Raw genomic sequence first — 72089 nt, forward strand, 5'->3', positions numbered from 1 at the left:
ATTTAAACTTCTATGCATGAAATGTTAAGATTAAAACCTGAGAAATCCATTCCAGTCCATAAAATGAAGTGTAACATAAAGTATCTTGTAGCTACATGCACTAGCGGACTGGGGCTACATTCAGAAACAAAAGTATTTAATACCAATATACGCAGGTATACAAATTAGTTAAGTATGCGTATTGGGATAGACGAAATAGAACGAAGTATAGCTTTTAGCTGGAAAAAGTACTGGTCTCTGAAAGACATACTTAAGGGAGACTACACATTACACTCCTGTCCGATTATGTCACAGCCACTTTTTTCCGAAACTATAAGAGCTATACTGTTCAAACTTGGTAAGTAGATGTATTATATGAACCGCATTAAGATGTTAACACAAAAATAGAAAAAAAAACAATACATTTTGGGGGTTCCCCGTACTTAGAACTGAAACTCATAAAATCTTTTTTCATCAAACCCATACGTGTGGGGTATCTATGGATAGGTCTTTAAAAATGATATTGAGGTTTCTAATATAATTTTTTTCTAAACTTTATTATTCGAATAAGATACATATAGGTATACTAAAATATATCTAAACATAAAACTAATTAAAAACTAAACCTAAATAAATCAGAACTTAAATATAAATATAAACTAAATATGTATAAAAAAAACTACCAACCTATTGGCTACCGGGCCGTTCCCGATGCAAAGGTGCCCATCACGCGAGAGACACTTCCAAAGTGGTAAAATGTGTCCCCCCCCCGTAAATTCTAAAATAACAGAATGAAAAATCTAAAAAAAATATATGATATACATTGCCATGCAAACTTCCACCGAAAATTGGTTTGAACGAGATCTAGTAAGTAGTTTTTTTTAATACAACATAAAATTTTTAAAAAAATTTCATCAAACCCATACGTTTGGGGTATCTATGGATAGGTCTTCAAAAATGATATTTAAGTTTCAAATATCATTTTTTTTCTAAACTGAATAGTTTGCGCGAGAGACACTTCCAAAGTGAAAAAATGTGTGTCCCCCCTGTAACTTCTAAAATAACAGAATGAAAAATCTAAAAAAATATATGATATACATTCCCATGCAAAGTTCCACCGAGAATTGGTTTGAACGAGATCTAGTAAGTAATTTTTATAAATACGTCATAAATGGTACGGAACCCTTCATGGGCGAGTCCGACTCGCACTTGGCCGCTTTTTATTATTTATTATTGGGACAGATTCAACATTTTCGAATTATTAAAATTGCCGATGATGGTGGATATATCTTAAATTTTTGTGTATATTCTACGTTTCAGTAGGTAACTAGAACCTAGAAAACGAACGCAAGCTACCAATACATTTTCGATAACTCAAAGAAACATTAGAGAATAAAGCAGGGTCGTATGTTCGTAGCGATCGTTGCAGAAATTCGCATTTTCTTCGAGCGACATCTATTCCCGTGAAAAATGCGCGCGACGACGGCCAGTGTCCTCGGAAAGTCACGTACTGTGGACATTGATTATCCAACGGTTATTGAGCGTTGGAAGGGTACTTGTTATAGCGGCTTCTTAATTTATAATCCGTATCAATAGACAGATGGATTGATGTAGGTTCAAATTCTGGCTCGTACAGTCGACGTCAAATGGACTGTACGCGGTTAATATGTACGGAATATCATTAAATTTGAAACCTCCATCCATCCTGCAAGAAATTCAAAGGTGTACATGAAGTACCCAACCCGCATTGGGCCAGCATAGCCCAAGTAAAGGGATCAGATTGTCCTCATATTATTTAGGTCTTACTTTCGAGTCTTTAGTTACACAACGACATATAATTTCACCTACTCGTAATTAAGACATCTTTGTCGTAAATACTTCGAACTATGGAACTAGTAAGGTGTTGTTTTTTTGCTGTTAAATGTAATTTTCATAGACACATTTTGTAATTTTTACAAGCTTTCATTTAACTTATCCTGTTAGTATGTATTATATGTTAATTTGTTAGTCTGGGTCAGATATTCGATGCTAGTTTTGACCCTGATAAAGCTGAAATTTTGCATAAATATGTAAATCGTTTGTCAATGCAATATTATGATTACATAGAGCTAATCTGATGATGGAGACCATGGGAAGTCTGTGATGAAACAATGAAAACCAATTAGGTACTTATGTTTGGGATTGTTAGTATTGTTTTGATGAGTATTAGATGCCTGTGGAAGGAAAAGTACAGTCAGCGAACATAAAAGATTTCACCAAAAATTTTTTTTTGCCAAAAACTTATTTTCATACCAATAAATAGCACCTCAGTTTTCCTATAAATACATACTTCGAGACAAACAGAATAACTATAATGAAACACAAATATCAACAGTCTGAAGTGTTAATAACTTTGTGTGAAGCTTTAATAACTTGGTTTACTTAATTATGAAATAGTTAATTAATTACTGTAATAAATTGGGAATTATTTGTGTATTTCAGAGTCCTGCATAAGCTCCTTTGCCGCTAATTTTATAACAGCTTCCTGTGGGATCATCTTTGGACTTAATTCTACCATTATTAAGTAAATAGTCTTTATTTTCTTTATGTAATTCGTCTTTGTTTGATTTGTATGCGCTCAAACAAATAAGAAGGACCGGGATTAAGGTTGCATTTGCAACTTTAAACTGCAGTTGCACTCGTACAAGGACATTTGTACTCGTATGTACTTAGAATGTTTATATATTTTGGGTATAACTTGAGTAAATATTATATGCATCAATTTTTACATTTATGGCATATCGGTGTAAATTGTATTAGATGAGTACAGTCAGCATCAAAAGTAGCGGATCAGAACTGCCATGTGTAGGTGTGTGTCTACCATTTTTTAATAACTTAAAAAAGAGAGAAATATCTTTATACGAAAAGTTATTAGACTGTAGCAAATAATTTTGAATGAGAACAATAGAGATTTATCTTTATTTGGATAATTGTATGTATGTATGTATGTATGTATGTATATACTTTATTGTACATAGAAATAAAAACACGAAAAACACAGTTACAGAGTAAATTAAATACAACAAAGGCGAACTTATCCCTGTATGGGATCTCTTCCAGTTAACTTTTGAGGAAATGAGTAAAACAGAAGTAACGGTGAATGAAAATATTAGATAGTAGCAGATACTTTTGGCGCATTGGTTCATAAGATACTATTTATACTGACTGTACCTAGTAATTAAATAGAAAATTACATTTGAAGCGCTCAGTCAACAGCAACAGAACCTGCGCAATATTTAATTTGGAAAATGATTTTAGATTTCCAGAACGAATGAATTCCCTCTCAACCTACATACTTGCTAAACAAATCTCAACGATGATCTCAAACAATGCACGCGCAAATGTGATACGCACTTGACCCAATTCCTTACGAATCCCTCTCACAACTGTATATAACCGAGTTAAAATATAAGTAGGCAACTAGGCATAGATAGGGTGGTTTAGACAAAAAAGTTAGGGGCAAAGTTGTAGTTTAACCTCTCGATAAGGCCAAAGATTCCAAAATTAAACGACGTACGTAAGGAATGGTTTGAAAAGCGGAATCTTGAGTTTTGCGAGGTTTTCAAGGCAGAGGGTTAAACAAAATTATGACTTAACCCTCTGCCTTGAAAACCTCTCAACTCTGCCAGGCAGCATGAGAAAACAACTGAAATATTGCATCAAATTACTTTACCACTCTTGTGACGAAATGCAACTTTCTCATTAGTTTTTGAAGAATAAAGAGAGCCTTTACGAGCTGGTGTGGTGAATTTTTTTTTCATAACATGGAGATTTTATAGTTTAACTATGCGCGACACGCACAGGGAGTTAAAAAAAAAAGTGCACCATATACTTTTTTGAAAAACTTACATAGTTTGGGTGATTTAAACTCAGAATCATGAGGACTATTGATTCAAAAAATAAGAAAAAAGTGTTCACAGTTTTTTATACAAATTTTGGGTGTCAGTTATATGACAGTCTCTTCGAAATGTATGTGAAAATACGTCACAAAACTGTAATTTTTTCGTATAAGTACTTTATTTTCCATTTTATATAGAAAGTACGCGTGATTCTTAATAGAAATATGTAATACAAAAGTTGAAAAAGATGTTAAAGGAACATTTTTTTCTAAAAATACCTTGTACAATTAGCGGGAGAGCTGTGAATGACTCAAACCCGATAAGCAAGTAAGCGTACGTGCGAAATCGGCTTATCGTAAAAACTATACTTGATGTTAAATTTTTTTAACCTTAAATGTACTCACTACTGAGGTGAAAAGTTGTATGTGTCACACGAGAGCAAAGTTATTTTGCATCTGGTGTTATTGAGAAAATGAGAAAATCAACACTCGCAAGAAAAACTAACTTTCCTCTCTTGTTGCACAAATAAATATTTTAAGGTACCTCGCATACAAAGTATTTTTTTTTTTTTCATTTGACCCAATAGTAGTATTTTATGGACGGAAGAAAAAAATATGTGTCTCCCTTCCCCTCTATAAATAGTATTTATTAAATACCTTCAATGAAAACTATAGCGAATATAATCGGTCCAGGTTTTTGAGTTATTGCAAAAAACGTCTTCTTAGTAAAAATATGTAAGTCAAGGTATTAAATATTGATACGGACAAAGTGCTAAAAATATGTATATACGTATGCCTATATACATATATTAAGGTAGTAGTTAACTCTGTGTACAGACAGTCATTACAGAACTCATAACAGCTCTCCACAAGAACCCGGACATCGAGCTCTCCAACTTTGCGTCAACAAAGCAGTTTGATGTAGTTCGTCCGAGTTAGACACAGACAAGCAGAGGGCGATATTTATGACAACTCCCTGCGAATACAAACACAAAGTTCAAAACTAGCTTAACCCTTCGGGAGAACTCTCATCAGAGGGCCTAGCCATGATGACAATCGTTTGCGCGGTAGCGAACGAAACGGTAATGTCTCTCTATTACTCTTGCATATAAGTGCGACGGAGACACATTAGCGTTTCGTCCGCTATGGCCCAAATGGTTGGGTTGGCATCTTGGCTAGGCCGCCTGAGCGAAAATTCCAACAATTTTGTCTATGAAATTGAATGGTCCTGAGGTCCTGACTCAGTTTTAGAACTTTCAAGTGATATTATAATTTTATAGGTATTTGGGGGTGAATATTTAAGGATACTTTCGTTAGTAACTGTATTGCTTACCTATTCAAATAATCCGATATTCTAAACAAATTATATTTCAAAAATGTGTTTTTGTCTCAAAATATTATATTAAGTACAACTGTAATTTGTACGACAGGCTGATTTTTAATTTGGCCTTTTTTTTCAGATTACGATATAATTCGATCTATAGTGATAGCCCTATTTTGTACATAATACGCGCGATTTCATCGTAAGTACGTCTTAAAGAATCTTTCTTGTCCTGAATTGGGATTTCATATAATTTATTCCCCTCAGAATGAGGAGCTTTTATCCAATTATCCATTTATATAAAAATAAAATAATTCCACCTACTATATATTTTAGAGCTTTTCAATGCCAAATGACCAATGACTGAACCCTTAATTTTATCCTGAATAACAATACCGGTACTACTATTAACTTAGAAAAAGAAAGGAGTAACAAAAATAACATATCATAATAAATTACTTATCTTTATTGAATGTTAAACAAGCTCATCACTTTGACTCGATGGTTTCGTTTTTTATGATTATCTAGAATCTGTAGTTCCGGATCTATATCCCGATGAGGCTTATTTAACTGTACTGTATTTAACTTCTTTTTCTCTCCTTCAGTATAATCTGCATATCGATTCACTGTCAGCTTTGGTAAACCTATTATAGCATTATTATTATTTATTTACTCCCACACACTAGCACTGTTTAACTGTTTAGTTTAACTGTTTTCACAAACTCTCTATACCTCAATTCCTTTTCCGCTTCATCTTCATTGTGTCTCCCATATTTAAAAAAAAAAGCATCGTAGAGCTGAAGACCATCTTCCATATTGTAGAGGAATAAAGGATATCGCAAGTCCAATATACCGGCCGATGCGATGGATAACAAATCAAGCAAAAGTAAAGTGTAAGCAAGGTTTCCCATCGGTGGAGTTTATGCACGACTTCACTGACAAGCAATATTCCTTGTAATGAGTTCGTTAAGATAGCATTTCTTCGGTTCATGCGCGTAATTTCCAATTAGCGTTGTAATTTCATACGCTGGCGGTGTGATAGGGTCTTAATAAATTGCGTTTGGATTTTAATTAAGAGCGACCGTTGTGGGCCTCGTTGTCGTTCGTAATGGAATCTACGACGCACATTCGACCTGATATAATGGTAGTTTGTGATATGGTTACCCACCGGTGTAATATAAAATAATTATAGCAAAATCCTTGATGATGGCGCTGGTGGCCTAGCGGTAAGAGCGTGCGACTTTCAATCCGGAGGTCGCGGGTTCAAACCCCGGCTCGTACCAATGAGTTTTTCGGAACTTATGTACGAAATATCATTTGATATTTACCAGTCGCTTTTCGGTGAAGGAAAACATCGTGAGGAAACCGGACTAATCCCAACAAGGCCTAGTTTTACCCTCTGGGTTGGAAGATCAGATGGCAGTCGCTTTCGTAAAAATTAGTGCCTACGCCAAATCTTGGGATTAGTTGTCAAGCGGACCCCAGGCTCCCATGAGCCGTGGCAATGTGCCGGGACAACGCTAGGAAGAAGAGAAGATAGCAAAATCCTTGATATGCTAGTCTAATGAGATGAGACAGTGACAGCGCCAATTACAAACAAGCGAAAATTATATACACTAGTCACTGATGATCCAATTAAATATTAGGATTCTAACAAGCAAATTAGCTGTAGAATGTACTTATCTTTTGGCAGTTGTCCACTTTGAGATTTCTATTTAGATTCCATTTCGGATAAACATAGGTTTATCTACTTTTTGAACCTTACAGTTCTAAATCAATCTCATCTGTCATTGTCTTTCTTTCAGGAATGTAATTGGGTACCTTGTGCCGTGGACCGCGGGTCTCGATCGACCCTTTCCGTGTCCCCGCGGGTCGGACTCGAGCGGTCCGTCATCAACTACGGAAGGCAATTCGAACTTTAAAGGTCGGATATTGAGTTAATATTGAAATCACTCGCAGTGCTTGCGTTACTGTAAGAACAAACAAGATGGGCTAGTAACCGCAAACTTCATTTTTTGCCACCGTTGACTCACTTTACGAAAAATTGGTAATACAATTTAATATCGCTACTCGTTACCATGGGGAAACCAATATAACAATTGGATTATTAGACAGTCTCATATTGCTCAATTCTAATATTGCTTCGATCGAAATAATAGTACCTACTCTCTTTGCTGCTAAGCCACACGATTGTATGAATTAAACACGAATAGGAATCTAACCAATTAACAAGTGCCAAAAAGGAGAATAGAAAGTCACGCTAAAACCGCTGAACCGTTTTAAATAAAACTTGGTATGGAAATAGTTTGAAGCCCAAGGAAGGAAATACAACAGTTTTACTGTCATCATCATCACCCCACGCAGATGAAGTCGCGGGCAAAATCTACTCGTAGTAACCAATGAACTCGTTTAATTATAATCAGTATATCTTTTACTTTGCATATTATATCAATACCTACAAAGTATCAATTTCTAAACCACGCTTAATTAAGGATCCTTATTCATACCAAACACATAAATGGATCTAAGGATTCACAAGATAACGCTAGACCGAAATGTACGTAATTGTGTTTGAATAGTAAGCGTTGATTTTCGTCTCAGGTTTGCCTTACAGATGAGGATCTGGGCAAATAAATAGATACAAATGGAACGCTGTAGACGCTGATCTGATGCGTCCGTGTGACCGGAATACGGGCGCTGTGACAAACTTGCACACGTGGACGCGTTACTCCGAATGTAAATACTAGGCAACTAGACGAGAATGTACGAGTATCTACATAAATTGGGAACTTGAATATATAACTAATTAAGGGAGGGAACAGATGTAGCAACGTAATTATATATTAGCTCCCTTATTTCAAAAACTTTACCAGCCTCAGTTAGTTGTAATTATGTTTTATCCCTTTCTTTCAAATACGTCAGGTAAGTCACAATGACAGATAATCGAATAGCTAATTGAGGCGTACTGGGACCGTGCGAAGTGCATGGTGGGGGTAAGTAAAGCGATCCCAGCGCATAAGGTGGTAAAAATTAGAACTAACTGCGGATAGCGTCTTTAACATTTCGTACAAGTTATACGGCTCGAAATGAAACTTTAATTTACGATTACTCCTGAAGTATTCATTTAAATTGTATGGTGTAGCGGACCATTGTAATCTGTATGAAATGCTTAATATAACTTATTAATACAGTATCCGTGTAAATAGCTTTGTAAATGCCACATACTATGTGATTTTCTTCTAGAAGTTAAGAATGGGTATCGTAAGTTATCCTTAAATGATAGACGTTCAACATCACGGACTTTTTTGTAGACCTATGAAAGAGAGACAACTCCACCATACATTGTGTTGTTATAGCTCAAACAGATTAGGCAGCGTTTTCGATTAAAGCTCCTAGCCAGCGTGTTTTTTTCCGACAACATCGTTATATTTCAACCAATTTACACAAAACCTTAACAAGTTATATCCCGCACAAGATCGTATAAACTATTTTGTAACATTGGAAGTATTGGAACGCTTGTCTTTAGCGACGCAGCCGTAAATTGTTATGCCCAATAACCGCGCTGCGTGCCAAGCTTCATTGTTGCCGTGCCAGAACTTTCAAACTCGAACGCTTTTACTAAATCATATTTTAAATATGGATACTTGGGCAGTTTATTATATGGCTATTTTCAAGTCGTTATCTTTTAAAAGTATTTAACTTTTAAGGCGAGTACCAAAGTTAAAGTTAGCGGCATTTTGCTGATAAGAAACCTAACTTTTAGCTTCCTACATAAATATTTTCCACTCTTCCAACGTTTTAGACCATTAGAAAATGCTATGAGGGATGAAAATGTGGTACTTATTTTTTTTTAATGCAGAAGGTATATAAGTAAATTCAAAATAGATTTCCAGAGTAACTTGTCCTTCGCAATCACCTCAAAGCGCCTTAACTAACAAAATAGGAATTAAAAATAGTAAGAAATTGAAGTATAATTTATTATGTGGCAAAACGTTAAGTATCCGGACCTTGCTGAGTGTTGTAATGGCCGCGGATCCGGCCTTTTCCCTGTACCTGCGGTCCCTGAGGGAACTCAACACTGCCATCTAATGCCGACTTTACAACCCGCTAATGGACGATTGGTCAGTCCTCGCAGCGTTCACAGATTTACTAAAGACATGAATATCCTGTCATGAACATACAAAAATGAAGAATCTACGGGATTTTGTATATTCATCGTGTAAAGTAAAGTAGTCTCCAACTTCTTATTTAACGTACGCGTCGCGGTGATAATATACTCGTATTATCACCCAGGAAATTGGCAATTAATTTAAAGTTAGTAAGAGAGTTTAAACTAAAAATAGGACAATCAATAAAAAGTACTTATTTTTAACCAAATCTGAATAATTTTGCCGAAACCGAAACCAAAGGATGGGTTTTACTCTGGTCTCGGTTGAAACAGAAAACTTCGACATCATTTTTATGCTGCTGTAACCGAAACCGAAACATCGGCTGGACACTAACGAAAATACGGTTTCGGCGCGGCCGAAAAGTTGAGCACTTTTTTTGGCTGAAACTGAACCTTAGGACGGACACTTAGTGCCATATTTTGAGCATGGTGTGAAATAATGTATATATAAAAATGTATGTAATACAGTTAACATCACTATTCTAACAATAGCCTCAAGTAAACAATTTAAAAAAAAAACCGGTCAAGTGCGAGTTCGATTTACTCGCGCACCGAGGGTTCCGAACAAACTTTGAATTATCTTGTGTAACTACAAAGGCGAAAGACTTTTTATCAGAAATACCTTTGCGCCATGTAATGCATGTATGTTGGTTTTTCGAGGATAATTCTCTATCATGTGAACCGATTCCAAAAATTGTTCTTTTATTTGAAAAAGGGTGCCTTTAATGTTATCTCTTATTAAAAAAAATATACTTTTAATGTGTCCGGGTTAGCGTTGTTCATAACTATTCCAAATTTCAAATCGATAGCTTAAGTGGTTCTCGAGATATTTAGCAATATGACAGGCAGACAGACAGACGGACAGACAGACGGGCAGACGGAGGGAGTCGCACCATAAGGGTTGTACCTTTGTGGTACGGAACCCTAAAAACGTTACATTCACTGGTGATTGCTCTATTCTAGCGATCAGTAACCCCCTATCTGGTCAGAGAGATAGTTTGATTTGATAACTACCAAAGTAAATGAATGAAAGCAAAAGCAAGAGATCACCCCTCGTTAGTTTCCCGACAAAAACAGGTTCCGGTCGAACAAACTTCGGAACTAAGCAAAAACTTCTTTTGTGCTTCGTCAGTGGCAAATAATCCGGCCCTTACGGTAACGGGTACCTACCGGAGCCGAAACTTAAGAAATAGCTATTGTTCTTGTAGTGTAGGTATTTTAAATAAATTTGGACCGGACTCATTTCACAGGCGTAGTCAAAGAATATACAGACAGACGGGGTTAAAGAATACACTTGACTGTCTAATAACTACAATCAATTTAGAAAGTGAAAGTTATATTTTGTATGAAAACGCATTGCCGGCGTGTTTCATTTTATCACCTGCAACATGGTGCTTCGCAGCCTATTATTACACATGCGAACATAACAACAATATTTTTGAGCATGTTTGAGAAAAAAGCCGTTTGTTCCAAAAAAAAAATTCAATAATAGAAGAATTCATCGCCATTAGATTCGAACTCGTTACGTCCTGGGAAAAACAACAGCTTTGAATGCTCTGAATATTCCTAAAAATACCCGCGCCTCTCCTACCGAGTGTGAGCTTCTAACCACTAGGCTTCCTATAAAATTTTAGAATTTTTCACGCTATTTCCACCGCGAACCTAGTTTCACAAATACTCCCGGAATTGCGATGCCTTATCCGACCCGAGGCTAACAGCGGACGAGAGCGCCTGTAGCTTTTACAGGATACAACAATAATCACCCTTATCTTTCGTGAAAGCGTTTGTCCTTCGTCAATAAACATGAAGTAGGCCGTTCGTATCTAACCCGACTAACGAATAGGTGGGGTAATCTGTGTATGTATGTATGGGTCACCTTTATAGACGTGATATTTTTACAGTTCTTGAGATTCAAATAAGAAAACCGCCAGAATTTGATGTTTGCGGCAGCAATACAGTCGGCACCGGCAGTAACGTCGCGTTGCAACACGGCTGCTGTAATGCTGGTGCAGCCGGTAACGGTACCTTAATGCCCGTGGTAGTGTCGCTCCAGTCGAACACAACTGAAAGCAGAATTGCTGCCACTATTCGAACGATGCCTCGAGGATGGTCACAGCACGTCCTCGCAGCCTCTTCGGACTTGACAAGAGGATTCTGATATTTTGGAGGGCGCTTTGTGCTCGCTCACTATCCATTGAGGACTTAAAAGGCTTTGTATTGTAAGGAATTTCATGGAACACCTATTACTTGCTTCTTGTCGGTTCAGTTGTCGATATGAGCTGTAGCTAGCTTAATATTTCCTATTTACATTAAATTATTATTTATTTCAAGCACCAGTCCCATAATGTCTTAGTAGCTACGAAGTATATGTTATTCACAAAATTAATCATCAAAACAAAATTACAAGTAAATACAAAACGAAATAAAATTATTAGGCACCTACCAAATTTTTAGACTAATAAGACATTTGAAAAGGGACGCAATGCAGTTACGTTAAAAATTCCATTGCCTAAGATAGCAAGTAGGTATGCCAAATTTCAGCTCAATCGGGCGAATTTGCATTTGAACAGAATACGAAACAACATTGCAGGTAAAATACTGAAATAGATTAGATGCCATATACGAACCATTGGCCTCGAAATACATAGTTATTGTACGGATCACGGCGGTACCGGTCGAAAAAGCAGTAGGTACGTAGGTTCTTGCATTTCCTATACGAAGTGGTTATGAGGTCTGTCACGCAGCAGAAGACGCTGGTTTAATCCCATCTCGGGGCCACTGGAGACCTCGGTTACCTTTTCTACTTTAAAAATACAATTCAAAATATTGGACAAAATGATTTGATGAGAGAACTAAACAATGAAAATGTTACATTTCATGCGTTATTAAAGATAGAAAAAAGGACTCAATAGACACACTCTACAAACATATTTGTTGAAAAAGCTAACTCACACTTCTAGGTCCCCGAGTACTCCAGTGCTTTTGACCTAAATAACCTAAGTATCTGTTACAGCCGCGTCAGCAATAATCTTCGTCGCTGCACTCTGTAAAAAGTCCACGATACCAGTTCTTGGTTGGGAACGTCCTATATGATGACGGGGCGGTCAGCGTCAAATATATGTTCACAAATATGCACTTTATCTCATTGCAGCAAGGAGTAAAACGTATAGATATATTTTGCGTGGATTGTATATGCGTGACATATGGCTTTTTGTAGCTAGGGCTGCGCAGAGTCGTGTGACTCGTATATCGCGCGGCCATTTAAATCCGCGGCGGCGGGAGAAAATGGGAGTAGACGTAGTGTGCTCGCTTTTATACTTTCTTTTTTTAATACGTGTAATTGTGTACTGCAATTTAAAAGATAAATCAGCCAACATCCTTAAAAAATATCATATTAGTGACTGATGTCGTTTCGACAAGTAATAGCCTCCATTATAACCTAACCTAAATATAGGTAGTCGTAATAACTGATTTTGCTACTTATACGTTCCAATGATTTCTATGACCGCAGTTAGGTACAAATATTTATTTTTATCTCCAAACCTTGACTTTATTTGTGTGGACTAGTAAATATTTACTTGACTGGCGTGGATAAGCTTTTTAAAAATATTATCGGTGTCTAGAAATTTATATTCAACTAGAGATCATTCAGGTACGATTAAGGTCAGATTCAGGATACATTTTTGAATTGCGATGATTTTTGTTAGTAGACTTTATTTGTTCTCCAGTTTTAAACAAATTCATTTATAACTACTGACTAAAATAGCAGAGGCTGTGGAACGCTATTGAAAATTAATGATTTAAAAAAAAACATAGAAAACCTATTTCTTCTTGACATATCAATAAAATTCACTGACGTTTTTGAAGAAAAAAATTACATTCCTATAAACATCCTATTCCATATAAGAACGATAATATGACAAGGGTTTGACGGTGGCAAAATGTAACCGAATAAAGCTTTAATCTGGCTCCAAATTTGTTCCGGCATGTTAAAGATTTTACAACAGTAATCAAAACATTGTTTAATATCCAACTTTTCACTTAGCAAAGTTTACGTCATTTCATCAATTGTAAAAGTTTAAAAACTTAATCCACTTAAGGACCCTTTCAGGGTAGTGGAGAGTGCGCATGTCGCTAGGGTAGCGAGCACGGAGGGCACTCGGCTCGCGGCGCGCACTCGGCCGGCACGCTCGCGGCACCGCCTCGCGCTCACATGGCCCAAGATCGCACTCCGTCATTTGAAATTTGTAAACAGTGACTTCTATCGGACGAAAGTTGTTAAATTTAGAAAAAAAAAATCGTTTGAATTCTATTTTCAATTTCATTGTTTTTTTATGGTAAAAAGGATGAAGTTGATAAGACAAGTGAATTACAAACCTGTGATGTGACTAAGTAATTCCTCGAATTGTAATTATTTGAAGTGCACGTATGAATGAACGTATGCCATTATCAATCAAAGGGCTGTATAAAAATGTTAAAATGATGTTTTTGCTACTAATAACGTTATGTGGTGAGTAAAGTGTCCCAAATTCAGTGTTTACGTTTTAATTTATAATTTTTTTACGAGTATGTTCAATTGAAGATCATCTCTCCAACTCCTGATTACATCTCCTAATTACCTAAAGAACTGGGATACTTTTATTCAATACGTAATTACGTAGTTAATTTGAACATATAATAAAGGAAACTAAGACCATTTTCCTTAGACTATCCTAGGAACTTCTGTCTTCCCCGCTAGACGGCTGAGAGAGAGCCTATCCAAAACTTTTAATTGAAAGGAACAAAGGATATCACATTCCCATGTTACGCACCCTTTAGTACACTAATGCGAATTGTTTACAACTCTCATAAAATCTCTCATCGCGACTCTGATTCGAAGTACGAATTTCCCAACGGTATTTTAAACCAGTGTTTTTTAATTTACAGAATAATGTTCCGCTCATTTAAAAACCTTTGAGATTTGAATAAATTAAAGGACTAATAAATATGGCGCCGTCATAATTTCATAAACCAAGTCGATAGCCCGAGAATTTTTCGCTCCTAAAATACCTAAAAGTGCAGGACATTATTTTAATTTGCTTTCAGATGCGATTTGACACATACGTTTTTTACACGATTTACAAAGGCTGAGCTTTTATAAGTGTACTAGCTTCTGCCCGTGACTTCGTCCGCGTGGAATGATGATGGTGATCATCGATCGAAATTATCCCATGTCGTTTCTCGGGCCTCAAACTATCTACATACTGTATGTCATCAGTACCCCTAGTGTAAATTTGATCGACATCATAACGTGACGAACGCGTTTGCGTTAAGTCTCATTTTGTATAGGATTTTGAGCTTCCAAAACGTCCCGATTGGCGCGCTCTTTCTAAATCCAATACAAAATGAGACTAAACGCAAACGCGTACGTCACGTTTCGAAATCGAATTTATTTACACTAGGGGTACTGAATCGGTGCCGCGGTTTGAACGTTAAAAGTCATTATCAGTAGGTATTAGCTCCGCAACGAATGGTTCCGATGATTTTATTTGTCGCTAGATTCGGCTTAATTGCGGGAGTGTTATAGGTATTAGGTATGATAGAGACTACTCGGAAAGAGAAGAGTCATGGAATGTATTGTGCCACATACATTCCACGACTCTTTCCGCACAGACTCTATACATATGGTATTTTGTAGCTTCGTAAATTTAAATTTGATTCCTATCCACGATCGGGCCCACATAACGGATGCCACTGCCTATTGTTCCCGTTATTTATGATTAAAGTTTACTGCGCTGATTTACCATGGAAATTTTGTTTAAAATAATACTTATGTTAAAATGATTATTTCATAGAGCCGAGCCGTCGGTAAATGAAATTGCAATTTTAAATACGGGTATATTTTGAGTATTAACAAAAATTCGGTTGGCAAGGTATATGTTATGTGTACATTTTTAGTAAAAAGTGAATCAAAGTGTGAGTCACCTGGCATAATTAATAGCACGTTGGACCGGAAATCCAGAGTTGTGGGTTGGAAGTTCAAATCTCACGTTGGGTTGATCAAAAAAAAAAAAACTGATCACAGTTTTTGGGAGTATCGCTTGAAAATTGCTACCTTGCTGTGCTCAAGCTGAAAAGAAACCTTCGCTGACGCTCGGTCAATTAAATCTTTCAGTGCATTATCCCATACCAATAAATTACGTGACTAAACACACTGTTCAGTTCAAATATACCAAAGTTAATACCATTTCAACAATAACGCAACATTTAAGTGTGAATTGGCGGCCATTTTATTGTCCACGCTACTGGTTTTATTTAAATTAAAACATCGTTTAGCCCATGACAGATGATAAACGGCGGGTGAGTTCGCGTTTAGATATTGCTCATAAACATTTTTACGACCGTCTCGCTTGTCCAATAAATAGAGAGCGTAACGAAACGCGCGAAAATGGTGGAGTTACAAGAACTTACATTCTGAGGAGATACTTTTACTTTGTGTGGAACAAAGCCATTGACATGTTGCCAAGAAGCTTATCTTGCCAATTAGATAACTTTTGACAAAACACACGAATAAAAAAGATAAAGATTACTCAGAATGTTTTACTTTATTTAGTTGTCTTAGATCTTAAACAATGTACATACGTACACTAATAAACAAACGATATATCCAGTAGTTAAAGTTTTGTTACTTCATATGTTATCCAAATGACATAAAAAGTGTTTTAATTTAATTACTTACTGTAATTTTTTCTCAGTTATTAAAACGGGTTTACTTCTTGTTAAAATAGCTTACGATACGATACGATTCCCCGAAAGTACGAGTATGTGTGTAAGTTAATAATATTTAACTTTAGTAGATTTTAATATAAACGAGAAATTCAGTAGCAAGTTTCAAAACGACGCTAAGTTTAACATGTTTGTTTGGACCGTCATTAACAAGTTTTTAAAATCAAAGATTGTTTAATTATTTCTGTCAGTGTCCTTTGCCAGCATTCCTAGGATTACAAGCACAGCTTCAGTAGCAACATGATGTTATTTATCGAATTCAAACGACGGCGAAATACGTTTCTTTTAGAGATATATTAAAATTGAGCTGAATGATTTGTTTCAAAAATTAATAATACAATACTTGTAAACTACTAAAGCTAGGCAATTTGTTTAAATTGATTAATTACACTCTAAAAGCTTCTTTTTGTAAAGTATACATCTTGCATCTTGGTTTGAAGTTCTTTCCATCATGTGCCGTTGATATACATAATTTGTTCTTAAAGGTATACAGGGTGTTTATTTAGTCACCTGCAATTATTTAGGGGCTGAATATATAGGTCATACTAAGCAACTTTTACGATAGGACCAACTCCGAAGTCGCGAAAAAAATTTTTTTTAAGACAACTTTCTGACGTTAGTGTAGGTTTGGATAGGGCTGTGTGTCTATTAAGGTGTCGAGATTAGATAAAACTGTTTTGTTACATACAAGCTTTACGTGCGTAGAAGTCTGATGGAGGTTTGTTTTTATTAGATTTTGTTAACTTCAATGGAAGATTATTTAGAGTTAATATGCGTCCAGGCGGATGTCTACCTCATAATTACTTACCAAGTAATGATTAGGTTTATCTGTATCTAACTGTAACGTAATTATACTTGTGAGCTGTCGCAACACTGTATTACGATTAAGCAATACCTAGTAAACATCAAATCCACATGAATATATTTCTCTATTACCAGTAACAACTCTAAATTCTTTTAGCTTAAGTACATACTTAACAATGGGCACGACATAAAGCGAACCTCTTTTAAAGAATTAACCGAATTTGAGATAATTTGACGCGGCTTAAGTGTCTCCCTTTACTAATGGTGGGGTTTGAGTGGGATTATTGTAAAGGGATTATCTTAGACGTAATTTACAAAGGCGTGGTATTTTAATCCTGCTAAAGTCCCAGCAATTCGAAACAACATCCATTGTTGAGTTCGTGAACGTCTTTTAATTAATTTTCATTTAGATTTTGTCAATTCTCTGCGGATTTAAATGAAGTCTGCCGTTTCTTGAGGTCAGAACGTGAGACGGTTGGCTCGTGGCCAGCCGGAGTACTGTTTATTTACCGGTACAATCGGCGGACCATGTGCCGGTGACGAAGGTAAATGAAATAATGTAATAAATCGTGGACCTCCGTCGCACCGCGGATAAGCTTGTCTTCCTCTGGGGAGGGACAATATTTTATTCATTAGCTTGTGGATATTACCACTTTTTTAACAAACTGGGATTAAGAGGTTTATGGAAAATCAGTCACTGCACTATCTGTCTACCTTTTAAGGTGGGAATTGAACATTCCGTCCAAAACTTGTCAGATATACTTTTTACTGTAAATGGATCTGTGGTGCATTAGAGAAGTTTAATTTAACAACTTTAATTTTGCTGTTGACAAGTTCTTGCTCTTTTGCGTATATCAATTTCATTACCGCCTACCTATATAACAAAAAAAAAACATTTTCAAACTACGTATGCACCGATATATATTAATTACATTAGAAAATAATAATAATAATAAGAAAAAATAAATAAATAAAAACGAATAAAAAAATTCTATCCACAAAACTTATGCTTATTATGAGCACACTCGAGTATGCCGCATCCATCCTAGCGCATCGTCTTATCTGCCTCATACATCGCTGGTTCTGTTTGGTGTTCAGTTGGTAACGTAAAGATATGTTCCGAGCGTTCAGTAATAAGTATCTTGTAATGCATTTCTACCCACTATGAATTTAATAACATGTTTTTTGTGTACACTGTATGCTTAGACTTAGTTTTAACATGTGAATTTTCTCATGTAAGTGAATTATATAATTCTTTATGAGAATAAAGTTCTTTAAACCTATTATTGATATATTTCTTGATAGTGGCCGTTGCAGCCGATGAAATACGGCGTTTCGTTTGGCATGACTGGATTTTTAACTCGTGTACAAACGCAACTATTAAGTATGCGTCGTTCCCGAACTTATATAGGCACTTGTTAGACCCGCTGATGAAATTTTCACTGTCGATTTTTTCCATCCAGCCGTGTACAAAAAGTTAAGGCCGTACAATAAATATCTTAAGTTTGATCAAATTCTTTTTTTGGCAGAACATAAACAGCTGTTACAAAGTAAATTTTCAGTATTCTGTGAAAGCTAGCCTTACTGAGGCCATAAAAAGGGATGGAGCTTGCATAGTGTTTGCTCACAAATCGGTACTTACATTAATGCAAACGATTATTGCTAAAGATAGAGAGCGAAAGAACGTTTCTGGAAAGACCAAACATAAACACTATTTAATAGGAATACATTTTTATTAATTATATTCTTGTTTCATGTTACTACATACAACTTCATATTAAATAGCGATAATGGTTATTACGTATATATAAATATCATATACATACGAGATTTAGGATATCCTGTGATAAGCAGTTATGACACTATTAAACGCTCATAATGGTCGCCGTAATTACTCTAGTGATCAGCTAAATCCCTACACATGATAATCTGACTACGTAACGCGTATCGCACACACGGCTCCATCCCGCGGCCCTTCCACTTCCAGTATTATAGTTGACGAAATATAATTTGCACCGGTTAGTTATAAAACTACTTTATTTTTCTTTACGAATACGAAAGGACAAAAGAGCGAGCAGACTCGGAAAAACACATGCCATCCGAGTTATTATACTTTGTGTTTCTGGGATTAATATAAATAAGTAATTATACGTTATTATGTAATTGAAATCTTTTTCCGACATAGATCGTACTAACTTTGTAATGAATATCTCAGCTTTGCAATAAAATCCCATCTTGATACAATTGATGTCAAAGATATGTTGTAAACTTTTGTTCTTTACTTTACTTTGTAATAAGGCGAAAATGTAAGACATATCTTTGACATCGACTGTATCAATAGAACGAAATATAGGAAATGATACTTATTTACCGACGTAATATTTAGACACGTTGGTTTTTGGATCATTTTGACGAATGGTGGAATGACGAATAGATATAACATACTACAACTTCAACATTCATCGGTGCAAAAAATATTTCATCAACTATACCAAAGACGAAAACTAATCCGAACGAGTTTTTCACCGAGCCTCCCTGTATGTAGCATAGTTTATCTGGAACGGTTATCGACAAGCGTTGTTCCGCGGACCGCGACTGTCGATGCCAAGGGAAATTGTTAATTCTATCGAAACGAAACACATAGGAAGCCACGTCCTAGCCTCACTCGTTCGTCGCGATGGCTTGGCTCCCTTCCAGCCAGCGATTGCGCTTTACTATGGCGATTATTTCACTGGTGCACTATTCAAACTGTTTCGGAACTCGATTGAATGGACATGAAAGAATTCTCGTGTGCAACGACCGACTGTAATGATGGACGTTTAATCTTTGAAAGAGGGAAGCTCGCGGATCTAAAACGGTGTTCCTGTGGAAAATTATTTACTCCCTTCTTTTATGTTCAGGAGCGCTAAAGGGTCGGTGTTGATATGCAAACGGTGCGGGGCCGACATTGTCTATGTTGAACATAAATCGCGAAAAATGGATATTGTCTTTCGGGAACACGTTTACGAGTTCCCATCATTTTATACGATCCAATAATGTCAGTTTAATGCCTTTTAATGTTGAAATGTGTAATGGTACATTACGATACAAGTGCGAAAAGTTAATTCCTACTATACAACGATTTACAGTACATAATTATGGCCCTTTAAATTTTCGACATACGCACGCATTGTAATAGTTACCGCACTAGGGCGGTAAAGTAGCACCATCTGTACTGTACTGTACAGTAACTCTTAGTATGTACTTCTAATTCGTTCAAAAAGGGCGCACTTTACTAATGAAGGACTGACTGTGAATATGAACAACATGTCGCAAATAAAGCCAATATACTTACATTAAATATATATCTCAAACCGTCATATACAAACCCTAAAATCATTTCAATAGCGCGATGTAGAAATTGCCGCTCCCGGTACAACGCCATCTCGCGTGATATTTGGTAAACATGTTTTATATGAAAGTACGAAAGTACAAAAAGATAAAGATAGTTTATTTTTAGTAGGCATATGACAATGCGTTTATGAACGTGCTCAAAAAATGAACACTTATATTTTAATCTCCAAGGGCTCTAAAAAGTTGATATTTACCGTTCAAACGTAAGGATGTATTCGAACTTTCAAAGTATCAAATAAAAAAGTTTATTGGAAAATACTGATAAATTTTGTTTAAGCAACAGTCCCTTTTAAATATTCTATTTATTGACAATAACAATATGGATATATACAGATGATTACTATAACTAGCTTATATCTAAAATAGGCCCTTGAGGCATTGTACCAAGGATGCTGGCGGCATTTCCTCGTTGTATCGCAAACAGAAGTACTTATGTAGGTGCAACAGGATATTAATAGTAGTGTTTCAAACACTTCGTACACTATTTTCAATTCTGACTATGATGTACTGTATGAAATAGGTTTTTGCCTTTTTGATATATGCCATTTTCATTTATTGACATAATATTTGTGTCGACTTATTTTATATATTCCTACATTTCCTTCCACAATTAATTGGTTTTTATTTAATTTAACCTAATAAATATTTTATTACTTATTTTCCGAAAACAAGACTTACGAATCGTAAATGAAATTAATTGTTAAATGTGAATATTTACTTTGCTCCAGAATATTCTCCAAAATTCAAAATAAAAAAAATACCTATATATACATATTCTTTAATTATGATATTGTGGTACATTGATATGTACCTATGCCGATTTAAAGTAGACCATCAATACATAACAATCAATATACAACACTATATGTTATATATAACACTTTAATTAAACAGGTCGTGATATAGTTTTGTTGTATATATGTATAAAATGTTGGAGCACAATTACCCAGTTCTCCCTGCAAAGAAGGTATTGACTTATTGTTGCCAAAATCTCAACGGATCGGCATGGCGCGGAATGTAGCGATATTTCGCAAAAGGGGCTGCGTTCCACATACGCCGCATCCAGATAAAGAGATTGCCAGCATTTTCGGAATTATTGTGTTTTCGTCTTTATTGCATATACATGATATACGAAAGAGGTAAGGTCAATACGGATAAGCGTAGCTGCGGGGAAAATATGACTGGCCTTCACATGTGGGCTACTTAGACCATTGATTAGTGTTTATTGCGAGTTCATATATTTGCCACTAGACGCAAGAGTAGGTAATGTATGAACAACCACCTTACCCGGAGTGACCATTAAAATTAGTAATGTGATGCTACCACGATTGCAACATAATTTATCAAGAAAGTTGATAGTGACATCTCCCGTTTCACGCGGCTGCTGTCGCAATCCGTATCGGACATAAACTTGTTTCTTGTTTTCCTAGTGACAGCGAGTAAGTGGTTTTAAATATGACAATCCATTAGGTACTCCATCGCAATTACTTGGTCCTTCCAAAACGCCGCTATTATGTGACTCGATTGAGGTCACTGCCGCATACGAATTGACAATTTCATCTAATAGAACGACAAGTGCACGGAGACGGCCCGGATTTTGGTAAATTACTATAGTATAGCCGGACGTATATTTCGAGTAAATGGAGCTAATCCTGAACTAATAAAATTGTTCATTAGTAAAGTAAATATTTATTATTTGTTTAATATTGGGTAGTCGAGTCAAATATCAAATATTAGAATTGTTTTAGCAAACACTTATTGCAAACACGTAAGCATGAAATATATATGATAACAGCAAAAGTGGCTAAATAATGTCAAAACACATCTTTATTTCCACAAAGGTGCGTTAAGATATATTTGGCCACCTTGGCCGTCACTATCTATTTGATGCTGACTCTACATCGTCTATAATGGGTACATTGTGGATATCAACACAAAACAATTTATTTGTCTCGACAATTTCTAGAGAAAATGGCTGCTTCCAATTTAATATTGTGGACAGAATAGGCGACAATTCCTTTTGGCCATTGCTACCATTCGAAGGCAATGTATACGTCCGACAATTTTCCAGCACTGATAATGTGAAAAAATTGCCGATTGAATTTCAAAAGTAGGCAGTTATGAAATAAAGTTAAGGAAGTTATTTACATGAGTAATAAAGTACCTATAAACAAAACGGAAGTAGGAATAAAACGAGAAAAGTTTTTCTCATGGATCGCCCACGATATTAATGACTGGTGCAATCATAACTTCAAGAGCCTTTGTTTTTATTGTCATAAAAGATAAGGATAAGCCCTTGGGCTTTGTTTGAATAAACTTACTTTTATTTATAAGTCAAGTTGAAGCCGTAAATTAGGGCGGGGCGGTACATGGGAATACTTAATTAGAGAAATACATAAGGATGTCTTTCCTGGGAATATTACCAGACATAAACAAGGTAATTGTGATCAGGCTTAGTTATTGTAGAAATATTTATTATTAGCGCAGGGCCTCAAGGCCTCAGGACTCTCAGGAGGCGCGGTAGAAGCAATGCCTCACGCACGTGCCGGTTTCGCGTGCTGACTTCCTGGAGTACGAGTAGGCACAGGACGTATATCATTGTTAACGTTATGAGGCTGTACAATAAGTTCGTGATGAATTATCTAGTCACTTCACGTTTTCAGTTAGTAAGAAACGTAATGAATGAACTTAATATTTCTATATATGTCTATTACGAATTATATTCATATAAGTATATTTTGCGATTATTTATTCACAGTTCATATTACTGCAACAAAGAATGTAAGTAGTAATAAACACTTTTATTAACTAAGTAAAATACTTTTATGTTTCTTTTATCTTGTCCAACTGAACCTGCACCGTAGGCTAGGTTCACGCGGCGTTAATTATTCCCGTATACCCTTTGTATTACGCGAATGTATTTTGTTATAATTAATTAAAATTGTATCTGAAATTTACTGAGTCTCATGGTTACCCTATTTGCTATATAACTATCATGGCCTTATAGCATATTAATCAAATTTTTCAATTCAACCTCTGTGTATTTGCTGGCTGAGTACGTAAAAAAATTCATTGACGATGACCGGTCACGTCATTCCGTTGCAATTGAGTCACGTGACTAGTAGGGTGACCATATTTGTATGAAACCAAATTCAACATTAAAAAACTAACACTAAGAACAGCAAAAATTATTTGAAAAACAATTTCTAACTAAAAATGTATGCCGTAATGATGAAATTTTGTTAGAACAAAGTCCAATAGCCATTATGAGTCAGAAATAGACTCTTCCTGCTTTATTCATAGTTTATAGTTAATAGAGGTAATCGTTGTAATAAATCCTGTTTCCCGCTGCCCGTGAAGACAGTAAAATGCGATTCGAATTATGCCCTGGATGTTCTATGTCTAAAGGTTATAAAATAGGTGCTAAAAGTGTCGCCTCATTGTTTGTTGGGTGAATATTCAATCAAAACAATGTTTTGAATAACAACCCAACTCCAATTCTACCAATTCGTCTAAATATCTGTAGTACTTAAACAAATTACGAGGACCCTCCACCATAATTATTATTCAACCTTTATCCAAGCCGAATCGAGTAAATTTGTCCCAAAATTACTTTTATTAAAAGCATTTCTTTCCCTCCGCTGAACCAAAGTGCTAAAGTAGAGTAAATGGACTGGAATTTCCGTTTGGAGAATAAATTATCTAGGAATATTACAGTAAATTACTCTTTAAAAAGACGTTCGCCATCATTGAAATATCGATTAAATATTTGAAGTGTAAACATTTTGATTTGATCGTATTTGATCGCTGGGAGCGGATGCAGCTGTTACGGCGTCGCTGTGCACTTTACCGTTGCATCTCCCGGAGACAAGGGCTCTTATTCCAATACAATTTTCCGCTATTGCGGGCATTTTTCTCTGTCACTCTAATTACGTCTTAATATAGAGAAAAGAGAAAGATCCCCGCAATTTGCGAATTTCGGTTTTAATAGTGGTAGGCCCCCAGGTCGCTGGCTCAAAATTAGCTGCATTAACCGTATGTTTACGGGCGCGCCCCTGGCGTACACACATTTGCCCGTACGTTTACCATGTTTGCCCAGTACACAATTTGTCATAATTTAAAACCTATTTTGCTAACGTTGAATTTCTGCGGACACATTGCAATTTGTGTTACACGTTCAGTATTAGGTAAAGCTATATTTAAAAGATATCTAATGCACTAGTTTATTTCAAATACATTTGTTCTTTAACGATAACCCTTTACCGTTTACCCTTACACTTTTAACCTTTTACCCTTTATACCCTTACCCTTATTACACTTTTATTAATCTTACTTATATACACGCCCTTGGAAAACCTCGGCAAGGAGTTAATTCCATAATAAGAACGATTATTGTAGTAAAATCATCTAAAACTGTAGTGTATTCGACCATTTAGATATAAGGTTTATTGATAAATGTGTGAAATTAACTCGTAAAGGTTTCAATATTTTGTAACCCCATAATGTTGTTACCTTGTTGCCAGTGGCGACAGCGGGCCACGAGATAACGCAGCTGAAGGTGCCACTGCACGCGGACCCGCGGCGCGCGGCCGAGCTCAGCTGCCACTTCCGCATGGACGACCAGAAACTGCACTCCGTCAAGTGGTACCGCGACCTGCACGAGATCTTCCGATACAACCCTTCGCAAAAGGTTACACAGTTTATATATATACAAATATTGTGACATGCGTTAAAAAAAACAAGTACCTATTTTTGTAAAGTAAAAAGGCGATTGAAAATTCTATTTCTCAAGGATATTGACATTTTCTATTGAGATTAACATTGCTGCCTTCGACATTGCCGCAGGAAATATAAAATATATTTTATTTATATTAATAGACATTTCCAGCATGTATCTTTGGAAACTATCTTTTGTTTACTAAACATGGATGTTCATATACTCGTAGATATTCGCCAACAAGAAAACTTATTTCTTATGGGTACATAGGTACTACCATGTAGGTAGGTACGTTAGTTATAATCTGCCCTATGCAATGTAGGCACATAACACGTGTACGTATGTTCATTCACCATCAGATATATCGGAACGGCCAAGGTGTTCGCAAATATCTGAACCCGCACTGGAACGCCTTGACAATAGAGGCGTGTGCATATATTTGTGGGCACCTCGGCCGCTCCGATATATCTGATAGCGACTGTACTTATCCCAAAAACAATTCCTATTTTAACGTACTTAGTAGTTAGCCAAAACAAAATTTTGTAATAAAATACGTCTTTTATACGAGTAAGCACAGTTAAGATAAACTTTAGGCTTAATACTATCAAAGTATTTATTTTCAGTGTTTTAAGTGAAATCGAAGACAACATTCTGAGGCTTTGTCCGTCACGGACGGATTTTTTCTTGATCGTTATAAACAGGGCCCGTACTTTTCATGCCGTTGACGCAAAAATGACGTAATTTAACATACAGGGAGTTACTACAAATTTAGATAACTTACTTATTGATGGGTATCATAATGAATACTTGTTGCGTGAATAAAAGCTTGTTACGCTGTTATAAACCAAAAATATGTATTATTTCATAAATCAAGAATCTATTATCTATGTGTGTGACAATAAAATGAAAGTCAGTTAGACGTTTATATACTGATTGTCAAGTATATGTATCAGTTACCTAAAGAGGTTGACAAATGATTAATTATTACGAAAATACTAATTGGAATCATACTCTATGTAGCGTGACGTCATTTTTCTGTCAACGGCATGAAATGTACGGGCTCTGGTTATAAATTATAGCAGGCTTTAGTATATGAACCTAATAATACTAAAGGTAAGTTTGCTAATTATAATAAAGTGTCTAATATCTTAGATTAACATAATAAAAATTGTCGCTTCAAAATACCAATTTGCAGTTTATTATAGGGTCTTCCTCGTGAAGCACATCTCATTAATAATTGAGCACCCGTCGTCGTTCGTAAATAAATGCTCGAGGTTCATTTGACCCATTTTACCTTCACAAAATACCTAAATTTTAAATAAATATAAAAAGAAGCAAGTTAAACCCAGTAAAGGGTTTTGCACGAATGCTATAAAGATTTTGAAGTAAGTCTTTATCTTGCTAGTGCTATGTTCTTAATGGTTATGCTAATTTTCTCCAATAAGCGTGAAATGTAAATTCTAACTGATGGCTCCTCTACATGATGGCCCAGCGTAGGCCAGTCCTAGGGACGCATTTATGCGTTAGAGGGAGCAAGTGATATTGCTATCTCATTTCACCGCATAGCTGCGTCCCTTGGACTGGCCTACGCTGGGCCATCGTGTAGAGGAGCCCTGATATTTTAAGTAAACAATGAGTATTCGTTTGTCCATTTCCAAATGAAATTATGATTATATTTTGCACCGACAAATATAAAATACTTTATTTTTATCCGCTATCTACGATTGATACTTACTTTACACTTACGCGGAAATCGTCTTTCTCTTTGAGAAAAGTTGATCAACAAATACTTAGTTTACCGTCAAGCGGCAGATTTTTGACCACGTGGTTCTTTCTATAGACGCAAATCCGCTTGTTCAATGTGACCGGTGTCATGGTGCAAGGCGGGTCCTGCGAGCAGGAGTCGTGCGTGGTGCGCGTCATGCCGCTGCCGCAGGCCACGCGCGCGGCCTACACCTGCGAGGTCTCCACCGAAGGACCCATGTTCCAGATCGCCCGCCAGACCAAACACATGACTGTTGTTGGTGAGAATTTTCATCGTCTTAATGCATCCTTTTGTTCATCCAGACTGGTTTTATTTGTTTGTGAGTGGAAAAGCCAAGGCGGTCCCCGACATCCCCGTGGTCTCTGCATTTGTCACTCTAGTAGATATGCTATGGTTAAAAACTATTGTTCTATCCTAGTCCTATTGAAAACTCTTCGTTGGTTGCGGTTACCTGCCTGATGTCTTCAGGCATATCATATCGCCGCTCGGAGATTCGAAAATGCAAATCAATCTAAACAAATACAATTTGACTTTGGAGTAGAAACGTAGGCTTGTCGGGAATATCGTTTTGTATTGCTTTCTTTAACAAAAAAAAAAACATTTCGCGGAGATGGTTTACCTAAATGAAAGCGCGAAATAACAAAAATAAAGCCGATCTTCAATTACTCGTGCGGCGGCAGCAAGGTAATTATCAATTTCCAAGAGCGAATGGCGAGAATTTATTAAATACGCTTTTGTTTCCAATTAACAAATAATTATTTCGGTTTCTTAAACGCCGAAACGTTGCTAATGATATATCAAATTATTATAAAATAAAATTCATATAATGAAACTTATTTCATTATATTATAAACAAATTAAAGGGCGGACTTAACGTTTATTGTCACATACATGTCAAATAAAAATACGCTAGGTACTATCAAACTCGCCCAGAGATTCCTTTGACTCTGCCGTATCGAGACGGTTGCGCCGTCACTTCGAGCGCTTCTACGCCTAGATTTAATTACGCTACAATCCTTGTTTCTACTCTTTTTCTTTAAAAAAATAATGACTCAATTCTCTTCAGGGACTTATTTGCTCTCCTTCAATTTCATGGCTAACTTCGTAATAAGCTTACTACAACTTTGTGATTTATTCAAATTAATTTGCCTGCAGCTATGCCTGACAAGGACCCAGTTATAAGCGGAGCACCGAATCTGGTGCGGCCGGGCGAGCAGATGCTGCTGAACTGCACGACGGACTACTCGCTGCCGCCCGCAGACATTAATTGGTACATCGACGACGAAATACAAAAGGTTGGTGGCGATATCAAGCCTTTACACAATGAGGGCGAACGCGCCCAGGGGACGCGTTGACCCTGTTAACAGGCTATTCTATTAATGAAATTTGGAATAGCAATTTACGAGACTACATAGACTACGTTTCAGTGTTATATAACCGATTAGCAAAAAATGTACTCTCAAAATGATTTGGTCTCATATGAAATATAGAGGCATACACATGTATACCATTTGTTATTAAATTAATTAGTTAAAAAAAAAAATAAAAAAATTAGTTATTCTTTGCTGATAATAAATCATGCATTAGAATATATTTTACAGATAGTCCACTATTTCCACTAAAGTCATATGGATTTTAACCTCTAGTCGCCCAGGTGCAGATCTTAAAACTAGCCAAGACAAAATTCCAAGTGTGATTTTTGAAAATAAAAACTTAAATAAATCTCATAAAGAGCTACAAACGATTACTCCCATAATAAAGAAACTGCGAGCAATACCTAGGCTGTTAACTGTGATTGACTTATATTCACTTTTAGGACATTCACCTACATAATACGGTTGCGGGAACTTGAAATAATTGAGATTGCCATTCCATTAGGTTAATTAAATTTTACTGGAAATGGGGACCCGGCGAATTAAGTTTTAAACTTTATTTTAACATCCGCGAATTTCTTAATTCTAGCTGAACTACTTACCTAATTTTAGTTTGCACGTAGCAGCTACTCGTAATTAAGATTATAAATTCCAAGAAAAAAATTAAAAAGTCACTATTTAAAGGATTTTTGTAAACTTCTACAAGATTTCTATGGTGTAAAAGTCTGTTTGGAGAGGGTTTATAATGTGATCATAAGTTAACGGATCTACTGCGATCTTATTTTGTGCGTGTTGTGTGTCGGATCATTGATTCATTTGTGTTTAGAAATTGTAAAGTGGGTGTTTATAATGTAAAGACTACTCCCAACTTTTTAATTGACTTTCGTTGGGTATTCTTAATTAATTTACCCGTACGCGGTTTGTCATTTTGCTGGAATATTAGTTCATCGCGGCCAAGACCTAGATCAGTTGAAGTTTTAAATGGTTTCTAATGCTGTTATAGTTTAGTATGTGTATTGTGTACAAAACTTGAAAGTTTTAAATGGTTTCTAATGCTGTTATATAGATACTTACTTATTGTTTATACTAATCTCTTCCAAGAAGTGTAAATTAGGAGATGGTCAAATAAGTTTTGTTGCAGCCCGAAGCGTGGCAGCGCACGGAGCTGAGCGCGCCGCTGGCGGGCGGGCTGCGCGCGTCGTGGCGCGTGCTGCGCGCGCGCGTGCCCGCCGCCACCAGCGGCGCGCTGCGCGTGCGGTGCGAGGCGGTGCTGCAGGTCGACCCGCCCGTGCTGCGCGACGTCAGCGCCACCCTCACCGTCCACTCGAGGACGCAGCTCTCTAAATATGTTTCTAATAAAGGTTGGTTAAATTAGTATCTACGTATAATGTATTGCGCCAACATCCGCTTAATGCCTATCTATGGCGTTAAAGTCAAGAATGAAGTTTTGTAAGATATCTACTAGCTATTTATTGCGTAATGTGTCCGACCTAGAATTTAATATTGGTAAAGTCTCACATTTTAAGTTAAATAAATTCTAATCACTGTGTACAGCTTACCGCTTGGGTTTTACAAACTTGTGTGTGTCTATTCAACAAAATATACATCTATTTTTAAAACGATTTGTATTCACGTGGACTGGGTTAAATGCACCAAGTCTGTTAACTGCGACAATTTTTATTAACGTAGATACAGTTAGTATCAATAGTAGCGGAGGCGGATGAAACAACGCTCCAAACGTGCCATCCTGTAATACTGTGCAAGTAGGTATTTGCAACAGTTTAATTATTCTATAGGTAGGTATATAGAAACAAATCTCTTTTTGATAAGCTATCAGAGACTTGCAGATACTTTTGACGAATACTTAGTCTGATACGCAAATTTTGATCCTGACTGTAGTTATTATATAAAGTTAAATATATAAAACTGTACACTTTCATATTCACTTATTATATAAAAATAACCGGCCAAGAGCATGTCGGGCCACGCTCAGTGTAGGGTCCCGTAGTTACTCTTCCGTCACAATAAGCTAAACTGGAGCTTAAAGTATAGTAAATTGTTAACCAAGGGATGACACGGTACCTTTCACCCGAGTTAAACAAATAGGCAAATTTGCATAATCAGTACCTAATTAAAGTAAGTCTTTTTACTATGAAGGGAAAACTTTTTGCGATAACTCAAAAACAGCTAAACTGATCATGTCCGCTATAGTTTTCATTTAATGTCTTTCTTAAGCTCTACTTCCACGATTTTTTTCATATTTTTTGGACCTATAAAAGAAAATGGTTCAAAAGTTAGAGGGGGGGGACACATTTTTTTTTCTTTCGGAGCGATTATCTCCGAATATATTCACTTTATCAAAAAATGTTTCTTAAAAACCCCTATTAGTTTTGAAAGACCTTTCCAACGATACCCCACACTCTAGGGTTGAAGCGAAAAAAAAAATTCACCCCCACTTTACGTGTAGGGGAGGTACCCTAAAAAAAATTAAATTTTTAGATTTTATTGTACGACTTTGTCGGGTTTATTGATTTATATATCCATGCCAAATTTCAGCTTTCTAGCACTAACGACCACGGAGCAAAGCCTCGGACAGACAGACAGACAGACAGACAGACAGACAGACAGACAGACAGACAGACAGACAGACAGACAGACAGACAGACGGACATGGCGAAACTATAAGGGTTCCGTTTTATGCCTTTTGGCTACGGAACCCTAAAAAGGTAAGTTATGAAATGAACTGACATTGGTGACTTGGTTTTTTAACGTTTACTTGGAAATAGCGACCAACTATGAGTCATAACCGCCAGGCGGGGCGCTGTCAGCGCTGCGACCTCGCTCGGTAACTCTCAACTAGGGAATATGAAGCTAATATTTATTTAGGTTCGTACAACTTTACTGTTTGTATTTAGGGATTAACTTTCATACTAAAATTATTACTCGTTTTTGTATTAAGTAGAAACATCTGACCAAAAATGTATTAAATTAAAATGATACATTGAAAAACTACAGTTCGGTTCAAGAGAACTAAACATGTTATAATTATAACTTTATGGAAGGTACCTATTCAAATTAGGTGTTTGTCCATCATGCATATTAATTCTAAACATAAAGGATGACTCATGCTAGAACGGTCCGGGTCCGAGCTAAGGCGTCCGACACGTTTTCTATAGATAATATTCCAGAGCCACCGATCACCCGACATAGAAAATAAAATGTTGGACGTCTCGGCCCGGACCCGGACCGCTCTAGCGTGAGTCATCCTTAAGAGATAGTCAAAGAGGTGTTCAATTATTTACTGTATCCTAGTGTAAAATATTCAACTCGGGCAAAAGTAATATCGTATGTCCGGCTGTTCTTCCTCTATAGGTCGTGTTTCTCAACCGATTCTCGAGAAATTATATGATGAAGTTTGATAGTTAGGTATATTAAATAATAATAGGTTTAATAAATTCTATTGTCGATTCAGTTTTTTTGTTTTAATTGTGGCTATGACTTCGCATTTCGCGAAATCTACAGATCTATCTAGAGCGTGAAGTTAATTAAAATAAGTTTTTTGTCAAGATTTTAATTTTTCATGCATGATTTTTTTATCGCTGATTGCATGTACTTTTCATTCAACAGTCAACTAGGTAATCATTGAGACAATTATAACGAACGCTGTGTTAGAGTTTGGTTGCGTTTTTTTATCACAGAGTGTCTATGACCACATCCTGTTTCCGCCATCAGGTCAGCTCGATGGTACCAATTTACATATTTTGACGACCGGTTTGGCCTAGTGGGTAGTGACCCTGCCTACGAAGCTGATGGTCCCGGGTTCAAATCCTGGTAGGGGCATTTATTCGTGTGATGAGCATGGATATTTGTTCCTGAGTCATGGGCGTTTTCTATGTATTTAAGTATTCATAAATATTTATATATTATATATATCGTTGTCTAGGTACCCTCAACACAAGCCTTATTGAGCTTACTGTGGGACTTAGTCAATTTGTGTAATAATGTCCTATAATATTTTTAATATTATTTTTTTTAACATACGTGAACTTTTAGCTTAGTTGAATATAGGAACATACAAACAATACAAACATTGCAAGTTAAACTAAAGCTTATAAAATTGTAGATATTAATGTTGTTTTTTTGTTGCAGGTGGAAAAGTCTACGTGAACGCAAACGCGGTAGTTGCAGTTTGGGTATTCACTGTAATATCAAGGTTTATGAGCTTATGAGGATCGATTTAATCATGTGTCGTGATATTAGATACGTAAGTGTGGATAAGTTTTCCTCGGCCTACGTTTCAAAATCGAAATTCGGTTCAACGTCAATGAAATGTTACATGAAGATGATAAATTAGTAACATTTAAGGCCTGTGCACACCGGTTGCGTGTGCGTAGACGGCCACGAGCACGTGCTCGTGGCCGTCTACGCACGTTGTAATATAGATATCCTTATGATAGACCGCACACCGCTTGCGTGACGTCTGCGTGCACGGTTTCAACATTTTAGCGCATGTGCTCGTGCACTTTTACGCGCGCGCAGCCGGTGCCCTCTGGCTTTTAACTTAAGAAGACAAATGACGATCATATAGGCTCTCGTAAATGCTAATCAAAGGGGAAAATACTTTTGTACATTGTAAAGTATAACTCAGAGTTAACTGTAAGAAACTTAAAATGTATAAAGCACATTTAAATTATACCCAAATTGTGTAGAGTTTAATCATTGTTTGTTGTTTCTCAAAAATGTAATGTTTTGTAGCTCCTCTGAGCGTTAATTAGTTTTACTACATATTATAGACATAAGTAGGCATTAAACTAATGGCTGTGTTTTACTTAAGGTAACGTCAATTCTTTGCACATCTTTTAAACTAACTGTACAGTTACACAACATAGTTGATTTTGATTAAATTATATGACATATAAATGGGATACGTAAATAAAAGTATAAAAATTAATGAGTTCATTCTATTTTCTTATTCACGCTATTTTGCCCTACCCTGCATAGTGCCAATGGCTATATATTGAAAACAAAGCATGTAAACGAAATCCATATTGTATTTTTATGAAAAAAATATGATTTTTTGATGAAATACGGTTATGTTTGATTACTGATACTTGGGTATTAGGATCTAACTAAATGTAAACGAAGCCAACAAGTATTGACCTTATCGAACGGGCCAACGCCCCAACAAAATTACTTAGATTTTTGTCTGAAACTAAATCTGTATCTACGTCGAGGTAAAACTAATCTTAATGAAAAGCTCAACTTAAAAAGCTGCGGCAAATTTTCTCCCACTGAATACAGTCAATTAAAAGTGAAAGTATTTATTTCAAAGTTGGTAACTTAATAGTCCGTCCGTATTCAACCTGTAGCTGGCAGGGATATTTCACATTTATAGCGAGGTTTTAACAACATCGTTAAATTATTATTTTTATGCCGGCGAATAACTCGTCGGATAAATCAACAGACGGGATGCCTCCCTTGGGAACTCTGATACGTCCTCGTGTTTGCTGGGAAAATTGTGATAAAAAGCAATTTTTATGTAGATTTGGCACGAGAATAATTGGTCAAAAAGAGAAATCATTTGTCACAGCTCACGTAGTTGATCGTCCTGATCAGCGAATACAAAATGAAGGTTTGTCGATGGATGTAAGATTCGTAACTATCTTTCTATTTTTGATTGATTAAAGGCCTTATTCAGGTTCGAAAATAATTTGAACTAGATCTACCTAGATTGACAACTCTTAAAGACAATTGAAGAGTGCACAAAGGAAGCCATCAAATATTACATGAGTGCGAAAGAGAAAACGTGATCACTTCTTGGCTGCATAGTGAACTCCTGCTTCGTGGGCAGGGTGACTACCGGCCATATAGGCCAGGAGGCCGTTCCATTTTCATACTTTTTATTTATTTATTAATTCTATAAGCGATTGTCACTTGGCTAGCCCCGCAGTACAGCCCAAAAACCGAACGCAGTCGAGCTTGACCAATTGTTCAAGCAATATGCCAACAAAAAGTAGTTGATTGTAATAGAGAGGTAAAGTTTAATTTAGTTAGTTTGACAGTCAAAAGAGTGCCATATGTTTTGCGGTCACTTTTTTTTTTATACTACGTCGGTGGCAAACAAGCATACGGCCCGCCTGATTGTAAGCAGTCTCCGTAGCCTATGTACACCTGCAACTCCATAGGAGTTACATGCGCGTTGCCGACTCTAACACCCCTCCCCCCCCTCGTTGAGCTCTGGCAACCTTACTCACCTGCTGGAACACAACACCATGAGTAGGGTCTAGTGTTATTTGGCTGCGGTTTTCTGTAAGGTGGAGGTACTTCCCCAGTTGGGCTCTGCTCTAGATCTGGAATGACATCCGCTGTGCTGTGCCCTACCACACAAAACAAGATGACATTCACAATGCCCATACCTCTCTTGTGGACGTAGTTTAAGGACGTACCCGGGTCCGGGTCACTGAATTGCCAACGTCAACTTTTGAAAACCAAACTTACCGCATAATATCCGATACAGGGATAAGTTTCCTTTGTTGTATTTAATTTACTCTGTAACTGTTCTGTTTGTTCTGTGTCTCGTGTTTTTATTTATATGTAAAATACATAATGTACGGAGCTACACAGCACCATCTCGTTTAGCTGTCAAATTCAAAGAACGAAATTGACTTACACTTTCCACATCTTACACAATCTATGATTCCAATATTCAATCAATATTTTTCTGATCCATTAAAATTCGAAGAAAACGATAAAATAGGAACCTTTAAACCTGCTTGGCTGTTTTGAAGGAGCTGCGAGTCGGGGAGTGCGAGTTTACGATCGACTATAAAATACAAAATAGCTTCAAGTAATTTAGCATAAAATATTTATGGCGGTTTATAATATATTATGTATATTTTATGCTCGTTGGAGATATCTAATTTTTATATTAAAGGAAAACAAACGAAGACGACAGAAGACGACGACGAAGGAGACAGATACAGAGAGATTAAATGACTGATGACATAATCCTTCCCAATAAGTAGGTAGGTATGTATTTTATTCTCATACACATGCATGTGTACAATATTCTGATGCTAAATGCATTTTCGGCATCACATTTTTTTGTTTACGGTAGTCGGTGTGTTAGTTTTCAAACAATAATAAAAAAAAATACAGGAGCTAATTTAAACTTACATTGTGGAATCAAAATGATATCTGCGTGATGTCAGTCTCCTTGCGTCTCGCTCACGCCAATATATGTAAATACAAGTCGGACAAGTACGAGCGAAATTCAGGCGCGACTGACTCATTTAGATATCATTTTGAATCCAAAATGTACTTTTAAATTGGCCTTCAGCGGGCTAAGCACGGTCGCATTGGAATCGCTTGTCAACATGCCTGTCACGTTCTAATGATCATTTAAGTGCGAAAGTGACAAGCATAGTAACATGTGATAAAATGCAACCATGCTGCCACCGCAGAACTCGATACCCGGTGCGGCCTGGAATAGAAGCAAATATTTTAACCATCACTCCTGGACTATCTTCTGAAAAGTCACCATTTAATAACCACAATATTTTAAATTTTTCGATTGTAGGTATCACTCTCCTGTTTTCAAAATATAATAATATAAATGTATACCTTTCTGAATTTGGACAGCTACGCATTTTTTAAATCTAAAATTGCACAGTTTATCCAAATATAATCTCTATTTCATAAAAAAAGTTAAGTGAAACAGTTCTGACTCTGACCTCAAATTCAATTTTACTAAAATAAACAAGTAGTCGTGAATATTACCTACATATCAATCCCAACCCAAACATATTGAGTATGGGTTCAAAGGGATTAAATGACAATAACAATATACATAATGGATATATACAGATGATTACTATAACTAGCTTATATCTAAAATAGGCCCTTGAGGCATTGTACCAAGGATGCTGGCGGCATTTCCTCGTTGTATCGCAATACTGATACGTTGTGCGAGGAAGCCGCCAGCTCTTCGGTCACCAGTTACGTCAACCAGACGTTTCGCGATTTCTCCAAAAAACTTGTGCGCGCTGGGACCCCATGGACCTAGAGTTTCAACGCCAAAAGGTACAAAATGGTACTCTCTACCGAGGCTCTTATATTTATTATTTTAGGGATTAAATAATTGTGTATTAGGTAATTCTAACAATAATGAGGTGGACTAGTGAATAATCGATGGGAACCAATTTCCCCCGCCGCGCGTCTGAGTTCGTTCACATCGAGAGGATAAGTAAATTGGTGCGAGAAGGACAAACTGTCACTAAACTGGAATTGATAAGATATTTTTTTTAATCTGCTGCTGACTGACAATGGCGATACAGTATTGTCAATACATGAAGAAAAAATTCCGTTCGAAGAGGAAGAACTCACTCATCACTCCTCGTGTCTCACTGATCACCCTGCACTGGGAGCCCGACTTGTCACGGGTTTGTAATGGTTTTGACACGACCTTGACGATCATATTGGTGGTTGGCGCGCGTCTCAAGCAGGACGTTCACTTTATGTCGCATGCCCCAATCAGCGGGAGCGATCTTCAAGGTCGTATCAAAACACGAACGGCGAAGCATGTTCTGGATACCATTTTTGGGTGTAGCAACTATGACGGAATGCTGTGGAATGATATTGTATTTTGTAGTTTAAAATGTAGTTAAATTAGGTTACCCCGTATCAAAATAAGATTAAAACCGTAACAAGTTGTTAAATCGGCTCTGGGACAGTTTTCTCGTATGCAAACGCACACTGGATCCGATTCCAAAGTCGCTCCGATGTTTGAGCGAGACAATGCTATGCGCGTATATCAAGTCACGAGGGCAAGTAAAACAACAGCGCGAATTGGTAATAAAAGTAATGTGTATGCACAGAGTAATTATTTTTCCAAAATACGCCGTTTTATATTTACGGCACAACAACTAGAGGCTTTCGAGATGTCTCATAATAATGCAAACGACCAGCTCCCCTCGGGGAGGAAGTAATTTAGTCGTCGCCTCTCGGATCATATTATCCGTATTCCTAATACAAGTGATCCGCAGTTCCGCAGGGACGTGCCAAACTGGCTAAATTAAAACGGAGTACACCACAGCGACTCGTGCGTGTGTAAAAAGCCGCGTATACCGGGGCTGAGGCCAATTTAAACTTATTTTGTGACATCAAAATGATATCTAAGTGATGTCAGTCGCCCGTGCGTCTCGCTCGCGCCAATACATGTATGAGTGAAATGCACGTGCGACTGACATTAAGATATCATTTTGATGTCACTACGTAAGTATGAATCGGCCTCCCTGGCGACCGTCCAGCCTGGCGGGTTGACAACGAGCCCCATATTCACCAGATTTTATCAAATTATTGCGAAGGCGGTGAAATAAAAAAGTTGTTACACGATAAGCACGTGACATTCCGAATTCGGCGTTGTTTTAGCACCGTGTAATAGTGAATAAATTTACGCAATCTCTATCTTTAATATCAATAAAAGTGATAAAGTATCATACGTAAAAACCTGACATATTTTTTCCCGTCGTCTTTTTCCTAAAAAATACATACTATACAAAACAAAAATAAACAAGACTTTATCGAACCTGTGAGCAACTTTTTTAGACCCTTATCGAGATCTTATTTGATGACTTTAAGGTTTTTTATCGCACAGTTTATAATATTAAAATTATTAATTATTAGGCCATTTCAGCATTTAATTACCAACATGCTCGTGGCAGAACGAAAGCTCAACGTACAGCCTCCATTCTAATAACTCACCGAGTGCGTTCAGATTTGAAGGTTTAACGGACTAGTGTAAGTGCAATCTTAAATTACATACAGTTGTTATGAATCTTGAGGTCACCTTACATTGGTTCTACTGAGAAGTACACTCGCCCGAGCGCGGGACCAATAGACCAATAAGCTAGTAGGACCAATAGACAATAGGCTAGTATAATGTTCGCAACAACACCTAAACCGCAAATTTCGTATATAACAAAAGTTTTTCAAGCGTAACGGGTTCATTAATATCTACTTATGTTTGTGGAAATCCTTGTTAAAGAAAGTTGCTAATTTCGCTATAATAATGAACATTGTTTTTTTCTTAGTATTTAGATGACGAAATTACTTTAACCTTCTGTCTCTCTAAAGTAGACAAAGAGTCAAAAGTTAATTGGGGCTACTACGTGTAGGATGCCGGTCGTCAGTAGTGTAGGTGAAAACGCACAGAAATTAAAGTCTAATCAAACCTTGAAAACAAATCAAAACGTTGTAAAACATGTAAATGGAAGAACACGTTACTATAATGGCTAATTTCCATAATACTCACTTAGTTAAGCCACTTCAAGTGATTGGTATAGTCATCCAATAGCGAGTTTCTGTTTTAACAAAATGCCCTTTCCTATAAGCGTGAGCGCACAATATGCATTACACTGCAGCGGCTTTTGCATTTCCATCTTATTGTAGCTGGCCTCGTTTGGATGCAAATATTGTATAGTTCAAGCCAGAGCGAGCCGTCCCGCATTTTAGTTTCGTTCGCTTCCTGTAATTTGCTTTCGAGAAGTTTTTTCTCCTTTTCACTTGGTTTATTCCATTTAAACATAAACTGCATAAAAATCGCTGGAATTCCGTTCCATACCATAACTCCGTTGTTTATTTATTTACATAGAAGCGACTTCAGGATTGTTGTTGGAATCTAAACGAGCTTTGCTACCTTTGGTTAGCATATTTTTCAACTATTTGTATAATAAAATAATAACGTCGGCTGGTTGTGTGAATCTACGTTCTTGCCAGCTCTATGCATGCCTGAACAGTCTTCAGGAATATATTCCCTTACATTCGCGAGGTAAAATGCGAAGGAACATTGTTCAGCTAAAATGTTCATATCTTACGACATAACTTTCCTCAGCCAGACGGGAGGTATATATGCTTGATGTGAACGTGCGGTCCGTAGCCAGAAGCATTATAAAAATGATCAACATTTACATTTTGGTTAAAAATACTACGATTATTATGACTGTTTATATTATTATTAACTAACACAAAACTGGAAGTTTTAAATTTACCTCCCACGTTTCGAGGACAGCGTTGTCCCCGTGGTCTCGGAGAAGACTGGCTAAAGTTGACATAAACATCTTCTAGCCGCGCGAGTTATTCGAACTACCCGCACTTGGTCTTGTTTATTGACTTGAAAATTTTGCGCACTAGGAATGTTACTCTGTGGACACACAATACTAACGATATTAGATTTATCAACTGTCGATATTTGTTCTCAGTTACATATGACTACTAATGACTGGATTCCATGTGAATGAGATCCCAAGCCCTTGTTCCGACTGAAATTGCAATGTTTTTTGATTTCAATGGCTTCCCGCACTTTACTGCCGTAGAAAAGGCGATCCGTGGAAAGGATTTTAGGGTTATGGAGATCGGAGGTAAATTTAAAACTTAGTACACGATTAAGTCCCGTTTGTGTTAGTCAGTAATGTGTAAAAGTCGTGAAAGTTTAAATCAGTGTTTATATTATGATTGTCTGTAGATCTATATCAACAAATGTTATATGGCACATTTGTATAAATAACTATTGCTGTTTTTTTCGTAGGTCACATGAATTCGTGTAAGAGTATTATTTGACGAGGTAACAATATTTTAAAATTACTTATATTCATACATCTTACATGAAGTTTACTTGTTTCACTATTCTATTGTGTACTTTCGTACGGTTAGGTACCGTTACTTCGCAAAATTGTTTTAAAAATGTTAATTTCATCACGAGAGCCGATACTCATTTTAGCCGAGGACATTTAACGATTCCACGTTTTCTTTTTTTTTCCATTTGCAAATTTGTGCTGTTTAAACAGTGTTTGATCGCTCGAGTGCGCCATCAGCGTTAGTGTTTCATACGTAACCGATTTAATATTTTCCGAGCGTCTCGTTCCTCTTGCCCTCGTAAAGGTCCTCGCGGCACTTAAGCAACCTGTGAAGTGTTCGAATGGCGGCAGACAGAAGAGAATAGCCGAATTTAATACAGCGTAGGTCACAAAGGCCCTGACGGGACCTCGCGCGCCGCAGACTGATATTGTAAAACTTTTCTTCGACGCAATCTACATAAAAAATGAGCTGAGGGTTCGTGGTGACCCGCTGGTAAATGAAAGCCTTTTGAACTGTTAATTTTGTTTGCATGCGAAATGAAATCTGACATGAAAGTTATTTGCGTCATGATCTTAGAGCTTTTTGGCGGTCCATATTCTTTCTTATATATATAATAACTATCTTAAATTTTCATAAGTACCTACGTAAGTCAGGAGAAGACAAAATGCTTCCTCGCATATTAGTTTCTAAATAAGCGGTTAGGTACTCTTTTTCGCAGTCGACTGCCCTATCTATTAACTTATTCGCTATTTTAGTAAGTAACTTATTTTACATAAACTCAACTCCGAATTTAATTGAAACATTAATCAAATATGTAAGTACTTTATTAACTGCTGAAGTCCTATAAATACCGAATTATCCAGCCACATTATCAAAACATACTACAATCTCGAACCGTTGCCTCAACTCAACGAGATGCTTAAGTAATTTACAATTTGTTAACAAGATTTGATCGTTGGTCCCTTGTCAAAGTCTTTAGTGAGTTTATTCGCTTCTCTGAACATTGTTCGCTGTCTGCAGTTGTTAATTAGTAAGGACAACTTGCGGTGGCTGTAGTTAGCTCGGTGTACAAGTGCTTCCTGTTATGATTGTACAGTCACCTCACTGCGTTTGTTATCACTGTTATATAATTATCACGGTGCCCCCAATTTACAGCATGTCAACGTAAAGACAACACAGTTCTAACTAAATAGTTAGATAAAGATTTCTTACGAACGTTAGGCACGATATAGAATAAGTTAACTGGTAAAGAATCATTCGCTTGCCCTTATCCCATTCATTTGGGGTCGGCGCAGCATGTCTTTTTCTTCCATATCTTTCTGTCACCCGTCATCTCATCATTCACTCGCGTTCGTTTCATGTCATCTCTCACACAATCCATCCACCTTTTCCTAGGTTTTCCTCTCCCATTCCATCCCTCCACATTCATTCCTCTGGTGTTGCGGGTGTCTTTGGGCTACGGTAATCGCTTACCATCAGGCGATTTATCTACTCGTTAGCCTCCTATATCATAAAAAAAGATTTTTAACAATTTAATGTAAGTATTGGCTGTATGTTGAAAGTGAAAAAGTGTGTAGGTAGGTTCCACATTTGAGTTTTGACGGAAACGCACATAGCGATCATAATAAAAAACTGTAAGTAAACCTTATTTGTCTAATAAGAATAGGTATAATATTAATTTAGATGCTTAATTTGAACGCTTACGTACACATCGAAATAGGTACCTACAATTCTCAATTACCTCTACAAATATTTTCGCTCTCCACCGCTTAATCCGGAAGGAACAAAACGCAATTGGTGGTGTTTTTATGTCATTTACTGAACAAACACAATTATATTTCGATTGTGACCGCCACGGACCAATAAATACGACTTGCGGATGGCCTTGGGCCCCAAATACTGGGATTTATTCGCCTTCTTAATACTCGTATTGCTTATAACAAGAGATTATGTAAATATTACATTAGCACATTGCTGTACCTAGATAATGTATTCTATACCTACTTACATTAAAATAGTCTGTAATATACACGAAAATACAAAACACATTACACAATACAAAACTGATGCTATAATTATTGGTTAACAATCAGCAAATTCGACTAAAATAGCGTTTTAACTAAAATTCGGCATGTTTAATTTGACAGCGGGAAATTCTCAAACAAGTTTTTCTAAAAAACAAAATACGCTCAAACTAATGTGGTTGATGTTGAGCGCTTTTTTTACGAGTATACCAGTACAAAACAAAAATATATCAAGTAAAATACCAAGATGTTTAATGTATGTCTCCTTAAAAATATCCTACAGAAAAACACACCAATTATTAAATAGGTTTAGGGCATCTTTGATATATATTAACAGATGAGTTGTTTTCAAGATTAGTTCACAAGAACAATTTAGGAAACCTTATTAAAAGCAGAATAAGTATTTACTCGAACTATTATTGCGCTTTAATATATATGAACCCACATAACCACAAGTACCTACTTGGTGTGGGTACCTACCTATAGCCCCAATACATGCTTTGAGACCTTAAAAATTATATCAAAAACTACAGGAAAATACACACATACAGGGGCCAGCTCTCAAGTGGCTTAAAAGCTATCACACAAACAAGTATAATACAGTTAGTACAGCAAGCGAGCTAAGAGAGATGCTGCAGTGAGTACAAGGCACCGCACAAGGATCATATTTGGTTGGTCACCTGCCTGATAACAGCTGACGCTAATCTCACTGAAGCGGAAAACAGAATGCAGCGCGAATTTGATGCACTATGCAAGTGGTCACACGACCTAGGATTATCTATTAATTACCAGAAAAACCAAAGTAATGCTCATTCACTCCCTTTACATAAAGACTATCTCGGCACCTAATATAAATAAATAAATAAATATTATAGGACATTATTACACAAATTGACTAAGTCCCACAGTAAGCTCAATAAGGCTTGTGTTGAGGGTACTTAGACAACGATATATATAATATATAAATATTTATAAATACTTAAATACATAGAAAACACCCATGACTCAGGAACAAATATCCATGCTCATCACACGAATAAATGCCCTTACCAGGATTTGAACCCGGGACCATCGGCTTCATAGGCAGTGTCACTACCCACTAGGCCAGACCGGTCGTCTAATATACACATGAACACATGTGTACATAACTCAAATTCGCGTTGTGACTGCAAACCCTTAGATCTTGCGAAACACATCTGGGTTTAATAATTGATGATAATTTGGAGCCTACATACTGGTAAAAAATGTAAAAAATTAAGAGCAATACTCAGTAATTCAAGCATACTTAAAAATAAAATGCCATATAACATACAGGGCCATGGCCGGCTCTGAAGAACATATAAAACTTACCTTCAACGCATATATAATATACAATTAAGAATAATAAAAACCATTGTACCTCTTAAAACAAAATACAAGTGGACTTGGACCCGGGTACGTCCTTAAACTACGTCCAAAAGAGAGGTATGGGCATTGCGAATTTCATCTCGGTTTGTGTGGTAGGGCACAGCGCAGCGGATGTCATTCCAGATCTAGAGGAGAGCCCAACTGGGGAAGAACCTCCACCTTACAGAAAACCGCAGCCAAATAACACTAGACCCTACTCATAGTGTTGTGTTCCTGCCGGTGAGTAAGGTTGCCAGAGCTCAACGAGGGGGGGCGGGTTTAGGGTCGGCAACGCGCATGTAACTCCTCTGGAGTTGCAGGCGTACATAGGCTACGGAAACTGCTTACCATTAGGCGGGCCGTATGCTTGTTTGCCACCGACGTAGTATAAAAAAAGTATGCATAACTCTGATAAGCTTTTTTAGCAGTGTTGAATAATGAATGTATTTGATAAAGCCAAATTGGCAGTATTATTGGAATATAAACATAACAGGAAAACTAAATAGGTACTATAATAGACCGAATAACCTCCGGGCACTTGGCAACATAACAAATTTCACCCTTCCTAGGAGTATTAACATATATGGACAAAGAGTACGGTACCTATAGCTAATTACCAAATATCCTTAATAGTTTTCCTAGCTATGTCTTTGATAATACAGAGGCTAAGCCACATAAGATTAAATGTATAACCAGAAAGCCTTGTTAGATTTAAGTCATAACAACTCCATAATATAGTAAAGAAAAAATAAACATGTAATTAATGAATTTAAATATAGCCTGCTCGTTTTGGCCAATAATCTAAAATAAATATAGTATTGGAACATGTACTGATATAAAATTTCTAAAATAGAAATAAACAGTTCAAATTAAAAAGTATATATATTATTTTAATGAACTGTTTGAAATTCCATTCATAAATGTAGGTACATGATGTAGCTCCTATTTAATTAAAAAAACATTCTGTGACTACACATCCGTATATTTGATCAAATGCTGTTTGATCATTTGCCAAAATTGGTCTTAATTGTTTAAAGGTGCCAACGCCTCTCTTGGCTGTGCACCCGCCCGGTTACATAAACACCTCGAACGTGCTTCAAAGGGGCTTTGAGCCTATAACTAGGCATTTCGGATATTTAACGGTCCGCATCGCTAAGTGTTTACTTCAGCAATGAAATATTGTAATGAAGCTTTTACACGAAGTATTTGTAAGCATTTTACGCTGAGGTAGGTACAGTCAAGGCATTTGATTTATGTAGGTACCAATGACTTACTTTGTTAAACAATATGGGTCAGAAACTTTCGGGAAAACTGAGGTCTTTTCTGTCGCCTTTATGAAATTTAATGATTTGGGTGCATCGGGCTTTCATCAATGCCAAATAACTTTAACAACCTATTTAATGTCGTAATAACATTTAACTCTAGTCTGATGTACGTCTTTTTACTATGAAGGGGAAACTTTTTGCGATAACTCAAAAACAGCTTAACTGATCATGTCCTCTATAGTTTTCATTTAATGTCTTTCTTAAGCTCTACTTCCACGATTTTTGTCATATTTTTTGAACCTATGGTTCAAAAGTTAGAGGGGGGGGGGGGGACACATCTTTTTTCTTTCGGAGCGATTATCTTTGAATATATTCACTTTATCAAAAAATGTTTGTTGAAGACCCCTATTAGTTTTGAAAGGATACCCCACACACGAAAAAAAAGAAAAATTCACCCCCACTTTTAGTGCAGAGGAGGTACCCTAAAAAAATTTAGATCTTATTGTACGAGTTTGTCGGTTTTATTGATTTATATGTCCATGCCAAATTTCATTTTTCTAGCACTAACGACCACGGAGCAAACCCTCGGACAGACAGACAGATAGACGGACATGGCGAAACTATAAGGCTTCCTAGTTGACTACGGAACCCTAAAAAGCGAAAAGGCAATAAAAAAACCGGCACTAACACGAAACGAATCGACTAACAAAAAAAAAACAATAGCGCACTGAAAAGAAAAAATAATAACTTTGTCTTCAAAAACGCAAGTGAATACCTACCCTACAATTGCAATTATAATCTATTTCTAAACACTTTCTATATACCTAATACAATCGCTAGGATTATATCAATTTAATTACATCTAGAAAGTATGAACTATATACATACTTCTGAAATCAATCACACAAATCTGCGTATTTATATACCTATTTACAATCTGTTATTTTTGGAGTCGGTACCAGCCTCAAACAAACTTGAGCACCTTCCTTGACGCCCCTTGTATTGCCTTGTATTGGGCGCTTGGCGGAGGTTGCAGTTTTGGAATGTGTTGCGTTCATCTCTTCACTAAGGTTCTCAAGTTTGTTTGAGGCTGGCACCGACTCCAAAAATTGACAGTTACTAAATTCATAAAGGTGTAATTGCGCTCGTCATTAATGTCAAATTCCTTTGACAATATGACGTTTATAATGCCACTCTCGCACTTTGTCACTGCTACATCTGTACACAGCTCAGACGGACTCCAGAACAATGACAAAAAGTTGACAGCCAGCACTCCACAAATAGAACTAATTAATTGTATTCATCTGTTTCATAAAACATGCACGTATCTTTTAACCACATTTTAATATCCGGTCAACTCATCATATTTACATTTATTTCGCAATAAACTTGTAGGTAACTATTTCGTATAAAATAATTATTATAACCTAGCAAACTATAAGTATATATATACTATCTATACCTACTACTACCTTTACTTACAGTTTAGCATGTCATGATTGTTAAGTTTATACTCTTCTATTAAGTGCATTGTGATGCGAGACCAATTTAGATTTTAAAAAGAAGATCATCGCCCTAACGCTTACATATTGGTTCGATGTGTTTTAGAATCCGAATCGTGTGAAACTAATATGAGGATAAAAACATTGATTGTTTTTTATTTAATTCGTCTAATTAACTTTGTACAGACATATCTGATTAATGTCCGTTCATATGAGTTTTAGTGCCTATTCGTTGATGTATTGGTTGTTAAGTAAAATCGGAAGGCTGTCCCTAGAGACTTGAAGAGATTGTGCTCGCGATATACGAAGCCTTTCGAGCGTATTTAATTTATTGATTTTTATGTATATACCTAGTTTACTCAAGTAGATTTACTTCACGTGTTTCTAGATTTGTTAGAGGTGTTTTGATCAAACAGCTTCATAAACATCTTGGCGTTTGCTTCAGCAAATAGCTTGGAAAGAAAAACTATAGCCAAATGATGATTTATCCTATACAATCGTAATACCAGGTATAACTTTTCAACCCCTCAACAAAGAACTGGTTTTATGTAATAAAACACTGATTTTATTCAATTATATTTTCTAAGCTAGCGAATAAAAAATCACTTTATCAGAAATCAGTGATTCGATCGTTAATATTAATATGATTTGATGATTGCTGCAAAATTGTCTAAATTGTGAAATTTATATTAAATTAGATGTTTTATGCAATTATGCAGTCAGGAGCGTTACTGCAGAAGTATCGAAGCACAACAGTACTGCCGACTGCATTACTGCTGCAAATGTCAAAATCGATGTTACTGTCCCGATTTTTAGGGTTCCGTAGGCAAAAAACGGAACCCTTATAGATTCATCGTGTCCGTCTGTCTGTCCGATCATTGACATTTGTAGCAGCAATGCAGTCGAGAATAATGTAGCGCTGCAATACTGCTGTAATGTCTGCTGCTAGTTACACCTTTTTAATTTAGTTAAGAAGTTAAGCTTGTAAAAATGCATGTTTTTCATGAAAGTTTTTTTTTAAGTAGGTACACTGGTGTAATGTGAATCCGAACGGTACCTTTTTTTTAATACTATGTCGGTGGCAAACAAGCATACGGCCCGCCTGATAGTAAGCAGTCTCCGTAGCCTATGTACGCCTGCAACTCCAGAGGACTTACATGCGCGTTGCCGACTCTAAATTATTAGAGATAGAGAAAGTTGTATTTTAATAATCATGAATGTAACCTTATAAGGTTATTTTCCACTCTCATTATTTTAGTCATTAATCTTAATACGAATGTATTACTTGCTCCTCGACAACAATAATTGTATTCATTATAAACAAATAGAAGGATATTAGACACGGGTAACCTAAATTAAATTTTGCATACAAAAAATGCAGTAAAATACTAGTCGTTAAAAATTATATTACTTTACAAAAGACCACATATAATATGAGACCAGCGACAGTATGATGGACGAAGTTAAAGTCGGACCAAGTTAAAAAAGTTAAAGTTAAAATCGGAGCAATTCCAAAGTGTGGCATTGTCAGGTTTTTGTGAAAATATGACGTTTACGATGACTCCGTTTATGATGATTACGTTTACGGTGGTGTGGACTTTGTTGTGTTCAAATCGATGTGAAGTTAGGTTAGACGGACTCTATCTACGAGATAAAGTAAATATCAATATTTAACACTGTAGACAAACCAATGATTTAAAAAGTAAAGATAGGTCCAATGAATATTTCGACAAAACCCCGCTATGTAGGTATAGGTTTAACACGCCATCTATTGCATACTTTGTTAACTAAATACGTGGCCGCCGCTTCCGAACCGCTTGCACAAAGCACAGGTGAATCAACTTTTAAATATCCACATGATGAAATTATGGACTTATATTTTTTTTCTTATATTCCATATTTCATTATTTTATTTAAAAGATAATTTTCTATAATTTATGATTATGTATAGAGCAGAGCACTTTTTTTGCGAATTTAGTGAATTTTACTAAAAAAAGTTCACCACCCTAATTCCCCTGGACAACTATTTAAAATTATTTTTTTAACAAACCAGACATCGATTATTGTGAAAACAGTTATTTTACCTACATTGATTAAACAATATAGTTTCATGTTTTATCTATAAATATGGCAATATCGCCCTGAATTTCACAATATTTCCCCTTATCATGTCCCCAGGACAACTGTGGCTTCACAGGATCGGAACTTTTCAATTAAAACGCTATATAGTAATAGTAATGTAACAAAATTCCTCCTGCTACTTGGTTTTGTATTGTGCTATTGTATTTTTAAAACAATATGAATTATTCTGGATGTTAAAACAAAAAAAATAACAATAAGTGGTTTTCAATTCAGGGACAACGTAGTTGTCCCAAGGACATATCTGGTTGTCCAAAGGACATCTTAGAGCGCAAAGGAGAGTCCAAAGGATATTTCAGCACACCGAACAACAGAAATATTATCACAATTCTTAATAATCAACAACTTTATACAAAATATAAGATTTGCTTCATAAATCAACTAGTTAACATTTTTTATACTTAGTGCAGTCTTTGACAGTCTCTTTCTTATAATTAAAGATCACAATACGAGTCATATTCAGAGACTAATCTTTAAAAAATCTTAGACTAATGGAGACCAACAGTTGTTGTTAAACCCCTAAAATAAAAATCGTTTTATACAGACAGTTTTATTTACATGAAATACGTGTAAGCAAGTTATTTAATTAAGGTAAAGATCCCCGTGATTGAAAAAAAAATGTAATTGTTGATATCTAAAAATTAACCTTATGTCAAAGCGAAAGGTCAAAGACTGGGTATTTACCCTATTTAACATCTTATCACATGTATTTACCCTATTAAAAATCTTATCACATCGTTTTTGTCTAACGGACAACCAAAATGTCCCAAGGACAACCAAATCAGTTGTCCGAGTGACTAGTTGTTCGAGGGACTTTTCTAAAACTTTGAACCGTACAATAAAAAATAATGATTTGTTGTGTTTTATTTCACCCTTACCGTAACATATACATATAACAGAATCTAGTACGATATAATTTATTCAAATATATTAAGAACTTACGAATTTGTGCCGGTGGTCCGATGGACAGACAATAAAACCACCCCGCACTCACCAACAGTACCCGACCGACTGACGCCGCGAGTGTTGTGTATTCAAAATGGTGGCTAGACCTATCAGATTACCAGGAAATAAAACTTGTTGTCAAGTGCCTTACTGCGCCATCTACATTTAGATTCCGTAACTAATTTATGGTTGTCCGATGGACCTGCATGACGCGGATAATTTCAAGGGACAAAATTAAAACGCAAGAAATTCATAAACGGTTTAGTACAAATATAAGAAATCGGTGTTTTATTGATGATACTTATCCATAAAAATGATTATGTGTATGTATATCAATCCCACAATAGTATTTTTTTTCATGATTCGAAGTTTTATGGTGCACCGTCGGAAAGGGACAATTTGACGTACTATGAAAACCACCTTTTGGTCTTTCGGACAACCATTAAAAACCGGGTAAATTGTAAAAAACAATTCAATGTTTGGTGATGAAATGTTACGTAATATTACTGGGAACAGAATGGAATGCAAATAAAGCTCATTACCTTTATATAAATTTGTAATATCGATCAGGGACTCTGTACATTTGATGTTGAACATTAAAAGTTGATTCACATACCGAGCGGTTGACCTTGGTAATGAAATAAAATGATCGTGTAAATTTATTTTTAGCGAGAAATAAATGTAATCTAAAATTACATGATAAATAAACGAAATTTTATTAATACAATAATTAAAACAGTATATAGACATTTAGAAATATTTGAACATTGCTGACATTTACAAAATAACACAGCCATATCAAAAATCCAAATAAAACATTTAAAAAAAATTAGAATATAATTATAAGATTAGAACAAAATTATTGTCTAATAAATTAAAATAAAATAATAAAAATATCAGAAATTTCAAATTAGATACAATCAATTACAATTCATTACTATTAAAATCTAGACTACATTGTTAAATAAAAAGCGACCAAGTGCGAGTCGGACTCGCGCATGAAGGGTTCCGTACCATTTAAGACGTATTAAAAAAATCTACATTTTCTATGTGTAATTTTAAGTGAGCTCCAACAACAACGCAATTCTTGTTGTAATTGTTTCCTTGGAACGAAAGAAAAGATCCTCCATCGGTTGAATTGCTCGCGGTCAATTGTTCTTTATAAAAGCGAAAGTCGCGAGTCCTTTGTGTTATTCGGGCCTTGGTTTAAATGTTCTTTCTGAATTTAAAACAAGGAATATCACTTTAACGAAAGGATTGACTTCTGGTGTCGAATATGCAATAGCGATTAAGAGGCAGATAACGACATTTCAATTTTCGATGTTCACGGCCCTCTGACTTTGCCGTGAGCAAACCTAATCAGAACGTTAACGTTAACGTTATAATATGTCGATTAGACAATTGCCCTACTGTAAGTTACCCGTGCTTATTTTCTATTGTGGTGGTAATCATTCGTTCGTGATTGATGAAGGATGTGTCTTTTGATTAGAAGCTGAGGTATTGTCCCAGTCACAAAGTAAGCAACAAACGTGCGGTGACATTATGACATCGAGGTGGAATAGACATCAGCTTATAGAAATACTGTATCTTTTGTGAATCTTGGCATATTTTAAATAAAACAGTTTACCTCTCTCTAAAATGAGCTATTTATAAAAAGGTCCACCCACCACTCGGACATTAAGGTGGGTAATAAATGTTGTATTATACAACTCACAACTCATGTGGTTATATTGTACCTTCATAAAAAAAAAAGCGGCCAAGTGCGAGTCGGACTCGCCCATGAAGGGGTCCGTACCATTTATGACGTATTAAAAAAACTACTTACTAGATCTGGTTCAAACCAATTTTCGTTGGAAGTTTGCATGGTAATGTATATCATATATTTTTTTTAGATTTTTCATTCCGCTATTTTAGAAGTTACAGGGGGGGGGACACACTTTTTTTTCACTTTGGAAGTGTCTCTCGCGCAAACTATTCAGTTTAGAAAAAAATGATATTAGAAACTTAAAAATCATTTTTGAAGACCTATCCTTAGATACCCCACACGTATGGGTTTGATGAAAAAATTTTTTTTTTTTAATTTTTATGACGTATTAAAAAAAAAAACTACTTACTAGATCTCGTTCGAACCAATTTTCGGTGGAAGTTTGCATGGCAATGTATATCATATATTTTTTTTAGATTTTTCATTCTGTTATTTTAGAAGTTACGGGGGGGGGGGGGGGACACACTTTTTACCACTTTGGAAGTGTCTCTCGCGCAAACTATTCAGTTTAGAAAAAAATGATATTAGAAATCTCAATATCATTTTTAAAGACCTATCCATAGATACCCCACACGTATGGGTTTGATGAAAAAAGATTTTTTGAGTTTCAGTTCTAAGTATGGGGAACCCCCAAAATTTATCGTTTTTTTTTTCTATTTTTGTGTAAACATCATAGTGCGGTTCATAGAATACATCTACTTACCAAGTTTGAACAGTATAGCTTTCATAGTTTCGAAAAAAAGTGGCTGTGACAGAATCGGACAGACAGACGGACATGACGAATCTATAAGGGTTCCGTTTTTTGCCATTTGGCTACGGAACCCTAAAAACGTTAATATTAATTATATATAAAATAATATTTAATCTATAAACTATAAAACTAAACTAAACTAAACTATGATAAATGGTATAAGATAAAATCAATATTTTTGATATTTCTGTAATAGTTTTACACTTTTTGATATTTACCAGTCGCTTTTCGGTGAAGGAAAACATCGTGAGGAAACCGAACCCTCTGGGTTGGACGGTCAGATGGCAATCGCTTTCGTAAAAACTAGTGCCTATGCCAATTCTTGGGATTAGTTACCAAACCAAACGGACCCCAGTCTCCCATGAGCCGTGGCAAAATGCCGGGACAACGCGAGGAACAAGAAGAGAGAGTTTTTACACAGGTATTTTTTTTAAAGTGAACATTATGGCACCGCGTGACTTCACACTGCGCAGATCGGCTGATGAATGGATGTCGTTTGGTGTCACAAATGCGAATTTAAATCGACTTTATAAAAGGAGGAAGTTATCAATAATCAATTAGACCGTATTTTGACACCAACGAACTGGTCCACTTTGTAGTGCAAGTAAGGGTCTGTTTACACATTGATATAGTGTTGACTGCGAGTTTATACATTGCTATGCGTTTCGTGGCAAATGTAGACTTGTACTAAATACTAATCAATATGAATACGCCTCACTAATCTTATAATGTAGGCACATATACAAATGCAACCGTAACATCTGTATAGAAAGACAAACTAACGCACATTACCCTGATTGACTCTGATGTCGACTTGCAAACGTCAGAGGGTAAAAAGATCAGCTTTCCAGTCACAGTAAATAGTTGCTGAATAACGTATGAGGCAAGCCGATCTCGTGTTCGAGAACATTCCAGATTCACGAGGGCTGTCAGCGAATTCATTAAATATTTCAGTTGTTTGTCATGTGTTTTTAGCAATTTATTCGGATATGGACTAATCCATACTAGTTCCCGGCATCGAGCAAACTAGTTCCCGGAATGGTTTTAATAAATGATTAGATAGATCCATCAATTTGTCAGCTTGTACAAATTCGTTTTGCAAATCTAGTTTATTTTGCGCATGGGAACGTATACATACATTTTTGCGTCCTGTTTGCATTTTGCAATATTTAACTAAATGCATTTACACATTTCACTACAGGTACAGTCATCATCAAAAGTATTTTCTCTATTTAACTTAAAAAAATGGTAGGTATTTCTATTTACTTAGAACGATTAATACTTTTGAACGTGAACTGTAGAAATCTATCTCTATTGGGAAAAGTATTCCAGGGTGGCAGATACTTTTGGCTCGTTGTTTCATCCGCTACTATTGACGATGACTGTAGTTAGTTATCACCTAAATAAAAAACATGCTTAATAAGAAATTGTTAAATAAATGAAATTGTAACATAATTTTTTTTTTATTCCGCTACCTAAAGGTTGTCTGGAAGAGCTTTTTAGCGATAAGACCGCCTGTTGTTTACTTTATGTGTTGTATTATTTGTACTGTTTCTGTATTGAGGTGTGCAATAAAGAGTATTTGTATTGTATTGTATTGTATTGTATTGTAAAAGGTGTTGAAATTAAAAAAGTTAGGAACTTCCTTGCTATTAAACATGGATGCCAAACTGTTAAGTTAGTTAACGCTCTAAGCTACCGTTATTAAAACTTTCTCTGGTCAATCTACATAAAAAATGAGGTGACAACCCTCGCGTCGACGGGATTCGTCCGCTTAAGTGGTTAATCCGCTTTACATGATAAATGTAGGAAAATACCAGCTAACGCAGAGCTGAAGAAAAATCCCAACGATTTTAAAAGAAAACGTCAAAAAATATCCAAATATATTCTGTAAAACTAAGAATGTACAAGTTTTAGAAGCATTAGCATACATTGCGCAAGTAAATAGCACCTTCTTCTTCTTCTTTCCATCCTGTTACCCCCTGCTGGCTCAAACCATTTTCTTTGACTGACTGCGGTCCTGGGCATCTTGGGTAACCTCCTCCCACCCCATCTCCAATACACCCAACTCTTGCTCCACGGAACGGCTCCAAGTAAATTTAGGGCGACCATGTTTCCGTTTTCCGGGCATCTTCCAGGTCAGATAGGTGGGTGTCACGCTTCCTGAGGATATTATCCTCAACCCCCGATGCCCGGAACACAAATGGCATTGTGGCGCATTATCAAGACTGCATGCGCACATCACTATTCGCAAACCCGTCCAGGCGACAGCGGGGCGAAGAAGACGCGCGGAGGGAACCTACACGGACCGGTTCCCAGATCGCTGCACGGAGCCTCAGAGCGCATCCGATCGCCTTCGACGCCGCACCTGTGCCGCTCTGCCCCGCCGCTCGCGCTTACGCAAACGCAACCTATCGCTTCGCTCGCTATAGCATTATTCATTGCGCTTTTGTAGATTTTAATATTATAGTTTATATTTATACGTGGAGTTCGTGTTTGATTTAACGATCATATAGATAAGAACACCACATTGGTGACCCCGACGACGACATTATGCCCAATCCAATGCCATTTGCGCTTTTATATCTCCTTGTGTACGGGTGCTTGTCCGGTTACTCTCCATAAGTAAATTGCATACACATTTATTAACCAAGAATGCTATTTTAAGCGCATCATAGAACGATAAGATAATTGCGTATATCATTGACACAATAGCTATTTCTATACGCAATTAGTTGTAATATATTGGAAAACTACCAACAAGCAATAACCATGGAATGCAGTCCTGCATGCTCGAATTTTATGCAAAATTGCCTTTTTACGACCGCGCTCCATGTCCCCGATCTGATAGTCATTTTAATTCTGGTCCATTTTACTGAGACCCCCGAATATGCATTTACAACCTCTTGAAACACCTGGGAGAGAAGCATGGGAGGGGATCAAGTAGATCTTACTATGCTGGTGGCAAAATAAGCACCTGCTTTTCAATGTCTTAAAGTAGGAGCACGGAAAGTTGATTTAGGAAGTTGACAGCATTTAATTAACTGTTCCTCTCATAAGGCTGCGAAATAACTTTAACAAAACAAATTTCCGGTGGGAGAAATATATGGATTTAGATAATAACATATAGTTCATAAGTAAGTACCTAAGTAATAAATAGATTGCGTAGGACTTGAGAGATCTAATGTCTGTTTTTCTGAGACAGTGTATTATTTCGAACATTTTTTATGTGTAATTTATGTTTATTTTAAGTGAGCAACGGCTCCAACGAAAGAAAACAATCTGTCTGTTTTACTGAGACAGTATAGAAATCTTATTTCGCTCATTTTCTATGTTTAATTTTAAGTGAGCTCCAACAACAACGCAATTCTTGTTGTAATTGTTTCCTTGGAACGAAAGAAAACATCCTCCATGGGTTGAATTGCTCGCGGTCAATTTTTCTTTATAAAAGCGAAAGTCTCGAGTCCGTTGTGTTATTCGGGCTTTGGTTTAAATGTTCTTTCTGAATTTACAACAAGGAAGTAACTATAACTTTAACTCAAGGATTGACTTCTGGGGTCGAATATGCAATAGCGATAAAGAGGCAGATAAAGAAAATTAAATTTTCGATGTTCGCAGCCCTCTGGCTTTGCAGTGAGCAAACCTAATTAGAACGTTATACAAAATGGCAATATGTCGATTAGACAATTGCCCTACTGTACGTTACCCGTGCTTATTCTCTGTTGTTGTGGTAATCATTCGTTAATTATTGATGTAGGATGTGTCTTTTGATTAGAAGCTGCGGTATTGTCCCAGTCACAAAGTAAGCGACAAACGTGCGGTGACATTATGACATCGAGGTGGAATAGACATCAGCTTATAGAAATACTGTATCTTTTGTGAATCTTGGCATATTTTAAATAAAACAGTATACTTACCTCTCTCTAAAATGAGCTATTTATAAAAAGGTCCACCCACCACTCGGACATTAAGGTGGGTAATAAATTAATGTTGTATTATACAACTCACAACTCATGTGGTTATATTGTACCTTCATAAAAAAACACATTTATTTCGGACAATACGGAATCCATATAACATACCTATACAACATATAACTAAATTACATTAATGAATATTACAATTTTAATTAATGTAGGTACATCTGTGTGATTTATCAGTAAAAACTATATTCAATAATATTAAAATTTTATTTTTTATTTACTCCCTGCACCATAATTTGGTACCTAAAAGTGTATAGTATATAGGTAACATAACAGCCGTAAAAGCGCATAGCGTCTTTATCAATGAATTCATTTATAATTTCTCCATTCAATTTCGCAGCTCACTGTACCTACTGCTAATCAATAATATGGCGCGTAGCTTTTCTGCTTAATTACTTAATTAGTTTTACGGACTACGTGACCTTCGTCATCCCCGAGAAAGCAGACGTCGCCCACATCAAACAATTTGTAAAACATTTAACAGCCAATACACAAACCCCAGAACTCCGATTAAAGTCGTTCGTTTATTTAACTTCCATACGAAGCGACATTATACGGGTTCCAGGCGGCCACAAAAGGGATGAATGTTAATAATTAAACGAAAGCTCGTGGCCGTGTACGAGCTGGTGAAAAATGACCTTAAGACATCATTGCTTTTTTGCAATAATAGTTACAAATTACTAATAGTAAGACTTATTTTCTTGATTTTTCGTTCGTGGGTTTCAAGTTCGTTGTTGGCCTTTACGATGGAAGTACGCTCTTTTATTAGACGTTTTAAGGTCAAATTGGTCCGGAAATACATCTCTTCGGACCATACATACCTCAGACCATAGATATAAGAAGTAAGGAGATTTATAACGAAGCATAATTTCAACGAGTCTCGCTGTCTCCAACTGTCCCCCACCACATCATTAAAGGCGTGGCCAGACAACTAACTGACGCGCTGTGATTGGCCAAACCGCGCGGTGTAGGAGCCTAGAGCGGCGGCACTAGAGTGAGGACAATTCGATAGAGCTATCGATATTTTACATGTTCTGAACCTTAGAGTTTTGACATTTTTGTTTTAAGTAATTATTGCCATAGACTTAATTTATATTCCTTTAAATTTTTGACCTTATTTACGAGCTAAGAATTTTAAGGTACGTGTAAGGTATATTAGTTGATCCATAAGTTCTCTCACAAAGGTTTTTACTGATAAAATGTAATACAAGCTTTTAATTTAAAAAAAAAATGTACCATGATGCGAAAGCTTGTTTATGCTTAACTAATCAAATTGGTTAAAATTTTAGTCATTATTTGGTGTAATGTTTGTTTAAATTGTTTACTTTGGGATTGTCGTTAGACGCGAGCGCTTCATTAAAAAAATAGTTTCAGTTTATTATAGCATATTTCGTCACCAATTGAAAGCAATTCCAGCATATTACATAGAGTTATGAAGAACTGCGAAAGCAAGTTATAGTAAATGATATTGTAAGTATAATGCACAATTAAATAAGCTTTTAAATCATATGTACGAATAATAAGGAAAGAGTAATCATAATTATCAGTAAAAATCTTTCTGATAGAACTTTTGGATCGACTAAGTATACAATATACTATTATTTTAAACATATTTATATTCTATCGTTATATAAATGAGGCGAACTGTAACTGGAAACATTTTTCTTGAAAATGATCCGAACAAATAACACTTTTCTCGCTCGTAAACCGGTTAGGGCCTCTGCCTGTAGCATCTATCCATTTTTCTTTAATACTGGGATTTTTCGGGAAACTGAAAAAAATTGCAATCATGAACATATTTGATTATACCTAGTGCAGATATTCGAATCGTTGTTAAGAACCTGAATAAAATATACTTATAGGTATAAACTATAATGTTATAAATAAATTGTACTTAATTAAATCAGTTTATTTTTTGGCTTACCTATTCGATTTTTAATCCAAACTAATAAGTAGTAAATTAAACATTAGGTGCATATAAAATAATTGTAAAATTTTACTTGAAAAATAATTACTTTCACACACACTATATCCAAACATTTTTATCGATAACGCTCAAAGATCAATTATATGCACGAGCACCACTCTACTTCGCGGCGTCGGTTGGCGGTCGTACCAAGAAACAATAATGCCCCTGTGAATATCGTTAGCGGTTTAATGCATTGCGCCGTTGCTAAGGACACTACAAATAGTTTTCCATGCCCAAGCGTCAATGTAGAATGCATAGACAAATTGCCACGCGTTTGTATGACAACATGGTCTGACTCAGAAAAATCATATATCACTGGATTTATTTGTTAAAATGTGTGGTTTTATTGACTAATACGTGAAAAAAAATGTACTCACATGTGGTATGTAACTCCATGATCCTTATAGTTTTTGGATGCACTCCTATTTCGACACAAAATAACACTATAATTCGGCATTTCAATAAAATTGACGCGCACATTGTTCAATGACAGCTAATTTGCTACTGTCTTACGGCGGGCCGGTATGGCCACGATGTGGCCATGTCGCGGCGACACGCGCCACGCCTCCGTCAGCCATCTAGTACTTTCTATGATCTGAGCCTCAGACCCTTGGTTCCCCAAATAAGCCATCGCAAAATTGTAATATGGAAATTAGCTACTTTCACCCCCTTATTCATAAACGTGTACTAAAGTTACGATGCCGCTGATCATCGTTTGTCCCTTTCCGACGTATTGGTATGATGGAAAGGGACTAAAGATGATCAGCGGCATCGTAAATTTAGTACAGGTTTATGAATAAGGGGGTCAGTGTTTAGCAGTAACACAATAGTTTACTGCGAAATAAACGCATATTGCTTGTCTCAGCGACTACGTGTATCAATAGGCATTACCAAATAAAGAGGTCTTTTACACAATTTTAAAAACTACGTTCGTCGTTTATCTTCATCCGCCTATCACTACCCCGCCGTCATTCTGGCCACCTTCTGAAGTATCTGAACTGAACCCCTAAGTTCACCTACATAGAAAATCAACGCAGGAAGGATGATGACTATTTAATTATTCGCTTGTGTTTGGCCGTATAATAACGAATAATTGACTAGCTGAACCTGCGGGTCCGCCCGCGAGGGTTTCGGACTGTGTCATTATCACTCTACGCTAGTATGTCCTGTATCCTACGAAATGAAATTAAATGAAAAATCTTTATTTCAAGGACCACTAGGGTCCAAAATGGCTTAAAATTAGCATACCTGAAAATTATAAAAAAATATCTAAAAACTACAAACTAAAAATAAACACATTATGGCTGCGATGCATTACGCAACCCGCAGTGTCAAACCGCCGGAATTTGACACCCTTCAACCAAAACTCCTACATGGTGATGGTCGTTAGACGTTCAATCGGAATGCTCACCCCAAAATAATTAATATTATATTGAGATTTCAAGTTCGTGACCCTCAGAACGGGTCCGGACTTTACTATGATTACAAAATGCTCTTCTATAAATATGCCCCACGCCCAACCCACGTACATTATTTATCTTTATGTTACCCTCAAAATACGTACCTATCGCAAAACCCTTGTCTTTTGTAATAAGCCGGTAAAGCATGAGATTAAAAGGATCCACAAAGCGTGGTCGAATGTGTAATATATGAGCTAAATGGGAGACTCACTAATCTACTTCCAAATAAAGGCCATGAGGAGTTTATTTTGTCTCTAACATTGATATAATATTATGTAACTAAAGATATACAAGTTGGGAAGATCAAATAATTTTAATCAAATATTTTGTTTTTTGTTTTTAAGTAGTCAAATGGAAATAGATGTCATATATTAAAGAAAAAGTGGTGAAGGCCGGATTCGAACCGGCGTCGTCAGCTATCGAAGCATTTCCGCTACTTACCGGGAAACCCATGTTATCAACTACGACAGCAGAGCTCTACGATCGCAGCTCAGCGGTGAATGTGTTATGAGGGTAAAAAGGGGGTGGAATTCACTCAGACTCACTAAATCTATGCAGACAAAGTCGCGGGCAAAAGTAAGTAAAAAATAAATAAGTCAATACGGGTAAGTGTGGCATACGCCGCATACGGATAAGTGTGGCTGGCCTTCACATTGTGGCCTGTTTACACATTGACTAGTGTTTATTGCGAGGTCATACATTTGTCACTTGCGTTTAGTGGCAAATGCATGAACTCGCAATAAACAGTTTCTCAGTTGCTTAAAGGTTAGGTGGAAGAGATTCCTAAAGAAGGTAAGTTCGCCTTTGTACACATTTATTATATTCTCTCTATGTTATGTACTTGTTTTGTGCAATAGCGTGTTCGACGACCGATCTGGCCTATAGTACTAGTGACCCTGCCTATGAAGCCGATGGTCCCGGGTTCGAATTCCGGTAAGGACTTTTTGTGTGATGAACATAGATTCTGTTCCTGAGTTATGGATGATTTCTATGTACATGTAGTAGTAGTTTGGGGCTAAGTCGATCTGTTCCCGAAAAAAAAGGCAATGTGTAAACAGGCCCCAATGTGAAGGCAAGCGACACTTGTTCGTATGTCACACACCCGTATTGACCTTATACTCTGATGCACTCGCCACTGTTTTTTCGAGAGACTACACAATTTATTTGAAGTAGCAGCCAATTCGCCCACGCTAAGTGGGTTCAACCGAACGCCAATCTGCTATGGCAGCTTCATTAGTGCTCGAGCTGGCACACAGAGTCTAGACAGCGGGATTTTAGAATGAGCTGCAGAATATTGTTTTTATAATATGTCCTTAAACATAATATTGAATACATAAATAAATATTATAAGTAACACAATTTTACGTAGATCGACCTAGTTCCACAGTAAGCTAAGTAAGGCTCGTGATATGTATAGAAATACATATATACCAACAGAGAAAACATCCATAACTCAGGATTTGTCATAAACACACAAATATATGCGCCCATACCTTGATTTGATCCCGGGACCTTTTTTTTTTGAAGAAAAAGAACCCAACTCTTAATTGGTATGAAGTGTTCTTAAGTAAAACACCAAACCGCTTTAAGGTATTACCGTTCGCAATAAGACTACACCAGCAAAAGGTAATGTTGCTGCAGTAATGTTGGGTACCTAACCAAGATGCCAACCGTTTGCGCCAATACAACGAAACGCTATCTGTCTCTCTATCGCACTACTATGTAAGAGTCATAGAGAGACAAAAAGCGTATCGTTGTTGTAGCGCAAACGATTAGCATCTTGGCTTGCCCCCTAGGGTAGTGTGAATACGAACGGTACATTTAGTCGCACGCACTAAACTATCCTAACGACCGAATTGGGTACCTACTCAAGGTGCCTAGCCAAGATGCCAATCGTTTGAGCCGTAGTGAACGAAACGGTTATATCAGTATCACTCTTCCATATTAGTGCGACAGAGACATTAGCGTTTCGTTCGCTACGAGCTACTGGGCGTCAACGATTGGCATCTTGGATAGGCATCCAGTAATCTCTAATTGTTCTCTGTAATCTCTATTGGTTTAGAGGTGTTATTAATTATTAAATCAATATCAAATCAATGATAGTTAAATTAGAGTTAGGTACCTACTTTCTAAAAACTGTGCATTTAAAAAATCAGACGATTTGACCGTTACACAAGGAAGTAGAGAAGGGGGTCGTTATTATGAACGTAGCAATACAAAGTTGGAGTTGATGTAGGTATACCTAAGGAGTATCTGTAAGGGCGTGTAAATCTACACTAGACCTATACCCGAGATATCTTGAGTTGTTTAGACCGAGTACTGTGTACTGCGTTGCGGCTGTCCAGAATGGGCCGTGTGTCACGTGCGGCCGATATTGCTGCCGAAGTACATTCGCGGTGCAGCCGCCCCGAGCCCAGATTGCGTTGTTCACAGGTCAAGATGGTGATATAATAGGTATTATAATTTTAATGATTTACGACAGGACAATATCTTAGTATGTAAAACGTTTGCTCGCTCTTTTTTCTTTGTATATGATTGGAAAAACCCATTTTTAGTGAAAACGCGTTTTACTTAGTTAAAAATCTGTGGTTAAAATTAGTTTACCGTATCACCTCAGTGAAAACGCGTTTTCACTAAACTAGTTTTAACTGGGATTTCTCAGTTATAACTAATTTTCGCAAGTGCCTTGATAAAAACTAGTTTTGACTAATTGTTCGAGTACGAAGAGTTGTCGTTCGCGTTCGTACCAAGCTTAGTGAGCTTACTGTGGGACTAGGTCGGTCTTTGTAAAATTGTCCTACAATATTTATTTAATGTTAGCATGAGGAGGAGGATTTTGCTAATGAATACCTTCAGTAAAACAATGTTTTGCGTTTACTCAACATTATCATTGCATCTAGAATTCTAGACTTTATGGAAGCCTAGCTAAGCGCCGCGAGTGCATGATTCATACAACAATGCAGTCTCGGCACTCTCGCAGCAGCTGCACCTCGTTAATTAGTACAGGAACACAGATATATAATAATTTAGAATGATGACCCAAACGCATTCATGTGAACTATATATAACATCCAAAAACGTGCCATCCGTACAGTGCAAATAACTCTTTATTATACTTTGTGCTTCTGGAATAATAAAGATACGCGAAAAACACAACTTAAAAGTAGACAATTTTTTTCGCATGGATTATATTGTAATTATTTACTTTGCCAAAAATATGTTTTTCCTTCAGTTTTGTAAAATAATTCAATCTTGGTGCAAAGAGAACGAATTGAAGTATGTAGATAAAAATTATACTAATAAAATAATTATTGATATCAACTATAACTAAACATGCGAGTAGCTTTGAATTTGCGCTCTTTCGAGAATAAGCGATATGTGAGTCTATTTTATATACACATCCGTGGCACGGAATACTGTTCTTGCGGCAACTTCCCTTCAAAGTAAAACTTTGCGCCTAAGTACGTGAAAAGTGATAGTCTGTACTGAATAATAAATGGGCATATTGTTTCGACGTCAGCCGAGTCAGGCAGCGGGAACAGAGCTGAGCTGTGTGAGTGAAGTTTCAGATAGTGATGTGGTGTCGATTGTGTCATACTTACTTACCTAATCTAACCTAACATTTAAATTTAGAAAGAAAAAACATTTGGATTTATGTATACCTACATACATCGCTACATTCCTGATTTGCTACTTACACAAAATACTGTAGGTATTTAACTACCTTTTTATATAAAATACTTTTCTATTAGGGCCATACACCAGCAGAACAGCAAAAGTAGTCTCTTTTATACCCAAGAGTTAAGTTCTGGTAGTTAGGTCATACTTCGATACCCTCTGAAAGCGATCATATCAAAAGTGTAAGTATTCATAACATTGTGTAATTGTAACAGTAATTTGCCGGAACAGAAAAGATAAATACTAACAGAAAATCTTTTTGACACATTCGAAACCCAGTATAATTGACTTGACAGTTTAAATTTTGGCTCCGCTTTTTCTCTTCGTGATATAAGCCAACATGATACCTACGTTCCACATACAATGTAGCACATTCTAAGGGAACTATTTTCTCTTCAGTATCTTCCGATTGCGGGTCAAGTTAATGCTAGTTACACAGCAATTCCGAGGCAACTCCAACGAAGGCGAGGCAAGTTAGTTGAGTTGGAAGTCGTTAACTTCACTTAAGTTCGTTACTGGTGGCGCTGCGAGCGCGATGCATGCTCGACGTAAAGCCAGATGTGTCTCGGAATTAGCTATACGAGATAAGGGGTGCTCCGGAGTGAGCCCACACGATACTTAGGAAATGTTGTACCTACGTGAGCTTTGTAAGAGGATTGCCTGGAAATGCCTTTGGAAGGATCTGAATAATGCTTAAGAATAACCGGAAAATGAATGAAAATTAAGGGAATAGGTAATTATTATTTGGATTTAGGTCGCCGTTTAGATATTTGACAGGCAATCTTGTTAGTGTTATACGAAGTATTAAATTCAGAAATAATATTGAGATTGCGCAAATTATTTGGTTTTATAACAGTATCTATATTCACAGATAAATACATCCTTCTGAATACACCTTTCGTATTTTCCAGTCCGCTTAACTGACGTTTTGGTAGATTCAGGTGGCCTCGTGGTCAAGTTTCTTCATTTGTAGGCTGCCTCTTTCACACTCATGAACTGTTCTATACATGATGGTTTCCCATTTGCATACTTCAATTACCTATCTTTGTCTACGGTCGTTTCGGCGGTACGAGCTTATACGCGCGTCACATTTCCCTAAATTTGGTTTTTACGAGCTCACGCGCGCGTTACTTTTCCCTTTATTTGGTCTATACGAGCTTACACGCTCGTACAAAATGCTACTCTGAAACCGCTCTAAGCGTAGGCGTTATTATAGATCTGTGCTTTCGACTAAGACGACCATCTGACCTTCCAAATCAGAAGAGAAATTTATTCACGACATCAATTTTCTCACGATATTTTCCTTCGCCTGAACTATGACTTTGCTAAACTCATGCATACGAACTAGGAACCCACAACTCCTCGATTTGAAAGACATATACTGAAGCTCTCGGCTACAGCTTGAATTTCTCTAAATAGGTACATTTTTCCTTGTATGTATTTTAATTACACATTTTTATGAAATGCGTCCCAATAAAAATATTTAGGTACGTACCTTCATTAGGTATTGTGACAGAAGAATGCTCTCAGATGTCTATAACATGTTACACAAATTAAATAGTAACCAGATTCTACAACTTACGTTGAATTAAATTGTTATTTCAGAGCATACATAAATCATCTTTAACGTCGGAAACATGATATATTTGCCGATAAAACGACACTCCTGAATACATCGGAGGTTCTCCTTGACATTTCAGAGAATTTATTACTTGGAAAAGTCGGCAACACGTGCTATAGTTTCCAGTACAGTGAAAGTGTTACTTATGAGGTGCGCCGTACCGGATCGATATGTATAAATTTTGCTTTGGCGACTCTTCTATGAAATAAGTTTTGCACCGATTTCGATTCAAAGTGTGAAAAGTGCCACTACATAAATATTATATTTCATTAAAAAAATTACGTTTGTGGTGACACCTCCACTCTTAGTTATTGCAAAGTCTGTGCTGGGTCTTTCTCTAGAACATAATCCTAGCAGTATGATTAATTCGGCCAGAGAGAGCTATTCGAAAATCTGACTGTTGTATCGAAAATTTCTAGAAGCCTTAAGACATTTTAAAAGCAGGGCAGGTACACACTCCAGATTAGCTCTCCGCCTATGAAAGACTTCGCTAATTTAACGACAAAAAAGATGAGCAACTCGACCGTGATACAATGCCCAACATCAGTCAAGTCACAAACAAGATTACACTGCAATCAATCAGAGTGGAGAAGACGAGATGTCGACGATAATTAATCGCTTGTGCAGACGTCTCGGAGATCGCTGGCGGAAGTATGGGCGTTAGACTACGTAAGGAAGGTGACAGCTAAGTTCAATTCAAGAAACTGCAATGTAGTAATTACGGAAATCCATATTTTGGTGTCCTGTATACTGTTTTGTTGTTCGCGGGCTGAATTCAAACCGGTCGCGGTATGTACCAATCCAGTGGCATAAAGATCTATGCAACATGAAACACGACAGTCACAATTCGCTTTATCAACAAAGAACTTATGTACTTATATGTTTGTATGTATATGCTCCATTCTCTTCTTCTTCTTAGTCGTATACTCTTGTCAGAGTAGTCGTGGTCATTGCGGTCGTTGTACGGCTTTTTTCGCTGTTTCCCGCCATGCTTCTCTATTTATTGCCTGCCGCGCGCACAGATTCAGAGGTGATCCGGTGAGAGCTTTCACTTGGTCGGTCCATCGTATTGAGGGCCGCAATCTGGGTCTTGTGCCATCCACTCTGCCCTGAACAACCAGCCTCTCCATCGCGTCGTCTTCCCTGCGCGTAACGTGACCGTAGTAGCTAAGGATGCGAGAATGAACGATTGCCGAAAGTCTTTGTGTAACTTTGAGCTCCTGGAGAATTGATATTTTATGCTCCATTGTATACACAAAAATATTTTTTTGTGTATTCTCAGCTATTATTAGGTAACCCTTCGTAGATGCCCTGCCAAAACTAATGTGGACAAAGAAGATACAACAATGAGATCCTAATAGTTAACAAGTATCGAATGTTGATCTGATTTCTATAACGGTAATATAATATAGATCAGAAAAAAGTGATGGCCAAGTAATATGTTGTTAAAATTAGGTCAAAACTATTGTCCGACCGAAATCGGATTTCTTGTCGAAACCGAAGATTCGATTTTGACTTAGTTTCGGCCGAAAGCGAAACTTTTATAGACGTGTTTAAATCGTTGAATAAAATATCGATAGCCTTCCTTTGTAGAAATATGAACAATGAAACACCTATAGTCTGTACAACTGGTGAATAGTCCGGCCAAGTCCATGTTGTGCCATGCCTATTTTAATTAAGAATGACTAGCTAATTAGAATTCACTTATTATAATAGAAAAACCTAACTCGATCCAAAAATACGTACAATATTGTAAGTTACAACGCGGCCGAAAGGTTCGGCAGTTTTTTGGCCGAAACCGAACCTCCTGCAGAAACATGATTTTTATGCCGGAACCTGCCGAAACCAAAACCAAAACTTAGGTCGGCCACTAGTCGTAACATAATACCTATTGTAACAGCCCCATCAATTATTGAGAGTAACAATTGTCCCCTACTTTGAGTTATTACAGGTACCTACATTGTGAAGTTGATTAGGGTTCAATAATGAATGTAAAACAAGATATCGATATTGCCTACATAGGCTTTTGTAAGTACAATACAAAGATAATATGAAATTAAATTAGAGCTAAATCGAATAATAGCCTATACCTATGAATAAAAAACTTAATATCGCCAAAATCAATATTAAATAGCCAAAAACAATTGAATGGGGCAACGAAAATGGAACAATCGTACAGTAAAGTGGAGAGCAGATTGATTGTGCGCCGAGCGGCCACTGGCCAGGAAACTTCGCCGGCAGATTACACAAGCCAAATAAATCAAAATGTCTATTGTTTTCATGCTTCATTGATCGTCGTTGTGTGTTGGGTAATTCTTTTTATAATACTGATTGTAGGTATGTTATTATGATGAGATTATTACGAAAAAATTAAAAGAAAACATAGTTTCCATGCGATAGTTTTCTTACAGCGGCCATATATAAAATAGAATATCCTAAAGATAACGCTACTCTACTGACAAAACTTCACTGAGACAGATATATTGAAAAGGGATATTAAAACGGGTCACTGACGTATTTCAGTAAGTCGAAGATTGCTCTGTACCGGTCCGCTAAGGCGTGCTCCCGTTGAAGCTCATCATTACGGAGCAAAACATGTGGAGCAATCTCCGAATTAAAATAAGTTTTAATATCCTTTTATACCTACTGGTTAGTATGCTACTCTATTAGGATCATTATTTTTAGTCTTGCAACTTGCAACCACATTGCTTGTATTTTGTACGAAACCCTAAGACTTCCTTAGAATGCTCCGGAAAAACGCCAGAATGTAAAAGCCCTCAATAACATTCTGGAACATAATATCTTAAAGTTTTGATAATTTCTGGCAAACGACTATTTAGTTCACTATTCAGAGCACCGAGAGAGAAATACAAAATGCGATAAATAATTAAACATGTACCTATTGTAACTGTAGGTAGAGTAGGTAGGAATTGTAAACAAAGTTACGCGGCAGTTACATTGAAGTTCAAATTCATTGAAGTTCAATGGTTGAACTAGCTCTAAATGCAGATTGCGCAATGAAACCCGCAAACAGATCCAAGGGAACATGTTTTCAGTTTAAAACTTATCAAGACAATTTAAAGGTAGGCTTGACTTGTACAGTATTGAATTGTATTATATGGAATCTACCTTAAGGATGACTCACCGTAGAACGGTCCGGGCCCGGGCCGAGGCGTCCAACATGACTTCGTTTATATGGAAAGCATCGCGTGATCACCAATTACACGTCAAAGAAACCGACGGGTGAGATGTCTCAGCCTAGACCCGGGCCGTTCTGCCGTGAGTTATCCTGTATGCCAGATATTTGTCAAATAAAATTGGCGTCAATATTGATTATTGTATTCAAAGCAAGTTATCATCTATCTTCTAACAGAACTTAGTTTTTTACAAAATGTATAATCGTAAAAATAGTCAAGAGGAAAACTAGGCGATCCTATCCTCAATCTCTTATATCTACTATTAGGTATCCGTGAAAATCAGTCCTGGCTTCATTCGTGAAGCCGACAAGATAAGACAGGACCAAAAGAGAATCCCCGTGACACGGGTCCGACAGCGGGAAACTTCTTAACTGCTTTACCAGTCGCTTCGGAACAATCGTCTAGTAAGAACCAGTGTCAATAGTAGCAGATGAGCATAACCCAGTTTTTTGGGCAAAAATATGCCAATATTAGTGATTAATTAAATATAAACTCACGTGGCCATCTTTCACCACATGATTAACGAAACGCTATTTGAATTTGATCCTTATTATTTCACTGATATGTGTTATAGTAGTTTATGTAACTGCTACATAATAAAATGCATTAAAATACACAAGTGTTTTAATGCCTAATTAATAATTATGTACAGTTACATACACTATTTCATCTACACACATATTATAAACTTTCTATGATATGTTCACTAACCCAAATTACAGCCAACGTTGGGGCATCTTTGTTCTCTTGGCGGAACTCGCGGATGCGTGATGGCGTCACCGAAATATTTTTATACACGCACCTTTTGCTATAGTTACTTTAAAAACAACAAATCATATTCATTTTATACTTAAAACTAATTAAAAGATAAACTGTACGTCAAATGGCGGTAAATGAAAACTTTTTTCACGCATGTCACGCATTCGTAGTTTTTTTTTTTAATTCAGAGACAAACTAGAGTCCGGGGCCTATTATCATTCGATACAAGGTGACATGCGATATATGTCAAAATTGTAGCAATTGACATTTCATTTCGAAGAAAAAGGCATATCGACTGATATTAGAATATTAGAAGTCAAATCTAATTGCTTTTCAAAGATATTCCAAATTTGAATGTATAACCAGTAATTATATTGCCAGTGCTTTTACACCTGCAATCTCTGGGTCAATTATGCGCAGAGGACGTACAGCGCACTTCGTGTGCAATATAATAACGCGTTTAGAACATTGCTGGGGCTTCATCGGAGGTGCAGCGCTTCGGGCATGTTTACGGAGGCGGGGGTTGATGGTTTTCATGCGATCATGAGGAAGCGCTGCGCCGCACTGTGGGAAAGGATGCGGGGGAGCCCTAGTAGTCTTCTGAAGGTGTTTGCCGACAGGTGGGACTCACCCATGTTAAAAAGATGGATCAGCCTTCACACTACTTTTGTAAATTTTGATTGGTGACATGTTTTAATTATTATTATTATTTGACGAAATTTAATTTTAATTCTATACATTTTATAATTTTCAAAATTTTATTTAATGCGTTTAATTGTAATATCTTAATTGTAATTGTTATGTTATATTGTTTAATGGACAATTTAAACCCTGTAGAGCTAAGTTATTGACATTTTATTATTTTATGCTCATCCGGTTATGTCTGTGTTTGTGATCTCTGTATGTACTAACAATAGTCTTGTAAGTTATGTTGTGTAATACTAACACTTTTATGGGTTTTTGCCTGAAATAAAGGATTTAATAATAATAATAATAACCAAATCGATTTTGATGTAGTTATGAAGCAATTACAACACAGATAAGAAATTTGTTGTAACAAAACAGTTTATCGTAATGTTGATCATTATTTACAGATTTTGGAGGCATCATAGAGTGTTTATGATATGTTTGTAGATAAAATTTGTTAACACATTCGCTACCAACGTTTTCGTAGCGCTACGCTCGTAGCTGATCCCAGCGCTCAACGATCACCCGCGCTTGGTAACAGTTTCCCGACGGCTTGAGAGCACGGCACGGCTAATGTTCACTTTACCTAGATAATTCGTTAAGATGATAATGGGAAGTAGTTTTAAAGTTGGAACTTCTGGACGTGAATCTTAGAAACTTCATAAGGCAATTTAACATGTGGTAAGTACATTTCGTGGAGTCAAGTTTATTTTATCGTCTTTTGAATGAATAAAGTGGAATATTGTAATTATAAAAAATATCTTGTTTAATATTGATATCATATAGGAATCAGTATCGCTGCCAGCGTGAATAACGTGCTACGAGCGTAGGCGAAAAACCGTATGTAGCGAAATGCGCCTACGAAGACAGGAACATGGTACGGACTGCGCGAAGGTGTTGGTTAAATAATATATTAAACAATCTCACTCGTTTTATACAAAACTCAAAATGTCTTGCACCACATTTCTCCTAAGCACTTTTTAAGGGTTAATTACCGAAAGCCCCCCCCCGATACAACTCCACTTTGCGAGACAGCCTTACAAAAGCTAATTGCTAATACCCAATAGCTCTGAAAAAAGGGCGCCGAATGGCCATTTCCTGGAAAAGGCTTTATCTTTTTTTTTTCTCATATACAATCGTAGATAGATCTTATTGGGATCACAGCAGAATCGAAATAAACGTCAATTTTTACTTGTCGTTGTCTTTTAAACCAGGGATCGGAAACCGGTATTTTTTGTATGGGAACGAAAACGGTATTTTTTCGTTCTTTGTTAATTATTTCCTTTCTAATTGGGCAATCTAATAATACGAAGTCGTTATCTAAAAACACAACCGAGTCCTATATTTAGAGTATAAAATAAACCGAAATATATGTTTATTTCAAAGTTTTTCCAAAAAACCGGTTCCGATCCCTGTTTTAAACATCTTTCCAAGATCTTAAACCTGTCTTAATCATTCTTCGAATCGGGCTGATAGTAAACAGTCTCCGAATATGTATATCTATAGAAAGATAGACTAGCTACATCTTCGCATTATATAAAACGTGTTACTTGTATAATCAATCAAATTAATAGACTGGCCGTCGTTCGATACCCCCCCCCCCGTCAGGCAGGTATGAGGGGCCGCTTCCGCCCTTCGGCTGCGGCGGATGTCGCGGATCAAATTAATGAAAATCAAACTAAGAACTTAACTATTCTATGAAAGACAAAGGCTTGCGCGTTCTATCTCGACGCCACTGCCATCTAGCGAACGGTCTGCATACTAATGTTTAATACATGCCATGAAACTGTGAAAGACTAACGCGTGTGTGATCTATCTCGACGCTAGTGTCATCTAGCGAGCAATCGGGTAAACTTTCCGTATTGCAAGTGGTGTTATGGCTCCTCTACACGATGGCCCAGCATAGGCCAGGCCAAGGGACGCATTTATGCGTTAGAGGGAGTAGGAGGGAAGGGGTAAGGTTTTTTTTAAGGATCGGCAACGCGCATGTAACACCTCTGGAATTGCAGGCGTCCATAGGCTACGGTGACTGCTTACCATCAGGCGTGCCGTATGCTTGTTTGCCACCGTCGTGGTATAAAAGAAAAAGAAAATTGAAACTAAAGGCATAGCATAGACCCAGGCATACCTATCTGTGATACTCCATCAACAAAGTACGTGTTGACATGATTGGATTTATTCCCCTGCGCGTGTTTTCGCAACAAAAGACCTAAAGAACAAGATACAATGTATTTGACACGTGAAGCCTATTTAACCAACATCATTACGGAAGTGACTGTCGAACGCCAGTGTATCAAGTCTGATACCACTAATGGAAGTAACAAGGCGAGGTAGACAAGTCGCTAGGTAAGACTTACCTGAGGGTCTACCACGAACCACGTTCAACGTGTTGCCTTCCTGTCACACTTACGTACGAATTTACAAGTGCGACAGAGAGGCAACACTTTGGTGCTCGGTAGGCCCTCTGCTCTGAGGTATGCGTATTTAAATGGGGTCTAAATTTACGCAAATTTTGTAGTTTTATGTTGAATTCTTACACGTTTTCGCAAAGAAAAATGCCATGAGAAAATTTCTCGCAAAATAGATTATATTCCAGTTTAGTTTAAATCATTGGTACTTTCTTATCTTGAAGCTGTCTCTTGAAACAACTTAGAGTTAGGAAATAATTCTAAAGTTGAAATTCAATTTCGAACATCAAGACTATCAACTACTACTAGTACTTACAAGTACTGAATTCCAACATCTCCGCACAACTTTGTTCTGGCATCTGAGTTACTTAATAAATAACTCAGCAAGGTCCAAAGTTAAACATTTATATTTATTGTTTAGTTTAGCCTCATCAGAGTTATTTTGTTTTCAATTCTCCCCACAAATTTATAAAGTTACATTGGTCGTAAACATTTTCCTAATGTATTTTTAACGTGTCATTCCACATACTTTGTAAAGTGCAAAAAGCATGAGTATAATAAGCGGAGACTTTTAAATTGCATCCGTAGCAACATTTCCTCAAGTTGAGAGGTGTTTAATTTAACATTCAACGAGCGATGCAAACTGCGGCGGTGTTCCGTTTGAATCTAGGATTCTCTCTGAAGTTAGGTAGTGATGTAAAGTCGCGGTTTACTCCGCCCTACTGTTAAACGCGCACTCGGTATTGGGACCGTG

The 72089-nt window shown here is 36.7% G+C and overlaps 1 protein-coding gene across 1 annotated transcript; it reads left to right on the forward strand.

The window, feature by feature from the left end:
* The first annotated feature begins 13153 nt into the window (after positions 1–13153).
* On the forward strand, positions 13154–32572 carry LOC133522342 (uncharacterized). Its single transcript, XM_061857663.1, has 6 exons — positions 13154–13855; positions 24831–24997; positions 26865–27048; positions 27945–28084; positions 29304–29523; positions 32312–32572. The coding sequence occupies exons 1-6, from the start codon at positions 13774–13776 to the stop codon at positions 32389–32391; spliced, it is 873 nt and encodes a 290-aa protein (XP_061713647.1). The 5' UTR covers positions 13154–13773; the 3' UTR covers positions 32392–32572.
* The last annotated feature ends 39517 nt before the right edge of the window (positions 32573–72089 follow it).

Source organism: Cydia pomonella, chromosome 10, assembly GCF_033807575.1.
Source record: "Cydia pomonella isolate Wapato2018A chromosome 10, ilCydPomo1, whole genome shotgun sequence".
Taxonomy (NCBI): Eukaryota; Metazoa; Arthropoda; class Insecta; order Lepidoptera; family Tortricidae; genus Cydia; species Cydia pomonella.

Bases quoted from the DNA above. Each gene is read 5' to 3' on its own strand.
- LOC133522342 (XM_061857663.1), top strand. From the start codon at position 13,774: ATGAATGAACGTATGCCATTATCAATCAAAGGGCTGTATAAAAATGTT. The intron at 13,856-24,830 runs GTGAGTAAAGTG...CCTTGTTGCCAG, and splicing joins GCTACTAATAACGTTATGTG to TGGCGACAGCGGGCCACGAG. The intron at 29,524-32,311 runs GTTGGTTAAATT...TTTTTGTTGCAG, and splicing joins TAAATATGTTTCTAATAAAG to GTGGAAAAGTCTACGTGAAC.